This window comes from Pleurodeles waltl, chromosome 1_1 (assembly GCF_031143425.1).
Source record: "Pleurodeles waltl isolate 20211129_DDA chromosome 1_1, aPleWal1.hap1.20221129, whole genome shotgun sequence".
Classification (NCBI taxonomy): domain Eukaryota; kingdom Metazoa; phylum Chordata; class Amphibia; order Caudata; family Salamandridae; genus Pleurodeles; species Pleurodeles waltl.
In genome coordinates this window covers 672,286,579-672,358,667 of record NC_090436.1, presented here as the reverse complement: position 1 = coordinate 672,358,667, position 72,089 = coordinate 672,286,579, and positions in this window count along the sequence as shown.

Here is a 72,089-nt window from a genome sequence, read left to right as displayed (position 1 = left end):
AAAATGAAGTAATAATTACAGTAAGAATAATAGAATAAAAAAATAAAATAGAGAATAAAAAAATAAAATATGAAATTGAAATAAACAAATGATCCACAATTAACAATGTTTGTATGTAAGCCTACGGCAAAGACACACTGGCTGGATGCACAAAATGGCTAACCACCACATGGTAAAACAACAAGAAGGCGCAAGGAAGCATGGCAAACAAATAACACATGCAGGCCTCTGGCAAAGGGAGAGAAACTGGTTGGATGGATAAACGGACCGCCAGGCATATGGGCAAACCAAAACAACAAGGTGCAAGGAGGCATGGGGACCAAAGAAAGAACACATGCAAGCCTATGGCAAAGGAACACTGGCCACATGTACAAAGTGGCTACCATCCACATGGTCAAACAACAACAACAAGGAGAAAGGAGGCATGGCAAACAAAGAACACAAGCAAGTCAATGGCAAAGGGACAATGGCTCGATCAACAAAATGGCTGCCAGACACATAGTCAAACAACAAAGAACAAGGAGGTATAGGGAACAAAGAAAGAACATCCACAAGCCTATGGCAAAGGAGCACTATCTCTATGCACAAAATGGCCACCAGCCACATGACCAAATGACAACAACAAGGAGCAAGGGGATATGGGGAACAAAGACATAATGCATGCAAGCCTAAGGCAAAGGGCACACTGGCTGCATGCACTAAATGGCTGCCAGCCGCACAGTCAAACAACAACATGGAGCAAGGAGGCATAGGGAAAAAAAAAACACATGCAAGTCCATTGCAAAGGAACACTGACTTGATGGACCAAATGGCCACCAGCCAAATGGTCAAACAGCAAGAACAAGGAGGAAGGAGGCATGGAGAGCAAACACATGCAAACCTATGGACCTATGGCAAAGGGACACTGGTTAGATGGACAAAATGGCCACCAAACACACGGTCAGACAGTAAGAAGGCATGGGGAACAAAGAAAGTACACAAGCAAGCCGATGGAAAAGGAATACTGGCTGCATGCACATAATGGCCACCAGCCATATGGCCAAACAACAATTATGAACAAGGACGCATGGAGAACAAAGAGCACATGCAAGGTTATGGACATAGACTACACAAAAAGTTCCCCAGCCAAATGGCATGGAGGTCAAAGACAAATGGTGGATGATGACAAACACACACACACACACACACACACACTGGCTATAAGGAGGCATGCTGGTAACACTGAAGAAAACACTAACAGTAATTCAGCAATGCAAAACACAAAAACCAACTGAGCTATAACAATTTCACAACAACAGTGCACACATCCTTGTCTGCCATCAAATATTACCACACAACCTATACACTTTTGCAAAAAAATGAAATGCAAAAAATAGCCAATTTATTATTTGATCCAAAAGCCAATACCTGTCCTAACTGAAGTTTTAAAAACACATACTACTGAAATAATTATTTCATGCACTGGTGACTACTAGTACAGGGCCTACTGGCTAGATGGCCCTTTGGAAATCTAGGCCACATAGTAAAATAATGTTGCAAATGTTACATACATGTAGAAAAAGAAAGGTACTGAGCTATGCAATAATTTTCTTCTACAAAGATGAAAAATCAATGAGGCACAAAATAAATAATTAGGCCCATACTTAAACTACAGGCCACCAACACCATACATTTTTAAAATCAAATTGAAGTACACATAAATATTGGTGAATGCCCATGCAAACAAACAACACCCTTTTTCAAATGTTTTGGATTTTACTTGTGTGGTTTCACAAAAACAATTCCTTAAGTGCAAAGGTATATCCAGGAGACAGAGAGAGTGATCCTTCTACCTCAAAATCAAAATGAAAAGTGCCCAGGAGATGGACAAAGCACTGGGAAGAGCGTGCTGGACAGGAACAGGAAGTTGGACTCTCTGCAGCACTTCCTTCCTGTTTGAAAAAAAAGGCTTCCCAATCTAAAATACAACTTGAAGGGTCCATTGGGGAAGAAAGTCCACTGAAAAAACACTTTTTTGATGGCAATGTTATTTATCAAAATGTGAGTGACATGATCATAATTTCATTTCTGACCTTTAACAAAACAGGTTTTGTTTTTGACATATTTGTATAGTGGATACATTAATGATGAACATTTGTGATGGATCATTCATCATGATAAAAGACACTTACACCAAAATTAGACATGTTTATATTGTTTTAACTTGTTAATGCATGTGTGTTTATTTAAAACTGATGTGTTAATAATAAACACATATGCATTACACATTGAAATAAACTTTAGAATTAAATAAAATGTAATGATATACAGAAATGCACTAGACAAGGGTGAAGGTGACATTAATACATATATGAAATGTTTTAAGTTTAGAGGTGACATTGAATGTACATTTTTTGTTAACCCACTTCTTGCAATGTGTAGTGCAATTACTACATTTTATTAGACTGATGTTGTGCAAATACTGTGTGATGCTTATGGATCTGATTTGATTGTTTAGGGAAAATGATTAAGCACACCTTTCTGGACACGTTTTGTATTTGGGATTAACATGACTTTTTGTGTGTAGCCCTCCATTAGCATGAAGGCAGCTTGAACCTGATTGGTGAATTTAAATACCATCTACTGGTGGTTTTCTTTAAATTTCGAAAGCTACCACATTACACATTTATGTATTAGACAATATTTTACTATTGCTTGCAAGTACTTATAAATGCATGAGTACAGGGCTAATGTACACAGACAATTCCAATGGTCACAGGTAAAAAAGTCACTTACCTTTGCTTCCGGCGGCGATGGGGTTGATTTTCGTCAAGGTCCAGTGATGGGTCGGACTCATAGTGGCAAGTGATGTGAAAAGCAGAAAAAAGGCAAGTTCCAACTTCATATGCCTTTGATTCCGCCAACTCACAAGTGGAAGTTTAGCTGCCACAGTTATGTTAGTGGGAAGGCACACCTTGATTGGCCCGGCGGTAAAACTGTCTGTGGCCCTGCCTACGGCTCCCAGCTGCTGTTGCCTATAGCGCCATTGATGCAGGTGTAAACTTCTGCCGTGACAGCGGTTCGCTGATGGGCTTTTGCCTGTGGGCTCATCAGCTTCTAAATAAAGCAGACGGACTGCCTAGTTGCCAGATGGATTATCCAGTAGAAAAATTACATCAGGACCAGATCCTCCGAGATTTAAATCAAGTCCTATATTTCAGCAGAGGTGTAGCAATGTTGTGAAGGACCCCAGTCCATGCAATTAAAATAGGCACCGTACCTGCTGTGAGTTGTAAAGTACAGCAGTAATCAGTCCCATGAGGCCTCTTAGGACTCTGAATCCTTGTGCCACTCCACCTCCTGCACCATTGATAGCTATCCCCCTGGATTTCAGAAAAATCAGTTTGCTTCCTTCTTCTTCCAGTCTGAGAAAGTAGTCCCTGAGACTCCTTCACAGAACGGTGGTGCTTCTTTGAAATGGGAAATCTGTCCAACTTGCGAACAAGACTTCTATTAGTCATCTACAGGATATCAGGCAAGTCTGGGTGTATCTAGTGAAAGTCTAGCTTTAAAACTGACCTCTGTCATCTTGCAGAGGATTGGTTTGGAAATGAGTGGCTGACAACTGTCAGCATCTAAATGCAATGAATTATATTCACATACGTTTAGGTACCAGGGAAAATGTATTCCTTCAGGTCCATTAATACAGTGATGTGTTAAGTAATACACAATAGTTCTAGTTTTTGCAAAGATTATTGCCTTTAATTGTAAGCTTCAATGAACAGTCTGGAGTGGTAATGAACTCAAACATTCAAAGGAAGGGTGGAATCTAGCCACAAATGCTGAACAGGCTCACCAGAGCAATTAAGTGTCAGCCACTCATCTGAGTTCTTCCTGTCTGCCACCTCGCTCTCAGGCTGAAATAACAACACTTCCCATAAGTTAATGTTCTGAAAGCACGATATATTTGTCTGCTCACAAATGACTACAAATGATTACGAAAATCACTAGTACACTTCAATTTACAGTATTTGATTTTTAAGCAGTTTATTTCTTAACAGGCCACCTTCCACAACACCCTACTCTAGCGAAGTTCAGCAACCTGATTCTGTAAAGTACAGTTTCTGTCATGTGGGATATCTTTAGCCAGTCGTGATGTTTTCGCCAACCCACTAAACCTGTAATGGTGAGAAGAAAAACTGCATCACACAGAATGCAACAATACATTGCCTGAAAAGCAGACACATGATGATATCATTTGAAAACTATGATGGACAACAGCTTGTTCACCTTGTCATGACTTAAAGCTGCTGCACTACCAGCCAGCATCATTATTCGTGGAAGGTAGTTCAAGCTCTTGAGGGGAAAAAAGCTGTGTCTCATTTAATATCATTTGCTAGAAAAAGTATTCTGTACTGTAGGTGATATTTGAAATTGTTTCAAAAATACATTTTATCATTTTGCACGGTTATCTTACTAGTATAATAACTTCTGGGTTGAATGTTCTCTAGCGAATGTCACAATAAAATATTTGTTTTTATGGTGGTGCACAGTGCAGATCCATATCTACAATGCCATGCAAAGCCACCCTGCTTGGCTTTACCTGGCCTTGTAGATATGGTACAAAGGAATACAGCGCAAGTCACTGTGTTGCCTCACACTGCTTTAGGGCGGCATGCCTTGGGTGTTGCTGTGGGTGTTCCTGCTCAACACTCATGATTTTTGACACTGCCCCAAATTTACAAGATAGTGTAAATATGGGCAGCGCAAAAAAACTGAACCCTCCCCAGAGCAGGTGTGACAAGAAGAAATGTTTACATTTTTCCTTGCTTTTCCTCTTTTTACATGTGCTAGATTCTGCAGCATACATATAGGGGGTCATTCAGACCCCGGCCGGCGGCGGGAGCCGCCCGCCTGGCGGGAACCGCGAATGACCGCACCGCGGTCAAAAGACCGCGGCGGCCATTCTGTGTTTCCCGCTGGGCTGGCGGGTGACCGCCAGAAGGCCGCCCGCCAGTCCAGCGGGAAACCCCTTCCCACGAGGACGCCGGCTCCGAATGGAGCCGGCGTAGTGGGAAGGGTGCGATGGGTGCAGTTGCACCCGTCGCGAATTTCAGTGTCCGCAATGCAGACACTGAAATTCTATGTGGGGCTCGCTTACGGGGGCCCCTGCAGTGCCCATGCCATTGGTCGGAACCGCCAGGAACAGGATGGCGGTGAGGGGGTCGGAATCCCCCATGGCGGCGCAGCAAGCTGCGCCGCCATGGGGGATTCCTCAGGGCATCGGAAACCCGGCGGGACACCGCCGGTTTTCCTGTTCTGACCGCGGCCAAACCGCCGCGGTCAGAATGCCCTGCGGGGCACCGCCAGCCTGTTGGCGGTGCTCCCGCCAACCCCGGCGGTCCTTGACCGCCGGGGTCGGAATGACCCCCATAATGAGGAACATGCCTCTCATGATTGTTCCTTCTTGCACAAAAAGAAGTGTGCCAACAACACAGACACCCTTGCACCATGGTGCGAGGGTGCCTGCATTGGCGCTCAGCCTCAATTTCTGCATCAGCTAAACAGACAGTAATGCATGGTATCTTGAAGACATAGTGCATTCCTTCCTCTTCCAATTGGCGTAGAGCAGCACGGTATTGCCTTACGCCAAATGTTTGTAAATAAGGTTCTATGTGCTTTGAAGCCTGATTCCAATCCATGCCTAGGGCTGAGTGACAGGGGATACATCTGCATTCATCTTCATACTGATAGTTTTCCTGAGCTGGGAGAGGAAGAGGTCATTAACACAGTATATGTCAATAGGTTGCAACCTGCCTGCACATAAATGGCTGATTTAACCCCTACTGTTGTCTGGAGCCAAGGATGGGTTGAAAGGGGTTTGTTATACACTTGAAAGGGTTCCTTTAAAGTAGCCTCCTACATCAAAGATATTTATGAGTATAACTACAGGGGCTCTCAACCTACGTTTTCAGACTGCTTTTGGAACTGTCAGACTCTCTGTCAGAAGGACTGCTTGGCTCTTCAAAGGGCTTATCTGGACTGCTCTTTTTCTGTTGACCTGCTGCATGCCAATTTGCTTCGTGGACTAAAAGACTCACAGGAATGCTTTTCTGTTTGTTGCCCTGCTGCCACCTACCAGATGCTCTCAGACTCTGTCCTACCATATGACTCCTATTTTGCCAGGAGGAACCGCCATTTGGACTAGCTGCCTTATGTGTTGACCTGCTGCTTTCTATCCGCCTCTGTGCCCTGCACCTATTGTTCTCTAGGGGCTTGTGACTGGCCCCTGCTCTGTCATCAAATTTTTGCCAGGGGGATTGCTGTGGTGTTCTGAGGTTGACAACCCTAATCTTTTTACAATAGTGCATGGTGAGCGCTTGCTGTTATTTCCCAGTGCGTATAGGGTGCTGCAGACTCTCCTGCCTTTAGGAGCATGTTGAATGCTCCCCTGGTAGCCTCCAATGGCATATTGTCTTCAGCCCTGCTCTTTGCCGCTTGGAACCACCTACCTGAAGTGCCCAGCAGTAGAGTAATGTGAGTGAAACCCCAGGAAGAGGTGAGAGTGGAGCAGAGGAACTTCACTGCTATTGTGTGGTGGGTGGGGCCTGGTGTCCCAACAAAGAAATACTAGCCTTGCTTCTACAGGGGAGGAGCTCCCGGCCCTGCAGTTGAACCGGCAACCCTAGAGAGGGGAGAGACCTTCTGCACTCCTACACAGGCAGCGCTGAGTTTACCAAGAAGGACTGTGTCCCCACAAGCCCAACACCAGCAGCCCCCCTCACTTGCTGCAAGGTACTGCAGCTCCAGACACCATTACGGCCAGCTCTGCATTCACACAGGAGACTGCGCTGTGGTTTAGAGCAGCCTCACTGAGTGTAGCGGCCAGCTTCCTTTCCCTTCTCTACATGCAGGTGATCCAGCAAGGAAGCCCCACTGATTTGTGCAGTAGGTGAGTGCCCCCCTGTTATGAGATACCTTAATAGGATCACAGTGCTCCTGCAGCCCCTGCGCTATTTGTGCCAGTCATATTGGTATTGTTAAATAGACCACATGATGTATGAGTGCCTCTAGTGTATTACATTACTTACCCTACACTTATGGTGACAAGTGAGGAGAGTGATGTATTTATACTATCCTGTGAGGATTTAGGCATTTGTGATGACACAAGTTGGTTTATATACTTATGATGGTCATTGGTGATCTATGAATTTGTGTTCCTAAACCAATTGCTACATTCCGTACCCTGATATCGTAATGTGTATCATCTTCGCTTTTGAATTATCAGGATAATCATTTTTCAGTAATTGTTTCATATGCACAGCACTTATGATTTATGATGTTTTGGTTTAAAGATATGTGTGCAGAGTTTCTTTTGTTGTGTATTCATTGTATCAATGATATGAGTATGTTAAGCAAATGCTTCACACATTGCTTCTGAGGAAAAGCCTGACTTTCTGCACCAAGCTACCAGAGAGTGTGAACAGTTTATCTTTGATGTGTAACTTACTTGCCCTGACTAGAGTGGTGGGTTCTGCCTGTCTTAGGTGTATACCCTAGTCGAGCAGAAACCACAATTCTAACACTAGGAAATAACACAGAAGGAAATGCAACCAGGGTAAGGTATCACAGTGTAGTCAGGATCCTAAACTGAGCTTTCTCATGCTACATCAATGATGTCAGAATCAAGGCATATCAGTACTGAATCACTTGCAAGGCAAAATCAGTTGTGTATAGGTCTGTCGTAGGAAGTTACTTTCCTCTACATCATGTTGGCCCATATGAAAAAGGCCTACATTTGCATACAGATGTGACAATTTAAGTACAGCACTACATATATAATAAAATATATATCCACGTCACATGTTGGGAATTGCTTATATTTAGTAAGCCAATAGCCTTGCTATATTAAGTAAACAAATCAAGGGCTGTTCAAATGTAATGTAGGCAAGCAAGGACATCATAAGTGACAAAAGGGCAAACATATGTGTGTCAAACATGTTGGCGCTGCACAAGATTCTGATAATAAGTTTGTTACTTTGCAGACATGTTGTGTGCAAACAACATAGAGAAGTTAAGGACTTTGAAAAATACTTATCTTAGTAATCCACTGCCTAAACCTGAAAGTCATCATGTAGATGTGTTATGTGTTTCACAACATGGACAATATATGCAATGTAAATGTGTAACGAAATGGTCAACAGTACCTAACACACCTGTTAAAAGTCGAAGAAGTGTGTATGGGTTTGCCTGCATACTTAACACACATGTTCAGATATGTCTAAGTAACAATGTACAAGATCATTGAATGTCAGTTTGTTCCTTTTTAGGTGACAAAGGATATGGGTTGAAGTCATGGCACATGATCCCCACAATACACAGATGAATGTCAAAGAACAATTTAAATCTTCTCTGACAAAGAATGCCATCTAGCGAATGTTTGGGGGTCTTAAAGTCCCAGGTCCACTGTCTGGACATGTCAGACGGAAGACCCTTGTTTTTGCAAAATCATCCTTGTGTGTGCAATATTACATAATATCTGCTTGATAACAAAAGTGGTGTGAGACTATGAGTCACAAATTCAATAGGAACTGAAAGAGGATGCAGACAATGATGCTGATACACAGCACAATTTGGCAGGTCGGCGGGAACAGGATCAAATAGTGGCAATTTTTTTTAATAAGGAATTACATGTCAATTTATCATCCAATAAATATGTTTTTGAAACTCATCCACTGTGTTGGGTATGTGTGAATGTCCATGTAGATATCTAGGCACTCACATCTTCTCAACTAGATGTATGACCCTACATGTATGAATCATGATTTCTGATCCATTGATAAACATGGGTCTATATCTACAACTAAGAAAAAAAATCAATGCAGCAGGGAATGTGATGCAGTGCACTGCATGAACGTGACAGAACAGGATTGTCACATAACTAGACAGACATGAGACTTTCCTTTCCTCCATCTCTTAAGCAGTGCAGTGCAGCACAGCACTGCAAATAGGTTTGCTGTGTTCTGCTGCATCAAAGTGTGTTTTATGTGGCACTCAGTGTATGATGTATCAGAATTCTACCAAAAAGTAGTGTGTCACACATATGGACTAGCATGCAGAATGGCAGCACTTTGCTGGAGCAAATGTTGTAGCAGATACCATTGCAGATCATGTCTGTCATGGACAAAGGCCTAGTTGAGGAAATTCGATTTTTAATACGATCGTATCGACCCGCCATTTTGTGGCCCGCCGCCATTTTATGTTGCCTTCACTCAGGCAGCACAGCGAACGAAGTCCATTCTGCCTTTTCTGCTTATTCTGCAACATGGTGTTCAAAACAGCCTTCTGCCTCTATCTTTACAAGGCTGGTATTAAGGTCTGACCGAGTACACTAATCCCTGTCTGGTTTTCTAATCCTTGTTTCAACTATCTGTAGGCTCACACTATTCTCCGCCGATCTTATCTTATCGTCTGGCCTTCGCTGTCCTTTGCTAGTATTCTCTCATTTCACAACTGTCCTCCAAACGCACACAAACTTATCACACCACATGCAACTTCGTTGTGGATCGGTTAATGAATTAGTTCAAGGGAGGGGTGACAAACACAGCTGGAGGGGAGGCAACCTTAAGTCACTTGATACTTTGTTTTCCAATTCCTTCTATTGGTGCTGTCTTGTTTTCCGACATTTCTATTGGCTCTGTTCTATCTTTATATTATTCTTACTGGCTCCTTTCTATGTGTTCTGGGAGTGTATGTAGTTAATAAATGGTTTTTATACGGTATATAAGATTGTGCGCCACAAAGTAAAGTGGCAGTCTCCTGAGAACATACCTTGTGTACTTCTTGGACAACTGTACTAGCTGCAGCTAATAAAATCTGATCTTTTACGCCTGACAGAGTGTCCCGTGTCTCTGTTAGTTGAGGCAGGTGAATCCAAGGAGATTTCAGGCGTACCCTGCGCCGCCAGGCCCATTAGGTTCTGGTTCTTCAACTGGCGCCCAACGTGGGGCGGCTTCAGCGGTACCGGTTCTGCCTGAAGGTCGTGAGGAACCCCGCAAGAAAATTCTGGAGGAATCGCGAGCCACGTCAAGCGACCCCTGTATGTCGAAGTGGTCCGAAGGTCTTTTTCAGCGCGGTTACTCCTTCCTGACGGCTACTGACGACTGCTGCCCTGACTGCCGCCCTGCCTTGGCCCTTTCTTTGATGATGTATGGTAAAGCGAGACGATAGACGGGCCTCTGTTGGTGTAAGAAGACATCCTTAGTTAAGTATTTGGTGGGTCGCGCCCACAAATTTTGGTCTTTGTTTTGTCCTTAGGTCCTTAGATTTGGCCATTGCAGTGGCCAAAGCCGAGGGGTAAGTGCATTTGTGCTGTGTAAACTGAAAGTTTTACCCCCTTGATGTTTGTGAACAGCCAGTAAAAATCGTGAGATGTCTGGTCTGACTAAGTTTGGAAAACTTTGTTGCTTTGGTTGTAATAGGGACTCCCAGCTTGAGGACTCCTGTCCGATTCCTTCGGTTGGAACTCCCACATATGAGCTCTATTCTAAACATGGTGTTGGTCCTATTGCCTTTAATAAGACATGGACCCGATATACAAAGAAAGATGGTGTTTTAAAATGGCCAGAAAATGGTAGTTTCGAAACTGATGTGCTAGATAATTTAGAAGCAACGTTATTTAAAAGAAAAGCCCGGCCGGCAATGTTTGACTCTTTTCGCCTTTGGCGTAAGGAAGCCAAACAGAGAGAAATTAAACAAGCGAAACGAGATAGGAAAACACAGGGAATGACGATTATACAGGCTGCTCAGCAATTCAAAGATGATGAAATAGATAATGCAATGGAAATTTCAGACAGACAGCATCGAATGGCAATAGATAAATGCTATCCGACGTTGCCTATCTCTTCCCTTGATAAGAGAAAAGATTTTGAGGAAGATTCCTTAATGTCCCACTTATTGAAATTGCCTCCGCCCTATGTACAAGGTGCTAATGCACCCCCGATGTTACAGCCTGTTCAGCCGCCAGTTGTGCTTCCGCCTGCTCCAGCTTTTCCACATTTGCCTCCTCAAGTATTGCCTATGCCAGCTTTGCCTTTAACTCCTTTGCCTTCTGCTCCTTTGGCAATTCCTAATGCTCCTTTAGTTAATTCACCTAATACCTTGTCCCCTATCCTTATGTCAAATTCTCCATCTATGCGTAAGCAATTTGCAGATACTGTCTCTGGTCTCTTATCACCTTTCTTTGAAGCTTTAAACGTGTCTCCAGCTTTTTCTCGAAGACAGTCTCGTAGTCAATTCCCAGACTCCGAAGAGCGAGAAAAATTGGACTCACTTGCTTGTAGATGGATCAAGAAGGGTCCCCAATATAGTACGTCTGATATTATGTCCACCTTTCTGCAATGGAATGCACCTACGCAGAGATATGTTTTTAAAGTTATGTGCGATACTCTCGCTAAAGAATGGGAGGATATGAATTTGAGTTCGGTCCCACAGGATCTGTTAGATGTTCAGGCTGACTTTGACAAAGGACTTATTGTGGGTCCTAAGGTTGAAAACGCTGTCAGAACACTTATTTCTTTCAGATCCCTATTGTTCTCACAGACTTTTCCTGATTCTGATCCTTCAGTTAGGACAGCACTGAAAAACTATCCCATGAGAGAGGTTTCTCCAATATGGAAGGAAGAAGTTGCAGCAGCAGGTGCTAATCCAGCTATTCCTGCGCATTTTCAGCGCATATGGATACATGTCCCCTGGAAAAGGTCTGAAGTTTTAGCACTTAAACAGTCACTACCAGATCCACGCAAAAATCCTGCTGGTTACTATAAAGAGTTGTCCCAAACAGTTGATGCATGTACTATGAATCTAGCAGATATTGACATGTTGATGGGAAATGTAGTTCCACAGACAATATGGGCTAAAATTCGTAGAGAGGATCACGCTCAAGAATTAGGCGGCGATTGGAACGCTATTATTGCCGCAGATAGAGGTCAAGTAGGTGGTGCAAAGCCCGACGCTTTGATCTCAGAACTCCCTGGTAGGATTATTACATTAATGAAAACAATGATGCCTGCTTTGAGAGTTAATTGGGATAAGCTAGCAGTATGTAAACAAAAGAAAGATGAAAGTGTTTCCGATTTCTTTACCCGATTCGAGGAGACATTCATTGATCACAGTGGTCAAGATATGGCTACAGAAGGGGGACAGCGATTATTTGTGGATAAGTTCGTATATAACTTGCTTCCTGAACTATCACACAAGCTAAAAGACTCCGAGAGTTCATGGGCAGTTTCTTCTTCCGCCCAGATATTGGCTACTGCACAATATTATGAAAATAGAGACAAAGAAGAAAGGGAAAAACAAGAGAAAAAGACGAAAGAATTAAAAACTAAAGTTCTCTTGCAACAGGCTTATCCTCCTCGTTATGTTCAGCCTCAGTTTCAACAGCCTCTGCAGTTTCAGAGGTTGTATCAAAAGCCTGAACCATTCATTCCAAGACCTTTGCTAGGTCCCAATCAATGTGCTTATTGTAGGGAGGAAGGTCATTTTAAGAACAGTTGTCCGGCATTGTTGCAGCGTAATGGAGCAACATTTGCTTCACGAGGTCGTGGTGGTCTTCAGTCAGCAAATAGAGGTAGAGGTCGAGGTGTGTTAACCCAAGAACAGCGTTCTTTTGTTCCTCCAAATTCCGGAAATTACTTTGACCAGCAAAATGTTAGGTCTACACAGTATTACAGTGAGGATCAGTATATTGAAGGAGGGAATGAAAGTCTTCATTTTGAATAGGACAGCCATGGACAAAGTAAGGGGGTTACGTCAATTCCAGTGGATCAGAATGGACCTTATGTTAATGTCACTACAATGGGTGTTTCAGAGCCATTTCTTTTAGATACTGGTGCCATGAGAAGCTCTATCATTCATTCTAAACTCCCTGGCGCACCTTTGTCTGGCTTAACGAATGTATCTGTAGGATTTTCTGGCGCCCCTGTTCGCAATCCAGTTTCTTGCCCTTTGCCTGTTTCAATAGGCCCTTATGATTTAGAAGCTCCGCTTCTTCTGACGAATGGTTGTGGTGAAAATCTGTTGGGTTTAGATCTATTAAAAAGAATGCATGCTACGATATATTGTTCACCTTCTGGTGTATACCTCACTCTAGGACAGAAAATGACTAGTCCAATGTACTTATCAAAAGATCAATTCCCACCTGAATTGCTTTCTCTTCCCGAAACGCTTTGGGCTACGGGTCCGAATGACGTTGGTTGTCTTGAGATCCCACCTTATGTTGTTACTCTTAAGCCCAATGCTGAAATGCCACGTATTCCGCAATACAGAATCTCTACTGAAGGTGAGAAAGCACTTCTGGAAATTGTCCATGATTTGATTCAGAAGGGTGTGGTTGAGGAAACGAGAGGAAATACATGTAACAGTCCTGTTCTTCCGGTTCTTAAACGCACTGATCCTTCTCAGCCTCCTGTTTATCGTTTTGTAATTGATCTTCGGGAGGTAAACAAGATTGTCGTACCGCAGTTTCCTGTAGTCCCAGATATCACTGCTCTGTTGACGATGATACCTTCTACAGCGACTTGGTTTTCAGTTATTGATCTAAAGAATGCTTTCTTTAGTATTCCCATCGCCGAAGAGAGTAGAGATATTTTTGGTTTTTCCCTCGGAGGCCGAAGCTTCCGGTTTAAACGCGCACCTCAAGGTTATTGTGAAAGTCCCTCTGTTTACAGTCAAGCTCTAAAATGTCCTCTTGATGCCTTTTCCTTACCGTCCGGTGCCGCTCTCATTCAGTACATGGATGACTTATTAGTTGCCGCTGATTCAGAGGAGATTTGCAAAAACGTGACCGTTGCACTGTTGCGTCATTTGTTTGATCTAAATCACAAGGTTTCTCCTTCTAAATTACAATATGTCTGTCGCGAGGTGACTTATTTGGGTCATCTCTTGTCAAAGGAGGGACGACGATTGACCCCCGAACGAATTCAGGCAATTGCACAAATGTCAGTGCCATCCACACAAAGAGAGGTACGTGCTTTTTTGGGCATTACTTCTTATTGTAGACAGTGGATTCCGAGTTTCTCTTTATTGGCTAAACCGCTGTTGGCGCTAACTTTAAAAGATACGCCTCAGCCTCTTCCGTGGACTGACGAATGTCAGAAGAGTTTTACTGATTTGCGTATTGCTTTGTGTTCTGCTCCTGTATTGGGTACTCCTGATTACAGTAAGCCCTTTACGCTCTATGTCCACGAAAGAGAGGGTTGTGCATTGTCAGTCTTAACGCAGCGTTTTGGAGATCAACAGCGACCATGCGCATATTTCTCAGCTACGTTAGATCCAGTAGCTAAAGCATTGCCTAGTTGTCTTAAGGCGACAGCGGCAGCAGCAATTTCTATTCGACAGTCTGCTGGAGTAGTGCTAGATAATACTCTCATTGTTATGGTGCCACATGCAGTGGATACTTTACTAAATAGGACAAAAACGCAGCATCTTACGAGTGCTCGGTTGTCCGGATATGAGCTGACGCTTTTGGCTAGTCACATACACATCAAACGATGTAATACCCTGAATCCAGCTACTTTGTTGCCTCTTCCAGAAGAGAAAGATGTCTCTGAACAGCATGATTGTTTTCTCCGTACTGAAGAAGAGACTAAGGGTAGAATTGACCTAAAAGACACGCCATTAGTGAATCCAGATGGAACACTATGGGTAGATGGTTCTTGTTTCAAGCTCCCGAATGGAGATACAGTTTCAGCCTACGCTATTACTACTTTGCATACGATTGTGGAGACAGCACGCATTAGACATAATTCAGCTCAGGCAGCTGAATTGATAGCCTTAACTAGAGCGTGTGTGTTATCCAAAGGAAAAAGAGTAAACGTGTACACTGATAGCCAATACGCTTTTGGTGTAGCGTTTAACTTTGGGCGCTTATGGAAGGAAAGAGGATTCTTTACTTCCCATGGTACTAAGATACAACATGGTCAATTAGTGACTGAACTTCTTGAGTCACTTACAATGCCTACTCAGATAGCGATCGTGAAGTGTAGTGCACACAAAAAGATTGTGGACGATGTTGGTCGAGGAAATGCATTTGCAGATGAGGTAGCGAAAAAGACAGCCAGAGACAACACAAGTCGAATGTATGTTGCAGGTCCCGCAAACTGCGTAAGAGAAAAGGGAATGTGTGAAGATACAGTAGAGAGTGTGAAATCAATTCAAGGAGAGGCTACGGAGAATGAGTTGAGAAAGTGGAAGGAAAGTACAGGAATGTTAGATGAGATGGGATGTTGGGTTGAATTATCAGAACATCAACGTTGGCTGTTACCAGATGCTTATGTACTACCTGTAGTTACTATGGCACATGGTCCAGCTCACCTAAGTGCAAAAGGAATATGTAAACTTCTGGCTCCAGTGTGGCAAAATGAGGGGATCCCAAAGTGTGCAAATAATGAAGTAAAACATTGTATTGTTTGCTTGATGTACAATCCGGGAAAGGGAACCCCAACTCCAGCAGGTCATTTTGCTCCTCCAACATATCCATTTGAGGTGTTGCAGATCGATTATATTCACATGGAACGATGCAACAACCTCAAATATGTTCTGGTGGTAGTATGTGCTTTTTCTAGATGGGTAGAAGCCTACCCTCTGAAGGACAATACTGCTTTATCAACTGCCAAAATACTTTTGAAAGAATTCTTCCCTAGGTTTGGTTTGCCGCGCATTGTCTGGAGTGACAATGGGAGCGAATTTGTGGGTCAAGTCATGCAAAAAGTTTGTGCAGGTCTTGGCATAAAACAGAAGTTCCACGCGGCGAATCACCCACAGTCGGCTGGTTTAGTAGAATGCTACAATGGAACCTTGAAGCTTAAAATTGCTAAGGTGCAAGCTAGCACAGGACTTAATTGGCCTGATGCTTTACCATTGGCTCTTCTGTCCACCAGAACAGCAGTACACTCTCGTTTGGGGCTTAGCCCTTACGAAGTGATATTTGGTCGCCCAGCTAATGTATGGGGAGTTCCTCGCCCTAAGAAATACTCAGACTTGCCATACCCGATGTTGATTGACTACTTGCATGACCTTACAACTAAATTGCGTGTTCTTCATCAACAGGTTCAGAGTGCTCTACCAGAGGCTTCCACAGACCCAGGTCATTCCATCCGACCAGGTGACTGGGTCTGCACGAAAAATTTCCAACGACAGAGAAATTTGGAGCCCAGATGGAGAGAGCCACGCCTGGTTCTTTTGACCACAAGAACAGCAGTTAAAGTCGAAGGAAAGAAAAACTGGGTGCATGCCGTGCACTGCAAGAAAGTGCCTTTGCCCTTGCCTTTCGATCAGTGGGTCCGTAGAGGCATCAGTGACTCTGAAAGTGAGAAAGTTCCGCAATTTGTACCATTCAGTGATGCGCGTCTAATTGGAACACTTTCTGAGAAAGAGGACGACGACATCCTTCAAGAAGCAATACCATCGCATCGTCGCTTGAACACGACAAATCCAGGAACATTGTTTCAAAACCAGACTGCCTCTGGACAGGAACGCTATAATTTGAGACCAAGATCAAAGAACTTGTAAATTTCTCTCCTATGTAGTACTCTATCCCGGTTGCAGGGTCACGGTAGGAGTCTTAGTTACGACCTGAGTAAGTGGCAATAGGCCTGCAGGACCTCACAGTGTCATAGGACGGTAGATAATCGTGACTACAGTGATTGAGGAAGATTGCCGTGAGCATCCACTTAGAAAGATGGAGGCTACATTAGATAAAAGAGAAAGTAAAAATGTAAAGAATAATTGTAAAGAAATATATAGTCGTTGTAGTATTGCTCTATGCGTCATTATATTGTCGTGTATTCTTTTGGCATCTGTAAACTGGATCATTATTACTCTGCAGCAAAAAGTTGTCTCTTCTCCTACCTCTACATCTTCTTCTACTATCTCTCCGCACCTATTTCACACTCTTCCCCAGCATGAACTCATCAGAAGAACTGAATACTTTAACAATTCCTTCGTCCAGTTGTTACATCAACATCAGTTAGTGATCAATACAACTGACTGTTGGGTGTGTGGACTCATACCACATACGGTAGAAAAAGGAATGCCATATTTAGTTCTTCCATTCTCCTATGAAGGTTCCGCTTGGGCTTATTTTGTCATTTTCAATAATGCATATCAAAGTAAAATTAAACAACCTGTCAGTTCACATAGTGTTGGTTCAGATTTCAGTCATAGTTTATTGATAAAGGGAATGGTAGCTATGGCTAAAATCATGGAAAAAAGTGAAGCTTCCATAGATGAAAGAAAAGCATATACCAATTGGAACATAACTAATTACATTTCCAGCCTCAATGATAAGGTTAAGCAAGGAAAATCTCCTCCGATACGGGTCATACCCCAACAAGGAAATTTCTGTCTGCAAATAAATGGTAGAACTCCAAACACCGGACAAAGAGAAAGTTTATGTTCCCATACATATGTTTATTCAGCCCTGAATTCACTGCCGTTAGTACCATCTCAAGGTACATACTTCGTTTGCCACGATAGGGCTTATACATGGTTGCCAGCTGATTTCTCTGGTACTTGTTATATAGCCTTTCTTCTTCCCCCTACATACACCGCTCCTGCGAACCATCATAAAAATAGATATGGCAGAGGGATTGTGGATTCGAAAGACACAGCAGGACAAGAGGGAGGAGATTTCCTCAAAGGATTTCTTCCCTTCTGGGGTCCAATGGCCAACAGCAGAAATATAAGGCAATTGGTTCGTGTCGTAGAAACCACCATAGACATCACTGTAGGAGCTTTAAGTAACATTACAGCTGAACTACAGGCTGATCGTCTTATGACCTTGCAGAACCGTGTTGCCTTAGACTTTGTTCTTGCGGACCGTGGTGGAGTATGCAAATTGATCGGATCAAGTTGCTGTATTTTCATACCTAATGACGCTCCGACAGTATACCAAGCTATCTTTAAGTTACACATAATCTCCGAGTCGATTCATCAGGACGAAGGAGATTGGTCCTTTTCAGAGTGGTTTTGGGGATTACTGTCCAAATGGGGTTGGAAGGTATTGACATTCTTTGGAGTAATTTTAGCTTTTATATTCTCTTGTTGTCTTTGTATGCACTGCGGTCCTGCCATCTGTAACCTATGTGCTACTGCATGTATTCCCAAACCCAAGTCACAAAGAGCAGAGAATATCAAAATGATGGTACAGCAACAGCTTGATGACCTCATGGCCATAGACATCGACTCAGATTAACATGAGTTTGTGTATCTTGCCTGAGTTCTGGCAAAAGGAGGGTCTGAGGAAATTCGATTTTTAATACGATCGTATCGACCCGCCATTTTGTGGCCCGCCGCCATTTTATGTTGCCTTCACTCAGGCAGCACAGCGAACGAAGTCCATTCTGCCTTTTCTGCTTATTCTGCAACATGGTGTTCAAAACAGCCTTCTGCCTCTATCTTTACAAGGCTGGTATTAAGGTCTGACCGAGTACACTAATCCCTGTCTGGTTTTCTAATCCTTGTTTCAACTATCTGTAGGCTCACACTATTCTCCGCCGATCTTATCTTATCGTCTGGCCTTCGCTGTCCTTTGCTAGTATTCTCTCATTTCACAACTGTCCTCCAAACGCACACAAACTTATCACACCACATGCAACTTCGTTGTGGATCGGTTAATGAATTAGTTCAAGGGAGGGGTGACAAACACAGCTGGAGGGGAGGCAACCTTAAGTCACTTGATACTTTGTTTTCCAATTCCTTCTATTGGTGCTGTCTTGTTTTCCGACATTTCTATTGGCTCTGTTCTATCTTTATATTATTCTTACTGGCTCCTTTCTATGTGTTCTGGGAGTGTATGTAGTTAATAAATGGTTTTTATACGGTATATAAGATTGTGCGCCACAAAGTAAAGTGGCAGTCTCCTGAGAACATACCTTGTGTACTTCTTGGACAACTGTACTAGCTGCAGCTAATAAAATCTGATCTTTTACGCCTGACAGAGTGTCCCGTGTCTCTGTTAGTTGAGGCAGGTGAATCCAAGGAGATTTCAGGCGTACCCTGCGCCGCCAGGCCCATTAGGTTCTGGTTCTTCATAGTCTCAGATGTAAATCTCAAAATGTCATTTGTAAAGAATGAACACATGCATGTATGGGTATGCACAAAACAGCAAACATGTAACACCTTTCCAGGGCTGATTGATGTTAAGACTACATTTGCCAATGCTTGATACAATACACATCTACCATGCCTGCGCACACACACACACACACACACACACACACACACACACACAGCACATAGGTTGAAATGTGAAGCAGTGTGCACATGGTCAATGTCTGTGTGCTGGTAGTGTGTGTTCCAAGTGACCCCCTCTAGTACAGTTCAAAGGGACTGCAGTACAGAACAGTGTGCACAGACTGTGTGTGATGCATGTCAGTATGCTGCTGCTAGCGTGATACATGTGAATTACACTACTGGTCACTGAGTGTGCTGTGACTGTTTAGGATTAGAGGAATACCACCAGATGGAGTTAGTCCAGCAAAGCTGCAAGCTGGGTGGGACATACACTGGAGTATGGGAGAGCCAGTCTGTCTCTGTGCTACCCTAAGTGTGGGTTGAATCAGTGATACTTCATAGGAAAGGAGCCTAGACACATCTCAGGAACATAGAGACTGGGCTGAATAGGGGACCTAAAAGAGTGGGGCAGAGGGCCCAGGATCAACCTTTAAATGCAAATATGACTGTAGGTGAAATCCAGGGGTGTACCCTGGTAACTCATATGAATTATGAATTGGGAACAAACAGCTTTTGAGTCCTGCCATGCTGTGCTGACAAACTGCCTGCTGTTGCCCTGGCTGGGTGATAAGGACTGCACATGCATCTTTTGAAACCAGAGTGGATCCAATGGCAATCTGCCTGGCCTCCTGGCATGACGTCTCAGGGACATTAAAGAATTCCAGCCACCCTGCTTTAGTACCAATGGGATTAATTATGAGTCCTGTTGGATCACTCTTGCACCACCCAATGTGGGTGTGGGTGTGTGTCAGAACCTGCGCATCAGCCCTATTACGCGGGTCAAACCTCTGCATCACCGATATTATGTGGGACTTAGCATAGCTGCATAAGCGCAACTGCGCATTGCATCAATCACGCAAAGTACATTTGCCTAGAAATGTGTCTGAAAAAAGGGTGCAAATGTAAAACAATTGCTGCCGATACCCAGGAAATGATGTAGTGTGTGTGGTAGTCTGCAGACTAGGAAGTGTGAAAGTTAGCTTTATCTTTCTGTTGGTCTGTTAGCTGCAGCTGTTTGTGAGTGGTGTTGAGAGAGTTATTGGTGGAGATTTTGGCAGTTTGTAGTCTGGTCTGTGTCTGGTCTGTCCCTAGCTTCTTTTGTGTACTTTTTGTGTCTCTATGTAGTAATTTCTATTTGTAACTGTCTTTGTATTGGCGGGTGTTTGTCATTTTTGGTTTTTTTGGATATTAGGCCTAGTTAGTTGTTTAAGGGGCGTAATATTTGGTTCTAGTGTGTAAAAAAGAGATAGGGTCATGTTGGAGAAGGGTAGGGGAAATAATTATTCAGAGTGAGACATTGAGGCTGGATTTGGCTGGTAATGCACTACCTGCCACATTTGGTAGCCTCCAGGGTACCCCCCAAAGGACAGAAGAGACAGAAAGGAGAGGGTGCAATGGCACATGTTCCAGGTGTACGGAAAGGATCACTTTGAACTGTGTAGTTTCACTATTTACAATGCATTTTCTAAATCATTGTCTTGTAGATGGACATGTGCCTTTCATCGGCAAATGGATAGCTTCCGGGATCCTACTGTGATAAGTAAGTGTAATGAGTGCATGGTTGTAGCTCTGCAACTTCCGTTTGTGATCCATGATAGTTATAACAGTGTAATGTGTATGGGGAGGTATTAATCATCTGCAAAGAAATGACAGTCAGTGTGCCAACAAAACAGAACATGTCCACAGAATCATTTAAAATTGACAAGGAGGCATGGTATTGTGAATGTAGGGGCAATATAAGCAGGGCTACTGGATGTATGCATTTACGCATCTGTTGTGATATCTGCATATTTAAATTTTTGATTCGTCACATGATCAATAATCTGGCACTTCATTTGGAGGTGTTCACCACAAACAAATTTGATCCTACCTCAAACAGTAAAAAAGTGACAAACATGAACCACAGGTCTTGCTGCAAAGTGGAATGACTTTAGTAAAGCTGGGCTGGTTACGTTTCTGTTGCCTATTGCTATATCTGAGTATAAAATTGATACTAATGAGGTGCAAGCAATACCAAGACAGTGTTGCCAAGTTTAAACATGAAGTGATGCAAAAAACTATCACAAAATCTGCGCCATTATGCCATCTATTTTGCTTTATCCTGCTTTATCTATACTCAAACCTGCTTTCAAACTTTGACCTCTCCTGCAACTTAATTCCAGTCTGACTGAAAATAGGTGTGGGTAAAGATTCTTGCCAATCGACACTTGAAATATGGGGGACTCATACTTGTTCCTGCACCTGTGTGTCAAATCTAAAGGCAAATTGTTTAAACATGGAGGACAGTGTCAGCAGGGTAGTGATCACATTCCAAACATTTTACTACTGATAGATGCTGGGAATGTGGCAGTGACACCTCAAAATGTTTCCAGATCCTGATTTAGACCCATAAAAGGGTACAAATGACACCTCAATATGTGTTTCTGTAGTGGTGTGAGTACATTTCCTGAAGTATGGTTAATACATCTGTTTGAAAATATACCTAAAGTATAGCTGTTGTAATCCTGCATTGGGGTGACTGAGCCTCCCTCAAAGAAGTCTGTGTCAGACCTATGTGAAATGGTGTGACAGAGACAAAATTACACTGATGTCCTGGAGGCTGCAGGGATGTAGGCCTGCTACTCTATTGATCCAGGGTGTTGTACAAATTATTACCTCTCCTTCTGACTGCTGCACATTGTGAGTGTAGATGTCTACATGACAGGGTTCTGGGCCTATGGCTTAGCATATGTAAAATGGATGTTTGTCAGCATATCTCAGTGTTTTGAGCACAGTGTGCAAATTTCATGCTCGTTAAATCTTTGCTGCTCCAGTCGGCCTCAATGCATGAATGCAGTGTCATTAGTATGAGTGTGCACAGCTGGACAATAGCTTTAGTATGCTCACGAATTAGCACTGAAATGCCAGCCACTTTGCCCATATATCCCCTATGTGCCATTTCTGTGAAGCACTCATACAATGCAAGGTGGGAAGTGGAGTTGCAATACTGTGTAAAATGTTAAATGCAGGAATACAGTGTTAGCAGGATTTGGGGCATTACAGTGCTTACCTACTGGTGGGCTAATTTTGCCTGTAGCACCAAACCAGGCACCCTTGTGTCATTGTGCAAGGGGCCCTGCACTATGCATAACCTAGTTCTTGTCCAAATGAGTACTCCTGCATGCACGCAGACACTCCTCTAATGCATTCATCCTTTTATTTGTGCATTAATGAATACAGCTCGGGAGAAGGAGTGTGCAGAAAAGTTAAAATATAAAGGTTTTCATGATTTTGTAAACCGGTATACCAGATGCTTTATGTCAGCTTTCAATGTTTTTGACTGATACTAAATTGGTGAAGTCTTCAAAAGTAGTCTTTCTTTTTTAAACAGATTTTCATTGGGTTTTTACACCATTGGCAGAAGACCGCATGCTGTTACACTGTTTACCATGGTAATCATACCAATTAGTCATCAAACCCTCAACTCCCCTCCACGAACAATCCCCTACTCCCTGAGTTGGGCCATGAGGAATCAATGTCAAATACATCTCAGTAGAACAGTCCCAGCCTACAAAACTTGTACAAAAAACAATCCACATCATACAGTTTGAGGCCTAGAGCTCTCATTCCTCGTAGAAGGTGTAGTAAGCCATGTCTCTCATTTAGTTCCTACCTTGTTACTGTGCTATCAAACTTCCGGGAGATGCCATTGGTGACGGAGGATCTGGGCCTTCGTACAATCCACTAACTCCTCCCAGACCCTGGCTACTTCCAGGGAGACACAGCCCTGCCTTGTCTTCTGGAGAAACACCCCACTGTCACACTCTGCCCACAGTTCAAAATACCTACGCCAAGCCGTCACCCTAGGTCACCTGACAACTCTCCACTTCTGTGTATTTTCCATCTTTGCTATTACTAGGGCCAGATCTTGGAACCTACATGTGACCTTAGTTTTGGTGGTACTTGGAAACGAGCTCAACAAGTAGTGCCCCGTGGAACAGGGTACCTCCCTTAGTGTTATATCAGCCACTGTGGAAGTAACCTCTTCTCAGTACTCAGTTAGTGATGGACAGGACCACAGCATATGGAATATCTCCAGCCCGACTGCTCCACATCTTGGACATGTAGCCCCAACCGTGTGAAAAAAATCTATTCACCCTGCCTGGAGAAAGGTACACCCTGTGGAGGACAGAGAAGTTTATCAACTTAAAATGACCATTTCTAGCCACCTTTGAGAACCGTTCCATTATCTTCACCCAATCACCTTCAGGATCGGTACCCCCAAATCCTCCTCCCACTATTCCCATAGGCCATTCAGTGGTGTCACTATATCTGTTCTGATCACTTAATTTAAGCAGGAGACCACCTTGAAGGTGCCAGAACTCGTAACCACAAACTAACAACCCCTTGTGGCCCCAACATGCCCACCCCCTAGTGTTCCTGATCACCACTCACACTGCCCTTTGGAGCAAAAACTGTCCCTGTGGGTGGTCAAATTCTAGTTTGGGGTTCTCAAATGGGGGTAGTTCTTCTGCTAGGAGCAAGTCACCTTCTTGAGCTGTAACCACAGCCGCCCATTCCGACAACCACCTCCGGCCTACGCCATGTGGTAGCATCTGCAATATGTCTATGGACAGGTCAGGGAAGTACAGGAATAATATTCATGTTTTTTCAAGCATCTGATCCAGCAGCGCCTCATCACTTGGAGCTCATTTGAAGACGGCGTCAGGTAGCCAGGAGCACCCAGAATAGCTGCTAAGGCACTTGCATGAATGGTCCAATGTGAGATCATCCTACTAGCCACCCATTGAGTGAACCACTATAGCTGTGCCACTATGTAGTAAGATTTGAATTAAGGGACTGCTAGTCCTTCTTCCCCTACCGGGTGTTGCAAGGTTACCAGTGCCAATCTCCTGGGACTCATGCCTGAGCTAAGGTGATAATCAGTGAGTCCAAGTTCCTGAACATAGCGCCAGGAATCCACATGGGCAGGACTACAAAGTATAGCAATATGGGGAACTCCACCATCTTCAGACGTGATATGTACCACTCTACTGACAATGGGAGCTTCCTCCAAAATTCAACACTCGGCCAGAGGGATCAGACAGTGGTCCCCGGATTTTCCGCTAACAGGTCAGCTGTGTCACGTAACATTTTCACCCCTAGGTATTGCAGGCAACAGGGTTCCCATTTCAGCGCCCTCTGCATCTCTGGGTGTTGATGGTCCATGTTTACCGGGAACAGTTGTGATTTCTGCCAATTCACTCCCAAGCCGAGTTGGGATCCAAATCTATCCAACAGCATCATCACCCCTACTAGCTCTACATTGCCATCCTGTAGAAATAGTAACAAATCATCAGTATATAGGGCAATGTGATGGGGTTGGTCCCCAGCCTCAAGTCTCCAGTAATGGTCTCCACTCTTTGCACTGCAGGACAATGACTCTATCACCAGTGAGAAGAGCAAAGGTGATAGTGGGCAGCACTGTCTCATACCCCAGCCCACCTCATAGCCCTCTGAGATAATTTGGTGAGGTCTAATACTGTTGCCCTATGGTCAGAGTCTGAGTGCTGAGCTTCATCTTCTCCCAATGTCGATGGGGGGGCTCGCTCCCGATCTACTCATTGTTGCCACCAAATCCACTTCTAATATCTGTCCTTGAGGGTGCTGGTTTGGTGTAGCTCCATGTTCTGCACCTCGACTTGGTTTTCATTGATTTCCTCCTTGAGGGTGCTTGGCTATTCTCAGGTAGTGGGTGCTCATAATCCATTCCCAAACCCCTGTGGCATCCAGAAGAACTGCACCCCAGTCAACGTTGTCACTCACAGTATGGCGGGGGATATCATTGCATAGCTAACTCTCAACTGTTGAAGGTGCCTCATGGTCTCTAATAATGTGGACCTCTGTTTTAGGACCTCTTTAGTGAAGTTCAGGAACAGCATGAACCTGTTGTTGCCCACTTTCAGGGGGAATCTGGCTTGTTGTAGGATATGGTTCCATCATTATAATGTAACAGTCTGTCCACCACGTGCCAAGGTGGTGTTTTTGGGGTTGGAGGACCACATACGCTTGCTCTAGAGCAAAGAATGGTGAGAGCCTCTCTGATGTAACCTCATCTTTCAACCATTGTTCAAGGAAACCCAGGATGTGATTCACTTCTGTGCATTTAGGCTGGACCAACAATCTAATGTTGTTCCTACAAGATCTGTTTTCAGCATCCTTTGCCCTGAATTCCAAAGTCTTGACCCTATTCTCCATGGAGGTGAGGCATTCCTGCAGCATTACAACCTCTGAGGGGACCTCAGTAAGTGTTCTTTCTGCCATTGTAACTCGTTCTGCAAGATGCCTGTGGTCTTGTCTCAGGATCCCCGTATCTGCTATTAGCTTATCTATTTTAGATTCCAGTACCTCTCTAGAGTCAGTTATGGCTTGCAAAATGTCAGTGCAGGCTGTTTCATCATGCACTGCCCCTTGTCTAGGGGCACAGCAGAGAGTGTCCCTGGGCCCTCACCTTCTGTCAGCCACGAACTTCAGGGGCCCCTGTCATCCAGCTCCATTCCGTGCCTCATCACAAGCCCAGTGGGTCCCACCACTATCTTTTCTCCTGTCTATGCACCCCTCCTTTGCCTTCTCCTCCGCTCGATTTCTCTAGCTGGCCCTCCATGAAGCTCAGCAGTTGGCAATCACCATGCACTGCCAAACACTTCTACTCTCTTACTACAGGTCCCTGTGCCATTTGTGCTCTAAGGCCTGTTGTCCTTGTACCTGCAGTGTGCTCAGGTGCAGTGCACCAGATTACTGACAACCAGGGGCACCTCCAACATGCCTGTTTGCAGGCCTGCACTCGTCGCTCACCAGCGATCCCTGGCCACACTTTTTTCAATGTGGCCACCAAACTCCACCACAGGTCACTGTACCGGGCCGTATAGGGCTGTTTTCTTGCCCCCTGTGTTTATTCGGTGGTCCAGGGAAGCTCCTCCGCTTACTGGGTGCATTTACGGAAGGGCAAATGTGAATGAAACATAGAAGAGTGAAAGCAGGTCTGAACCATACAAAGTGCAGAGCCAACACAATTGGAGCGAGGCAGACATCAGCAGCATGTCAGCACACAGGCCACAACAGGATCCTCTAGTGGATCACACCCCACAGTCACACTGTAAAGGAGGACCAGTCGTGCAGGAGCCTCCACATTTCATTTCCAATTGGTCCAACAGGTGCAAAGACTGAACGGGATGATGGTTGGGATAGAACAGGATCAAGCCAGCATAAGGGAAATTTTGTTAACCTGCAAGAGGCACTGACAAATATGACACTCTTCTTCAGAACATTCCCTTTCCCAGTTGTTTTGATTATTTATTATAGTTAGTAGGCAAAGTGTTAGTAATGGTTTAGTATAGCTATAGGTTTAGTACAGATTCATTTTAGATAATTATATATTTTTGTAGGTAGTACTTTTTAAATGTGTTTTTATTATGGTTGTCTAATAGGGTGGAGGGTTCATGTTTTGCAAGTATTAAAAAAAGAAGAAAAGAGAAAAATACCAAAAAAGCATGTATTTCTTTAGGATTATGGGGGTCATTACAACATTGGTGGTAAAAGCTGCTTACCGCCGTGCAGAAGACCGCCAACACACCGCCGCGGCCGCTGAATTCCGCCACAGCTATTATGACCCACATCTCGGAATCCGCAGAAATTCAGACACCCACACAAGTCCGCAACACCAAATGTCAGTGATAAACTGGCGAAAACAAAACCTCCACCGTCACGCCAACAGAAACACGCCCATGCTATTACAACCCACGAATCCACGCGGCGGTCTTTCAACCGCGGTATTCCATTGGCGGTACACACCGCCGCGCTCAAAATACTCACACATCTCCAAAACACCACCACATTGGACAATTCGAAATACACACACCTGATACACATACAAACACCACTCCAACACACCCAACAAAATATAAAACACACACTCACATCACCCACAAACCCCTACGACCAGAAATCTTGAGGAAGCTGAGAGACAGAGAGCACAGAAATTGAGAACCCCACCACACAGAGACACACAACACCATCACCCATACAACATTCCACGCACAAAACACCACACACCACTACACATCACCACACACATCAACCCATACACCACCCCACACATCACCCACAACACCCCATGTCACGCATAAGACATCCCAGGTTTTCCGAGGAGGAGCTCAGGGTCACGGTGGAGGAAATCCTACGGGTAGAGCCACAGCTATTTGCTCACAGGTGCAGCACACCTCCATAGCCAGGAAGATGGAGCTATGGCGCAGAATCATGGACAGGGTCAACGCTGTGGGACAGCATCCAAGAAATCGTGAGGACATCAGGAAGAGGTAGAACGACCTACGGGGGAAGGTGCGTTCTGTGGTCTCCAGGCACAACATCGCGGTACAGCGGACTGGCGGCGGACCCCCACCTTCTCCCCCACAACTAACAACATGGGAGGAGCAAGTCTTGACCATCATGCATCCAGAGGGCCTCTCAGGAGTCGGTGGAGGAATGGACACTGGTAAGTCAAATCTTAACTATCATATCCCCCACCCTACCTGCATGCTATCACACACCCCAACCCTCACCCCCTCCCCTATCACTCCAAATACTCACTAACATACTAATAACACAAACCACACATCCCAACGCCAAGCCCTGCATGACATAACTAAGCATGGTCACCCCTCACTAAAGCATGCTCACTGCACATACCCATAACAACCCCCTAACCATCATCACACAAACCCACACACAGGAATGCTTGCACTGGGGTACACACACACCCACCCATTGCACACCATTACACACACAGATGCAATAATCATACTCTTATATCCCTGCAGGACCACTACGGAACGTCACCACACAGGAGGGTCCAGACGTCTCCACTCCACCCACATAAGAGGCCCACAGTGACAACAGCAGCTCTGGCCAACTGAATCCTGATGACCAGCCCAGACCATCGTGGGCCTCGGGACAGTCGGTTCCCCTTGCACAGGCACAGCCCAACACTGACCTTCCACCCTCTGTTAACACCAGCACAGCACCCACCCAGCTGGCCCATACCTCTGTACCCAGGACACGTCAATCAGCGGTGTGTCCACCACTACAGGGAACCCAGGATAACCCACCACCCCAACAACAACAGGGACCTGGAGTCAGTCGTAGTGGGCACACGGTCCAGGGGACGGAGGCACAGGAACACAGGGGAACTGGGAGGGCTGCTGTGCGACAGGGGGCGGACAGGCCAAGGGAACCCACTCTCCACTAGGCCCTCTCCTCCATCATGGGAGTATACCACCACTCCCAGGAGACGATGGGGGCGGTCCTGGCCAAGTTTCAGGAGACCCAGCGCCTCCAGGAGGAGCAGTATTTGGGGTTCAGGGAGGAGCTCAGAACCATCAGCTCGTCCCTGGGCACCATCGTAGGGGTGCTGAAGGACATACAGAAGACCATGAGGGACACCGTGGCACTCCAAGGGGCCCCTGACACTAGCCTGGATGATGAACTGCTCACCACCTCCGCCGGCGCTGGTGGACAGGATGCCCCGCAACAGGACCACCAGACCGGCACCCCATCCCCTGCAGACGGAGAACCACCCCGCAAGTGGTCCCTGAGATCCAGGAACAGGACAGAGCAAGATGGCAAGACCCCGCCAGGAAATGAGACCACCCTGATTGTCCTCCCACTGTCCCACTTTGTTACCCTGTCCATACTTAAACTGCCCCAGCTCCACTTCCTATGCCCATATGGGCAGTGCACCTGTGTGACCAATAGACTGGACTCTGCCATGGACATTCCTCCACCATCCCCCATCACCATTTTACAACCCCCCTCCATTTTTGAGCACTTAAATAAACACCCTTGAAGCACAAAACAATCTGGAGTCAGTCTGTGATTTGGTAAATTTGTATTATCAATGACAGTATCAAAATGCGTTTTCAATTGTAATGCCAACATACCTATGTCACACATCACAAGTCCATGAAGGATGCAAGCAGATGACACTCTTTGGTAACCACACCTGTGAAACCGTAATGGAAAGGTACAACTCAGTCAGCAAATACTGCTACTAAATGACAGACAGGATAGAGGTAGAAGTGTGAAAGTGAATGGAATAGTAAAAAATAATGTTCTCACCTGTGTGACACTGGAAATATTGCTGTATGACTGAATCCCTGTTGTCTATGTCTTCTTCCTCAGCTTCCTCCTCATCACTGTCCACAGGATCCACAGGCTCCACAGCTGCCACAACACCGCCATCTGGACCATCCTCCTGCAGAAAAGGCACCTGGTGTCGCAAAGCAAGATTGTGAAGCATTGAGCAGGCGATGATGATCTGGCACACCTTCTTTGGTGAGTAGAATAGGGAACCACCTGTCATATGGAGGCACCTGAACCTGGCCTTCAGGAGGCTGAAGGTGCGTCTGATCACCCTCCTAGTCCGCCCATGGGCCTCATTGTAGCGTTCCTCTGCCCTGGTCCTGGGATTCCTCACTGGGGTCAATAACCATGACAGGTTAGGGTAACCAGAGTCCCCTAATAGCCACACACTGTGCCTCTGGAGTTGACCCATCACATACAGGATACTGCTATTCCGCAGGATGTAGGCTTCATGCACAGAGCCAGGGAACATAGCATTTACCTGGGAGATGTACTGGTCTGCCAAACATACCATCTGTACATTCATAGAATGATAACTCTTCCGGTTCCTGCACACCTGTTCACTCCTGCGGGGGTGGACCAGAGCTACATGCGTGCCATCAATAGCACCTATGATATTGGGGATATGTCCAAGGGCATAGAAGTCACCTTTCACTGTATCCAAATCCTCCACCTGAGGGAAAACGATGTAGCTCCTTACGTGTTTCAGCAGGGCAGACAACACTCTGGACAACACGTTGGAAAACATAGGGTGGGACATCCCTGATACCATGGCCACTGTTGTCTGAAAAGACCCATTTGCAAGGAAATGGAGCACTGACAGCACCTGCACATCAGGGGGGATTCCTGTGGGATGGCGGATTGGTGACATCAGGCCTGGCTCCAACTGGGTACCTAGTTCCTGGATTGTGGCACGGTCAAACCTGTAGGTGATGATTAAATGTCATTCCTCCATTGTCAACAGGTCCACCAGCGGTCGGTACACCGGAGGATTCCGCCATCTTCTCAAATGTCCCAGCTGACGGTGCCGTGGAAGGACAACAGCGACCACAGAGTCAACAAATTCCCAGGTATGTATCCACAGATACACAGAACATGACACCAAACACAAAACTCTTCCTGTATGTGTGTTGAGTGTAGGCCTAGGTATGTGTGACGCAGTAGTAAATGAAGCCATGTGGGCCCCTGAAATGGCAGCTGCCTGACCTCTAAACTGGGACAATGGGATGTGAGGTATCTGGGCTGGCGTTGTACACTGTCGCGGTAGGCGGTCGTAGACCGCGGCGCAATGCTGCATTGGTTAACATTGGACCCTATGTGTCCCAGGAGCCAATGATGAAGTGCGCTGGCGGTGATGATACGCACCGCCGTGGACGTCACCGCCGCGGATGTGACCGCCATTTTCGATCTGTTCAATCACTCAATACCTGATCTTTGACAGGAGAGGACCTACACTGCAAGTGCTGCTGTGACCTCGGTCTGAAAGAGACAATGGCTGCTGCGTCTGGGGAAAGGGCTTCTGCCTTCACTGCTCAGGAGTTGGAGAAGCTCGTGGACGGGGTCCTCCCCCAGTACACGCTACTCTACGGTCCTCCAGACCAACAGGTAAGTACACAGGGAACACGTTGTATGGGTTATGCCTGGGTGGAGAGGGCTGGATGTTAGTTGGAAGGGGGCAGAGTTCAGGAATCATGAAGGACTGTGAATGCATGTGCCACATGGCAAGGGTAGGGATGGGGGCCACTCACATCGACGGTGCAGTTGGTAATGACTTCTCTTCTTCCCCTGTACATGTCATGTAGGTCAGCGTCCACCAGAAGAAGGACATTTGGCGTGCCATCGACAAGGACGTCCGGACCCTGGGGGTCCACCAGAGACGGGGCACCCACTGCCGGAAAAGATGGGAGGACATTCGCCGCTGGAGCAAGAAGACGGCAGAGGCTCAGCTGGGGATGGCCTCCCAACGTGGGAGGGGTGCCCGTCGCACCATGACCCCCCTGATGTTCCGGACCCTGGCGGTGGCCTACCCGGAGTTGGATGGGCGCTTGAGGGTATCACAGCAGACACAAGGGGGTGAGTACACTCTCATTCTGCTGACTTTGCGCGCAGTGGAGGGGTCTGGGTGGTGGAGGAGGGCTGTGGGTTTCCCTAGGCCAGGGCGAGTTCCGTAGGCTAGGCCCCTCCGTAATGCAGGCCATGTGCCACTCCACCCCACCTCAGTAGAGTGCCAAGTATAGGTATACATGCCCCTGTGGCATCTATGTGTGCAGATGTCCACCATAGCCATGTAGGCCAGATCCCAGGAATTGCATCTGTAGAGGTCAAGAGCACGGCGTAGTGCAGGGGGCTGCTGTGTCTGTATTGTCCGCCAACGGTAGCGGTAAGCCATGCACTCAACCTGTCTTTTTTCTGTCGTCGTCCCCCCCCCTTTTTGTGCTCTCCCTGTTCTTTTGTGCATCAGCATCATCAGGTGGAGGTACAGTGGCACCAGAGCACGAGGGAGCTGCATCCCACATGTCCATGGAGGGCCACATCACAGACTCTGAATACACCAGTGGGACGGAGGGCGAGGGGAGCTTCACGTCGGTCACTGGATCACCAAACAGCGACACAGACTCGTCCGCCGATGGGAGCTCCCTTGTGGTGTTGGCACCATCTGTGCCCCCCACTTCTACAGGTACAGCCGCCACCTCCCCTACCAGCACCGCCCTCCCAGCAGCCCCTCAGCCTTCGCCCCGTGCCCGCTCACCCAGGAGGGTGGGCATCACCTACACCCCATGCACCTCAGGCCCTGCCCCAGTCACCCCTGCTGCCCTCAGTGAGGAGGCCATTGACCTCCTCAGGTCACTCACTGTTGGGCAGTCTACCATTGTGAATGCCATCCAGGGTGTAGAAAGGGAGTTGCAACACGGTAATGCATTCCTGGAGGGCATTCATTCTGGTCAGGCTGCCCTTCATCAAACCCTGCAATCTATGGCCTCAGCACTGATGGCAGCCATTGTCCCTGTGTCTAGCCTCCCCCCTCCAACTTCCTCCACCCAGACCCAATCCCCTGTACCCCAGCCTATCCCAAGCACACCATCAGACAAGCATGCATACACCTCAACACACAAAAGTAGCTCAGGCAAACATAAGCACCACACAACCCACAGGCACTCACACAAGCATCATCCACATACAGACACAACAACATACACTTCCTCCACTGTGTCCCCCTCCTCGTCATTTCCCTCCTCCCTCCCACTGTCGTCTACACTCTCACCTGCATGCACTACATCTACAGGCACTAGGACTCACACCAGAACACCCAGCACCGCACCCCGTTCACCTGCACTCACCACCCCACTACCATTTACACGTCCCCTGTGTCCACTCCCAGTGTGTCTGTGACGCCCCCTCCCAAAGTACACAAACGCGGGCACCCACACATCCAACATCCATCCACCTCACTACAGCCTCCAGTACCTGCACCTGCGCCCAAATCACCTAAAGTTACACCTCCTACAACCACCTCCACTTCCTCCACTCCCAGACCCCCTCCAGCTATCCATCCCAGTCTTCGTCAGCAACTGTTCCTCAGCAACGTTGACCTCTTTGCCCCCACCCCTCCAATTGATAGGTCCTATAGTAGCACCTCAGCCAAAAAAAGTGCAGTACCAGTGGTGCGTGTTGAAGGTGTGTGGAGTGCACCGGCCACCAAGGCAGCCAGTGTGACACGGAGCCAAAGCACTGCCAGTCCATCCCATGTAAAGCACCTTAAGTTGGAAAGTGGCCGACGGGACAGGGTGAAGGCTCCTGGCAGCAAAACTGCTCACAAGGGTCCCAGGAGGAGTGCCGAGTCAGCTGTTACTCCTCCAAAGGTGTTGAAGGGCCAGAGGATGTCTGCACAGTCTGGGAAGAGCAGCACGGCAGAGAAAGGCACCATCCTCCCCGGCGGCCGGGACGCCACCGCCAGCACAATTGTCACTGGTCATGAGACCACCACCAGAGTCAGTGCCCAGGAGGGCAGCACAATCGTCAGTGGTCAGGAGACCACCGCCAGAGTCAGTGCCCAGGAGGGTAGCACATTCGTCACTGGTCAGGAGACCACCGCCAGCGTCAGTGCCCTGGAGGGCCCCGGCAGCCACAGCCCCGTTGGGCAATGAGGGACCGTCATGCCACACACCAATGCACAGGTCAGACAGCAAAGGCAAGCACCGCTGAACAGGTCAGAGACCGCCATGGCAAAGCACCGCTGAACAGGGCAAAGCACCGCTGAACAGGGCACAGACCGCCATGGCAAAGCACCGCTGAACAGGGAAAAGACCGCCATGGCAAAGCACCGCTGAACAGGGAAAAGACCGCCATGCTGAAGACCGCCCACTGTAGAGACTTGAGAGACTGTGGCTTTGCACTCCCCAGGATGGTACAGTGGGCAAGCCACCCACTGTAGAGACTTGAGAGACTGTGGCTTTGCACTCCCCAGGATACATCAATGGGCATGGAGCCCCGTCGTGGATCTGGCATGGTGCTGTAATCCGGCTGAGGTGCCCCCCCCTTCCCTTCCCCCTTAGGTGCCTGTTGTATTTCTATCTGATGCCCCTGCAGTGTTCTCTCCGTTTGTGGACAGGTATCTAGTGTGGGCCTCGCCCATGCATTTTGGGCCCAGTGGTGCACGGACATTGATATGTATATACCTGCACTACTTATCGGAATGTATACAATCTGGACTGTGTTTATATCTGTATATATTTGGTTACTGTGGTTTGATACATTACAATGTTTGAACTGATTTCCTTTTGTCTTTGCATTCTTCCAGGGGGAGGGGTTGTTACTGTGCTGTTTGGACATGCATTGGTGTGTGTGTTGTAGTGGGTGAGGGTCGGGTTGGGGGTGAGGGTGTTGCGTGTGTGTCCCCCTGACTTTTGCCTCCCCCATCCCCTATGTCGTAGGTGCAGTACTCACCGTTGTCTTCGGCGCCTACGTAGATGGTGATCGTAGAGGAGCAGAAAGACAAGGTCAGGGAGTATTTGTAGTTCGGGCTCCATGGTGTCCTTCTTCCTCGTGGAGTGTGTTAAGGTGAGCGTTTTCCCATTGCAAAAGCTGTTTCCGCCGTGTTTTTATCCACGGTGAATCCGCCCCGGAAAAGGTGGCGGATTGGCGGGTTGTGATACGGTGGGCGGTACATTGTCTTCCGCCTGTCTGTTGGCGGTGACCGCCGCGATGCTTGTCTGTACCGCTGTGGCGGTCGGAGTGTTAAAGTGGCTGTCTATGTTGGCGGTTTCCGCCACGGTCATAATTCCCTTTTTTTGTCCGCCGGAATGTTTGCGGTATTACTGCACCTTTAACACCGTCAACCAGGGTTGTAATGACCACCTATATGTTTACTTAGTGTTTGTTTAGGAAGTAGTTGATGTTTGTATTGTACCAAGCAATGTGGATTAAGGGGGTGGTGGGGTTAATGTTTAACTTGTCATGTGTGTATACTGATTAAAATAGCTTAAGATTAAGCTAATAGAGTATATGCCAGTGTTAAGGTTAGTTAGTGTAGGCTAGGTAGGTGTATGTGGTTTTAATAGTTGATAGTTTGTATATATTAAAAAAATCTGTATTCTCTAGTTGATTATCATTTAATGGTAAGTGTTGGTACCATTGTGTTAGGTGAGTTAGGTACATGGTGTACCAATTGACCTGAGATCTTTGTAGGTATATTTAGCTTTGTCAGAAGTCTGCAGACAACTGTAAGAGTTCCTTAGCTTTGAATTCTGTAGTATACCATTTCCATATCTGAGACACAATAAGTGTGACTCACAAATTGATCTGACACATAGCACAACACAAGTATTCACCTACTGAAGCAACCTTTGTGCAAGTGAATGGGTAGTGTGGGAGGCTGGCCTGGTTTGTAGTGGGTACCTATGTTACGTACACCTCATACCAGGTCCAGTTATCCATTATTAGTGAAGAGTAGGCAGTGTCTAGAAGCCAGGCTCTCAAGAGGTAGCTGTGGATGAGCAGCCAAGTCGTATCTAGGAGACATGCAAAGCTCATGCAATACCACTGTAGTCACACAGTACTCACACACATGAAAGAAAATACTCAGTGTTTCAAAAATAAAGGTACTTTATTTTGGTGAGACAAATACCAAAAATACCATAGAGCCTATACTCCCTTAGGAGATAGGAAATACAGAAATAGGCATCAACACAGTTAGAAAAGAGTGAAATTAGTGAAAATCACAATAGTTATAAATGGGACTGGGGAAGCACAAACCATATACTAAGAATGTGGACTGCAAAAGTTGGTTCACCAGGTCGGCAAATGTAGTGTGTAGAAGTGAGCTAGGAGTAATAGAAAACCCCAAAGGTAAGTACTAGAACCCACCCCAGTGACCAGGAAAGCAGGAGTAAATCACAGTAACTTTCCCAGAACACACACAGAAACAAGAAGAATTATACAAAACCCAGAGACTGCAAGACACCAACATTGGATTCCTGGACAAGAAGACCTGTGGAAGAAGGGGAACAAGTCCAACAAGCACAGAAGAGGCCAGGAAGAGCAGGAGCCCCTGATAACCCGGATGAATGTGCAAATGGAGAACCACTGGTGAAGAAGAAGAGTCAGCACTGCACCCAAGAAGACGAAGTTGGGTTCCTGGAGGGTGCAAGTGATGTCCCACGCCAGATGGAGAATTGCAGTTGGGGTGTCATCGTCGCAGTCCGCCAACAGGGCTTGGCACATGCAAAGCTCGGGGTTAGAGGTAAATGCCGCTGCCCGGGACCAGGAAGGACCAGTTGGACTCTACCCAGGAGGGTGAGTCAGAGGGGGCCCTCGACAACTCAGAGAGCCCACAGAAGACCAGGCAGCACACACAGAAGTCCCACAGTGGAGTCCCACAGCACGGGGACACAAAAGTTGCATAAGAGGCCCCCGCATCAATCCGACAAAGGCTCCCACACCATTGGAGAACCACTCAGGAAGCTGTGCGCCGCAAGATAGAGTGCTGGGGGCAGGAGCAACAAGATACATGAAGAACTTGGAGGAAGGATGCCAACAAGCCTTGGCAGCTGCAAAACATGCAGTGCACAGGGGTACTGTCTTGTGTGGGGAGGCAAGCTCTTACCTTCACCAAAGTTGGACAGTTGGGCGAGAGGACCGCTGCGACTACTTCAGTCCACCACCTATGAGGCAGGATCCATGCAGCTCAGCAGGAGAGGGGATCCACGCAGTCGGTTGTTGTTGCAGTAAGTGCCTGCAGAAACAGGGGAGTGACTCCTTCACCCCAAGGGAGATTCCTTCACTCTTCTGATGCAGGCTGAAGATGGGCTGTCTTCAGAGGATGCATGACCAGGAAGAAGTTGCAGTTGCTGGCAGGAGCCGGAGATACAATGTTGCAAAAGGTGTCTTGCTTCTTTGTTGCAGCTTGTTGGGTTCCTGGAGGGTCCAGATGCAGTGGAGAATGCAGAAGATTCCTGCTGGAATCTTGCAATCCGAATCTGAGGAACCACCCAAAGGAGAAGCCCTAAATTGCCTCGAAAAGGGGATTTGTCAGCTAACCAGGTAAGCACCTATCAGGGGAGGGCTCTGACATCACCTGCTGGCACTGGCCACTCAGATGCTCCCAGAGTTCCCTTCCAACCTTGAATCCAAGATGGCAAAACCCAGGGACCCTCTGGAGGAGGGTATGCCCAGACGTAGGTCCCTTGCCCACTGTGCCACTGGATTCAACCTACCCTGGCTGATGAAGGGTGATACCCTGAAACCGGTCCCAGGATGCTTGTTTCCGGTCCAGCGAGGACCTGGCTTAGCAGTTCGGGCTGGACTGTTCCCATAAGGAACACGGTCAAGAGTGATTTACATATTGGTGGGTCCAAACTGAGGTGGCATGGTGAGCAAAGAATGATGGATTAAACCTAGATCTGTGACTCGGGTTGAGTGTTTGCATTGTTCAGCACTCCGTCCATCATCCTTTTGTGTTGCTTCCAACATGTTTTTGTTACCAAACATGCCTATGTTTGAAGTTACCATTTTGTAGCTGGACATAGGTAGTGACCTATGCCCAGAACACGCATAAAATGGCATCCCCACACTCCTGATATCTGGGAAAATGGTCCTGGGGTTCGTGGGTGCACTTATGCTAGTGCAGGGGTGCCCTCACACACAGGTACTGTGCATCCTGGCCTGCCCTCAGGGCTGGAGGGACTGCTATAGGGGTGACTTATAAATTGCCTGGTGCAGTGTAAATGGCAGTGAAATGGTGCTTGCACCTTTTAACGCAGGCTGGAATGGCAGTCCTGCAGAAGCCTTCGCATGGGCTCCCTATGGGTGCCAAACTATATGCTGTAGCCCATAGGGATCCCCTGAAACTCCAATGCCCTGGGTAACCAGGTACCATATACTAGGGACTTTTAAGGGGGGACAGTATGCCAATTGAGAGAGAAATACAGAGTTTTGGGAGAGGGAGCATAATCACTGGGGGCCTGGTTAGCAGGATCCCAGTGAACACAGTCAAGCACCCTGACACCAGGCAGAACATGGGGGTAAACATGCCAAGAAAGAGGGTACTTTCCTACAGGTAGTTGTAGGAAATGGGCTTTTTATGTATTGTCCCAAAATGAGGTACACTATATAGAAAGTCCAGACAACCCCTATTGGTTTACAGGGCTTAAATTAATAATCCCAAATGCTCTCTTTATGGTAGTGTGGTTGAGTAGTTTAGGCCTGTCACAGGGCAGTGTGAAGCATTTGTATATACAGAGTCAATTAGTGAGACACACATTCATGAAAAAACTGGAGACCAATTTATAAAAGAACGCACAGAGTTTTATATAATTTTAGACACCAAGATTATCGTAATCAGGTAAGTATTATATTCATTATAGATGTTTACAGGAAAATAGTAGGAAATCACAGCTGTCAGATTTGAGGCATGAGCCTTGAAAGCAGTAATGTTATCCTATGGAATGAACATTTACTGCATAGGTACACCTACATATGGCTTACATGGCTGTTCTTCTTGACTTAGGATAAGTACAGACTGAGATCCAAGAAAGCAGCAACAGTTCAAATTTACCTGCCCTGGGGATCCAGGTGCAGAAATGCCTCGAGCACTACACACTAACGTCAATGGGAAAGGTACCTGTAAGCAAAATGCTGCAAGTGGGGACTGGGGAATCAGTTCGGCAGAACCCAACGAGGGCTTGACTCCAGACGGTCTCAGGACCACAGAGACAGCATTGATTTACCTGATCCTGGGTGGGGGAACTTGGGTGCAGAGGTGTATTGTTCAGTGGGTCGGTGAATTAAAGGCTATCATGGTTCTTGGTTTGCCTGCAGAAGAGGAAAAAGAAATATAGCAGGGCACGATGGTGGTAGTGTTAGGACTGAACACAAACAAGCTTTGGTGCATGCAACTGACTCTGGTAACCCAGTTATTGGTAGAGGGTGGCTCCAGGAAGGCTCAGCATCTCAAAGACTGGATGGATCAATGGGGCTGACCTGCTGGACACTTGGTACCTCTTCCTGGTGAGTTGTCCTCTCGGTGGACCTGAAGGTCAGCAGGGCGGTGGACTGGGCAGATGCGGTCGGTGCCTGCTGCTACAGGGGACCGGCTCCTCCACTCCAAGGAAGATGTTGCTGGATTGATGAAGTGCTTGGCAGAACTCCAAGGGTTTGGGGAGGCTGATCCAAGTTGGTCTTGATGATTTTTGGGCCAGCAGCAGCCAGGCAGGTCCCCTGTTCTCACATCTTTGGCTCTTCTTTGTCCTTTTTTTTCTGGCAGGTGAATCTGAGTTCCGGGTGTCAGAGTGCCACTTAAATAGTAAATGTAGGCACTAAGGGGGGTGAAGGGTAGTAGTCAATGGGCTACTTACTCCTGGGGTCACTACCCCATCAATATGACCACTTCCTGCGGGTAGTGGGCATAACCCTGTGCCAAAGTTCCTGATTCCAACAAAAAACAAGATGTTGCAACTCTTATTTCATGGAGCACATGAGGTTGCCCACCTTAGGGATGTGACTAGCCTGGAGGTACAACAGGCCTACAACATAGAAAGTTTCCCACTTGTCCTGGTGCCAAATAAGCTTCATGGTAGGGGATGGCATTCTCCAGGTCTGGAGGAAGCTGGGGTCACATATTAAAGCTGGCAGGGGTTTTGAAGTCTCTAGCTGTGGTGTGCAGATTCACCAGCCATTCTGCTGGAAGAGGTGGAATCACCTCTTCCAGAGCAAGTAAGTTCTCAGTAAGTTCTTACTGTGTGTGTCTATTAAGAAACTCCATCTTTTTGATGCATTCTGACATGACATTGATAAAGTACACATTGGTAATCAGAACACTGCAATCGGTGGAATTGGTGTATGTACACATGCAAAGGAACCATATCCAATTAAGTTTACCTCAATCTTCTTTAAAATCAAAAACACCACACTGGTATTTCTATTTCCAATATGTTTCCAGGCCTTTGGTGCACAACCATACAAATCCCTTTATGTTTCAACAAAAAACAGATTTATTATCTTGGAAAGGCCCTCAACCTCACATTACATCATGTAAGTAGGTTCCGCCTCATAGAATAGCAGTTACACATAGTTGAAAAAAGTTAATGAGTCTATTTACAATTAATTTTATGCTTAGAAAAAAGATTTACATTTGTGCCTTGACTCCATAAAGGAGGGCAAACCCTTATTAGGCTAGGACACCTACGGAATACCTCAAGAGAGCCGACTATGGTCTCTATCCCCACCCAGACCTCATCAGCTATCTGCTCCTGGATCCGTACCACTCACTGTTGGAAAGCAAGTTGGGGGTCCTCAGCAGTAATGTCATCAGTTGATGGCCCATGTTCTGTGTGTGTCGGTTCATTTGGAGAACAAACAGCTTTGTCTAACCTTGCCATTTCTGGAAGAGATTTGTCAAAATAGTTCAGGAGCTGTTTTAAGGTGTCAGCATCCATGGGGGCAGGATGGTGTTCTCAGCAGTTTGGGCATCATGGACAGGCTGATCTGTAGGGGATGCTGTTCATCACTCTGATATATATATATGTTTAGAGGATTCTTTTATTGATGATGACAAAAGTGATATCTGTAACATTTAGACAGTGATTTTCTTCACTCTCAAGTACACAGAGATAAGTGGAATATATGTTTCTACAAGTATATATGGCCATGTTGTACTAAAGTTTCTCCTCACATGACAAGACATGTATGCTGTTCACACAAACGCAGTATTCACCAGGGGGGGTTATTTGTGTAAAATTTAAACAAGACAACCCAGCTCACCAGCTTGCTGCCCTGCCTGAATGAGTGAGTGCAAGAATGGGGCACATTTTACATGTTTGTGCTCTGTGCCTGCACTGTTGCACAATTGGCTTCTTACCACCACTGCAGAGGCCATTCCACCATGTAGCAAGGGTGATTGCGTTAGCATCTGTTTCCAGGGCAGCATTCACCAAGGCATGTCAATAGTTATTTCAACTCACACTATCCTCACTCTGCCATTCACACAGCCCTACACACCAAGCTGCTTTACTGTATTGTTGTGCATGCAATTTATACATTGTTGTACCCTAGGATTCATCTTTCATAAACCTCCACACAAAACTAAACAGCAAGTCACCTTGCTGCACTGCACGTGCAAGGCCTTAATCCAAATTTGACTGGAGACTCCTTTTTTTCTAACATACACAGTCATCTCCAGAATCCACAACACTAAGAACCACGGAACATCTCTGAAGAGCATAGCTTCCTTCATATTTGGCAGTATGCAACAGCGCATGCTCACTCCATTTCCCTCAGAATCCAAGGGACTCATCTCCAGGGTCCAGAAAATCGCTTCACTCTGCCCCACACTCTTCGACATGTAGATGACTCTTCTGGCAATCATAATTCAGATCCAGGGACTGTACTTCATCTCTTACACTGATGACACCAACAACAGTAGTTAATTTATGCCATTGCCCAGCATGGCTGTCTGTATGTGAGGTTAGTTGCTCATACTCAACATGACATGATAGAAGTGTTGCCATTCTACAACATATACTTACCATGGTTGTCCACATGACTAGGCCTGATGCCCTCACCCTCCAACAACCACAGACACTTGACCTCACCATGAAACCTCAAATTGGCACAATCACCTTCACCCTCTTTCACTTCATTTGCAGGGTCAAATATTTCTTCATATGGCTCCCTCTTGACACCTGTACTACATTTGCACAGGCCATCATTATATGTTGACTGTAATACACCAATGACCTCTACTACAGCATCTCTGCCCCCTTGCTACACATGAGACAAACTATCCAAAACGCCACTGACAGACTATTACTCAGCCTACCTTGTGACACACACATCACACGTCATCTCAGTAAATTACATTGCCTGGCTATTCAGAACACTGCCAGTTCAAGATGCTCAGCCACACACCTACAAGGCACTATAGTACCAGAGGCTCTCCTAGCTCACACACCACCTATGCTTCCACCAACCAATCCTGAACTTCTGCTGTGCATCACCTGCTCTCACCCACACACCCAATATCCATATGATCACGTCGGGGGGGAAGGGTGTTTTCATATATGGCAGGCTACACCTGGGACAACCTCTCCCAGCATATCAGGTCAGCTTCGTCAAATTTGGATTTGTAGTAGTAAATGTACACATGGCTATTTGAGTGATACTACTTGCAGTGTATATGTCTCCTCATTACCCTGAGACCCTCCTAGGTGACACATTAATCCTCTACAAAGACACAGTGGGTCATTACAACCCTGACGGACGGTGTGAAAGCGGCGGTAAGACCTCAAACAGGCTGGCGGTCTTATTTTTTTAATCATGACCATGGCGGTTACCGCCATGGTCATCCGCCACTTCTCCGTTCCGCCCACCCGGGCGGAGACGACCGCTGGGCTGGATCCCTTGGTCTCCAGCCAGGCAGCCGTGACAATAACGCCGCCGGTATTTTGACCCGGCTTACCGCCGTGGATTTCCAGCGGTAGGAACCGCCATGAAATCCATGGCGGTAAGCACTATCAGTGCCAGGGAATTCCTTCCCTGGCACTGATAGGGGTCTCCCCCACCCCCACCCCCACCCGACTCCCTCCCCTACACCCCCCACCACCCCTGCCACCCCCCAAAGGTGGCAGGTCGCCCCTCCCCACCCTGACCCCCTACATTACCTTACACACACACACCCGACACGCACGCAGGCACCACCAACACACATACACGCACACACACCGACACACATGCCAACATCCACACACACATTCAGACACGTACACCCTCATTCACACATTCACGCACACATCCACACAGACATACCTACACGCACTCATTCCCAAAACACGCAACACCCCCGCAAGCATACACGCACTCACACGCCCCCTACATACACAGACGCACACCCCCATGCACCCACACAACACACAACACCCCCCCACCCCCCTCCCCTAACGGACGATCGACTTACCTGTTCCGTCGTTCCGCCGGGAGGGGACGGGAGCCATGGGGGCAGCTCCGCCAACACCACACCGCCAACAGAACACCGCCGCGCAGAATCACAGGAAGTGATTAGCTGGGCGGTGTTCTGTTGGCGTGGCGGTGGAGGTGGAGCAACCTCAACTTCCCCATCGGCCTCAAGTATGGCTGTTGGCGGCTCTCCGTCGGAAAAACGACGGAGGGCAGCCAACGGTCATAATACGCCGAGCGGCAAACCGCCACTACTGGCGGTCTTCCTCACGGCGGTCCCTCAGCGGTCTTGTTCAAAGACCGCCGAGGTTGTAATGACCACCACAGTGACTAATTTACCATTATAGGACACGTTGGGCTACCTGGGCCCAATTCAAGCACAAATGTGTGATGGTGCAAGGGGGCCTACATTGGCATTGGCATATCTGCCAAGTTTTCCAAGTCCTTGCTTGATGTGCTACTCAATTCCAGGTTTTGTACTTTGTATTCTGTAACTTGTATTCCTGTATTGTGAAGACACCACAAGTCCCAGTATTGAGAGGTAATCCTTTGACTGGGGCAGCACATTATGCATGGACCTGTAAAATTTGGCAGGACAGGACTGTGCTGGCAAAATAGGTACTGTCCAATGAAAGGACAGTGATGTGAAGGATTAGTTTACAAGAAGGGAATTCCTGCCCTTTCCCTTTCATTCTTCACAGCACATTTCAGCCCGACAAAGTGTGTTGCTGTGTTAAGCTACATGACAGTTTGCTAATATATGGTACCTTGTTTTGACCCACATTGATGTTCTTCCTGGTCCTCCAATTCAGCATTGTCCAGTCCTTCCACTCCAGCTGCTAACTCCATTGGGATAAGGGATGCCACCTATTGCTTCAATGGATCCAACTTCTCCTGGACATCAGGTTCTCCTCCAGTCCTTGTGGCTGCAACACTTATACCTGAATAGGCTGTGTCCTGCCTGCACAAGAGGAGCTGCTTATCACCATTAGTTAGTGTGGAACCAGGATAGTGAAGGCAGGATCTCTGAGGGCTTCAAAGGGAAACCTGTAAAGTATCTCCCCTACATCAAAGGCGCAAAGTGGTATAAATACTGGACCTCAGATACTGGACCTCAGACACCAACTCTTCAAAACAAATTCTGGACCTGTGGTTACTCTGCCACAGGACTCTTACTGTGCTGTATTGCACTTTGCTGGACTACTGCCTTGCTGTGATGCTGCTTTGCTGTCTGGGTGAGAAGGATGGAACCTATGGCTCTTGAACCCAGAACCTCAAAGTGACTGCAATGGCTAGTTGGATGGCCCCCTGTCATAAGCATCAGGGATAGAAGGCTCCAACAAACTTCCATCGGTATCTGGATTCTTCCATCTGTGGGTCTACTCTGCCAGTCCTGGACCCTTGAAAGCGGGCTAAAGGTGTGTTACCAGCCTCTGTGCATCAAGCGGAACTGACACATCTCTTCTGCTGCACAGCACAACCCTAAGCAAAACTGGTGCATCGCTGCTGCTGGATAGATTGGACCCGTCACAAAGACCCGCATTGCCACTGCAGCCCACATCGCATTTGTAATCATAGATGTGAGACAAATCCTCTGTGCAGACCTTAGCATCTCTCAATGATAGCGGGGTTGACGATGATCCAAAGCCTCACTGCATCTCCCAAATGATACATTGCTTTGGTGCACAATGCATCTTTGATATGCATTCCCACAATGATCAGCAAACCAATATTGAAGGTACTTTGTTCAGGGAGGGCTAAGTGTATTTCCATCATTGTCAGCTTGTACTTGTGACTTTTTCCGAGTCCAGCATGAACAGATAATCACAGTTGGTACTTTATGCCTTTGGTGGTATTTTTGATAAAATCTTTAAAATGAAATATTACTGGCTTGGAGCAGTGCAATTCAGGCTCCATACTTTACATGTCATCATTGTGCAAATCGGCATTTATGTTTGACATTATATTTACAATGTGCATTAAGAAAATTAACATGTGTGCAGACTTAAATGCATTAATGAAACGTATCCACTGAAAGGCTGAAGTGTTATAAACGTGCACACTACTGTTCATCTAAAATGCTTACATGTTTTCATTATTTACATTTTATATTTACACACTAAGTTATATTAGCAGAAGTAAACATATATTATTTATTTATGACTAGCATTTATTTTGATTAGTTATGTGTGTGCATATATACGTAATCATGTATTCAAATTCAATGTTGGTTAAAGTTAGCCTGACTAAAGGCTTTAATCCTAAAATGTATTTTGTTTGGATAGATTTGCAGGTGCATTTCAAGGATTTCTTAGCTAGAGAAAGGAGTACTGATATAAGATATATGTATTAGTTTGCTTATAGCAAGGCCTAAGAAGAAAATTCTTGACAAGAGATGTGAAGCTCTAATGAACAGCTGAAGTCTCCTATTCATTGCATACCAGGAACGGGGGATGTTCTAGGTTCCAATAAATGTCTGTGTACTGTGGGATGGGAAATCAAGGTGATGTTGCAAATAAACACAATGGAAAAGGAGCTTATTAGTTCGTGGTGGGGTGGAAAGAGTAATTACTGATGTTAAAGGTCTTGTTTGATTTACATAATGTTTTCACTGTTAGAAGTTAAGGCAGATTTCCTTAGACTTCGAGGTGTACAGACCTCTCTGCATCCTTTTATTCTTACAAGTATAAATCTTTATGCTAAACACATATTCCTTTTTCTGGAAGACTTCTACTGAAGCCTTCACTATGCTGACACCTTCTTGCATTTCCAAATTTTCCTAACACTTTTTTCAAACCATCCTTATTCCTAAGTTAGAATTTTGATAAGATGATTTTTGAAACTATTCATATTTAGGAGAGAGAACAGGGTTTTTTCTATTTCTAATTCTCAGTTTCTGTATTGTTCGAAATGGATCCACCTCCTAGACCTGCATGGGTTAAAGCACTTAATGCTTGAGAGCACGCAGCTCATGTTAGGGAAAGGGAAAAATATCAAGAAAGATAAGAAAGGGAAGAAAAAGGAGGAAAAGACAGGAAACCCAGAGAGTTCAGGTAAAGACAGTGAGAGTGATTCTAACAATGATCTCCTAAACAATTGTTATCAGCACGCCTAGCTCCATATAATGTGGCCCAAACTGAAGGAATGAATTGTGCAGTTGCCAGTATAAAATATGGAATAGTTGCCACACCAGTAAATATGAGTCAGAAGCTGACAGGAGAGAGATCAGGGATTAGTGTCCCTGTTTATTTTACAGTTCCTAGTGCCACAGATGCAATTGCTGTTCTCGTCACTATTGGTCCTACAGTTCCTTTGTATAAACCTTATTCAGCAGGCATCATGACACATACTTTGACAGTCCCTACTGGAGGAGGTATGTCAGATAATACTACTGTGGTCCCAGGAATGGGAGGAACTTCTGTAGTCCCGTCTGATATAAATACACCTTGTGTTACCTCTCCAGCATCGACCATGAATCAAATAGGACTTACTCCTGTAGGAGAGTCCATTCCAGGATTGCAAAATTCTAACGTGGAATTCACCTCAGAGTGTCATTAGCAGTGATCATAGAAAAACGATAGAGTTCAATACCTAGAATAATAGTAACTCATGAGCACTAGATTATTTGATCAGACTTTATAATTGCCCCCAACAAGAAAGTGAAGGTTCAACATCAGACAAAGAAAGTATTCAGTCCCTTTGAAGGGAAACGCAGTGGATGTGGTCAAGCTAAAGCTAGATGTGGATGAGATGATACAAGGAAACCTTGATCTTTCCCTAATAGATACCTATCAAGATAACAAACTTGTATTCATGTGTAAAGACGTTGTTAAAAGTGCAGAACAAGGTCATGATAAATGACCTGAATTAGCCTAAATGTATGAGATAGATTTAAATTGAACAAACTCATTGAAGAAAAAATATTGTGTGTGTTTTTATGAAAATGACATGAAGTATGACAGCATCAAGAATAAAAATGTGAATTAAGGAATTAATTGGCAGCATATGAAAATGGAGTGAGTTGGATAAATGGAACAACAGATGGAAACTAAGAAAGAACAAAAGATGCCAAAAAAAGAGTTGCCTCAATCTTTAAGGGATGGAGACAATGCTTCAAAATTCCCATTAAGTAAAGTGTCTGATGGAAGTTATGTCCATGTGCCTTGGTCTAGAAACAATCTTGCATCATTCATTAATGATTTCCAAAATTGAAAGAAAAAACTGTGGAATGGTACAAACAGGTTGAGCAATTTGTGAAGATTTCACAAGTCTTATGGGTGGATTTGAATACCTTCTTTGACATGGTACCGCGTAATTTATGGGCAGAACGTAAAGTGGTGGTGGAGTAGCCAGAAGAGGAGCCTCAGGAAAATCCTATAGCAAATGCCCCTTCATCATTGGTAATGAAACAGTATCAATGAGTGATGACGTTTTTGAAAGGGGAAATACAAGCTAAAGGCATTGATTGGGTTAAGATTGGCATGATGACTCAAGAGCCCAAAAAGTCACGCTTGCTGTGAGAGATTGCTACTGGTGTTTAAAAGCAGCACAGTGGAATGACGACTCTTTAAGCTACAGGTATGGAACATTTTGTATTCCAGTTTTGGATGGAATTGAGACCTGAGATTAGCTTGATGATTCAACAGCATTTGATCTGTTGGCAGAATAATTCAGTTGATGAGATCCTGAGATATGCAAATTTTTTTAGTGATGACTTGGAAATGAAGCAGAAGGAGTTGAAGGAAAAATTGGTGGCAGCACAAATGAAAGTCACACAGAGAGAAAGTCAGAATCAACATTTTGTATTGAATGTTGGCTCTATGCAAGGAGTGCATCAGCAAGGAGTTCCTGTGATGCAAGGTGGCAATGAGTTCCCGCAGCAAGGAAGAGGTCATGGTGTTCTCATTGACCTGAATACTGGGATTGATGTGGCAAATTTTAAGATGTTGAATTCTTCAATATTGGAACAAATTAGGTTATTGGAATAGCAATTTTATCTTAATCCCAACCAAGTGATGAATGAGAACCAGGTTCAGAATTCAGGGTTTAAAAAGCCACATGGTAATACCCTCGTACAGCCACAGAATGTACCAAGACCGATAATGCAAAATTCTAATGTGTCCTAAGCCCTACTGATGTAAGTTCCACAAGCGCCAATACTGGAGCAAAATGTGAATGGACTCTGATTTAATTCAAGTCAAGTCCCAAATGTGAATCAAAATTCCTTCCAAAACCAAAACCCGTTTCAGCAGTTTCCCATGTCTGATGCCTTTGAGGGTTACAGTTCTGATCAGTCAAAATTATGGTGCCTGTGGGAGGAGGAAGCCTGCGTACAGCCAGTATCTCTTCACTGTTTGGGTTCCGAACCATGTTTTGGCATGGTGCCAAGCCCTACGAGGGTATACAGAGAATCCCTTGATCGTCAACCAGATCCTCAAAAAGAATCTTGAGGCACTAATCATGCCCTGTAATTCTGTCCTAATTCAGTACATCAAAAATCTCTTACTGGTGCCTCATACGCAAGAAGCTTGCAAATGAGACATGATTGCTTTGCTGAACCACTTGGCTGAGAATGGAAATAAAGTGCCCCTGAGTAAGTTGAAATATTGTCAGGAGTAAGTACTGTATGTAACATACCAAATTGAGAAAGGAGCAAGTAATGTGTCACAAAAAAGAATAATGGCAATTATTAAAATGAATCCTCCAAACACCCAGAAAGAGGTCAGGACGTTTTTGAGAATGGTGGACTACTGTCGCCAGTGGATTCCCAACTTCTCCCTATTGGGCAAGACTTTATAGAGACTGACACAAGGATGTGTCTGATCAAATACTTTGGGAGAACAGCTGCTTGGTTGCCTTCCTACAGCTGACAGAAAGTCTCTGTTGTGTCCCAGCACTAGGAATGCTGTTTACAATATTTCAATAAAGCTTTTAATTGTTTCTGCACTGAGAGAGAAGGCTGAGCTCTCTGAGTGCTTACATAGTAGCACGGAAATGCGGGATGCCCTGCGTGCACATACTTCTCAGCTACTCTTGACCATGTAGCCACACAATTGCCCAGATGTCTTAAAGCTGTGGCAACAGTTGGAATTGGCATAGAACGATGCAAGAGTATTGTGATGGGACATTCTCTAACTGTTCTTGTGCCAAATCTAGTTGAGATATTGTCTACACATACTCGCACATAACATCTTACAAACAGCCGCTTGATGAACTATGAACAGATTAAAATTGCGGCAGATAATGTCACCCTTAAGAGATGTGCTAATTTGAATCCTGCTACTCTTATGCATCTCCCAAATAATGAATGATGGGGAGATTGAGCACAATTGCCTCAATGTCACTGAACTATGCACCAAGCCAAGACCAGCTATACAGGATGAGACACTGGTAGAGTCTGATTATATATTGTTTGAAGATGGGTTTTGTCTAAGAGACAATGAGGGAAACCTGAGAGCTGTATATACAGTCTCTACAGTCTCAGGAGTAGTCGAAGCTTCGTGGCTTAGAAGGGTGTTCTCTGCACAAGTGGCTGAATTGATAGCTATTACTAGAGCTTGCTGTGTCTTTAATCAGTTGAGAGTGATTATATTTACAGATAGTTAGTGTTAGAAATTGGGTTTCTGGTTGGCAGAGTATGCTCCCTGTCCAATGAGGTACCTCAATCCTATTCAGGTTCACACACCATAAATTAACCTGTGCTCACCCTCTCATATCTGGGCACAAAGCAGGCAGGTTTAACGGATGAGGCAACGTATAAAGTATTTGAAAACACCACTCAAAAGTAATCCACACCAGGTTAGAGAAATAGAGCTTGATATAATGAACAAAACAAGACCAAAGTGACAACATTCTAATCAATAGAAGTTGAGATTTGATTTTTCAAAGAATATCTGCAAATATAGTGCTTAGAAACATAAAGTGCCAACCCGAGCCATCTGGGCACGCTAGACTTGGAGAAATCTGAAAAGTCAGGTTGTCCTTGATGGAGAGCAGGTTGGATATTGACCTGCTGAAAAAATACCTTGGATGGAGGGATGCGTTGACATCGAAGACCTGATGCAAGGAGCAGAGGAGGTGATGCATTCCTGTTGATCATTTTAGATGCGTTGGTTCTGATCCGCACAGTCAGAGATGTGTCTTTGTTGAGCTACACAACTGACAATGGGATGTCATCAAACAGCCTTGCATCGGCAAACACCTATACGATGAAGGTTATGCATCGACATTGAGCCGTGCAGCAGGTAATGCGCTGTCTCTGTCCTTGGCATCAGCAATGAAATGTTGGGGGAAGATGGGTCGGTGCAGAGTGGCTCTACACCGGTGATACGTGGATGTTTGGCAGAAACAGCCGAATAACCTAATTCAAAGGGCCCAGGATGGGATTGCCACCACTTGGCAGGTCCAGGGGGCTGTAGCAGGGTTGAGTGTAGTCTTTTATGTCCCTAAGATTCAGAACTGGAGGCAGGCCAATAAGACTTTGAAGTAACTTTGTTTATGGGAATGTAGAGATGCAGGTCCAGTCCTTCTCTCTCCCAGGCAAGGAGGGCAGCAGGGCAGGCACAGCAAGGCAGGGGTCCAGCAAAGTCCAGCAGAGTCCAGTGGAGTGACAGTCCTTTCAGCAGCACGTCATTCCTTCTTCCTGGCAGAATGTCCTCAGGTCCAGAAGTGTACTGATTAGGTGGAGTCAGAAGTCCAGTTCTTATACCCAGTGATGCGTTTGAATACCTTTGAAGCAGAGGAGACTTCAAAGAGAGGACTTTGAAGTGCACAGAGTTCCTGCCCTTCCTATGCTGGCTCCACACATGCTAAAAGTGGGTTATGCAGCCCTTTCTGAGGGCTCAGGACACCTCCAAATCAGGTGTAAGTTTCAACTCCTCCCTCCTATCCTGCCCAGGATGAACTATCAGGATGTTGATGGTCATTCAGTTGCACCTAAACTCCCTTTGTGTTTGGCTGTCTGGAGGGATGGCACAAAAGCCCAGCTGTCACCCACCCAGACATGTATTCAGAGACAGACAGAAGGCACTAGATGATTTAAAGTAAGAAAATGCCAGCTTTCTAAAAGTGGCATTTTCAGACTTACAATTTCAAATCAGACTTAACCACATGTTGTGATTCTAAATTGTGATTCCAGAGACAATAAACATGGGGGTCCCATCTCTCCCTAATTGGAAATTACACTCATAAAATGTTACAAGGTAATCCCAAGCCTATGGGAGGGATACACCTTGCAGTAGTGATAAATGAATTTAGAAGTTTGAGACTATCTGGACATGGGAAACTAAAAGGTACATGTCCACATTTTTAAATACAATGCACCCTGTCCTTAGGGCAGTCCAGAGCCTACCTTAGGGTGAAGTAGACGTATGACAAAGGAAAGGAAGCTTTGGGCCTGGCAAAGGGTTAACTTGCCAGGTCGATATGGCAGTTTAATACTGCACACAATATTCAAAGGCAGACTTGAGCCTTGTTTGAAGGGCTACTGTAGTGGAGGGCACAATCAGTGCCGCAATCCCTTAATTTATAGGCCCTTTTCACAGAGAGTCCTCTGTACGCGGGACATATGAGTAAATTAAATATGCCAATTATCAATCTGCCAATGTTATCATGTTTTAGGGAGAAAGCACATACACTTTAGCACTGGTCAGCAGTGGTAAAGTGCCCAGACTCCTTCTACACCTTGACCCAACAGCTTTGCTCCACTGACCTGTCCCTCGCCACCATCCCACACATCCACAGAACAACTGCCGGTGGCAGATCGTTCTCCCACCTCGCCGCCAAGATTTGGAACACTCTTCCTATCCACCTGCGATAGAAACAGGACCTACTAACATTAAGGAGGCACCTCAAGACATGGATGTAGAACCCCCTGCCCTCCACCTCAGTGCCTTGAGACCCTCACGGGTGAGTAGTGTGCTTTAAAAATGCTTTGATTGACTGATTGAGACTCCTAAAGCCAACACCAATGAGGTCAGCAAAACAGGAGGTCAGAGGGCAAAACGTTAGGGGAAACCATGCCAAGGATGTTAGGTTTAACAGCCAGTGTGGCTTCAGTATTGTTCATGACTTCAGGCAGTTATACTCGCAATAAGGATTTATGACATCACATTGTTCCTGGATTTGCAATGAGGACAATGTTATGGGATTACTTACGTACCACAGCTGCCTGCACAAATTGCCATTGTGAAGTGTTCTTCTTACTGCAGTGGTGATGATTATGTGACGGGGCAACCGTTATGCTGATGAGGTTGCCCAATATTGTGCATATGGGTCACGAACCTTCAATGGTGAACATGTGAATGAATCTGAAGGTGAGACCAAGTAAGACTAAGAATAACCTTTTGTTGTCAACAACTGAGACCTGGGAGGAAGTGAAGAGAATGTAGAAGGACGTGTCAGTGGTAGAAGAGTAGGGTTGGATCAGAACAGGATGTGTGAAGCAAGATGATCATATATGGGTTTCTTTGGATTGCAGACCTGACAGCATACTATTCCTAATAGCAAGACATTTTTATGGAGCAGCACAGTTTGGGAGGGATGCCATGGTCAGGTTATTCAAACAACATTGGATTAACTCATGAGGTAGACTGGTGACTGAAGAATTGTGCCACAGATGTATTGTGTGTCAACAGAGAATGTAGGGAAAATAACTCCAGTGACATTGAGCCATATAGAAAGATCAGCAGGGCCATTCAACAAAATGCATGTGGACTTCATGAACATGCCTGTATGCAATGGACTGCGATGTGTCCTGGTGATTATGTGCATTTTCTCTTGTTGGGTTGAGACCAAAACAGGAGAAATAGCAGTTTTGCAGTAGCCAAATTGTTGTTAAGAGAGTTTTTACCTAGGTTTTGTTTCCCGATTTCACTGGAGTCAGACCAAGAAACTAATTTCAATAATGAGGTCCTGTGAACGTTGTATGCAGCATTACAAGTGGAGCAAAGACTACATTCCAGGTATCACCCAGAGGTTTTTGGCATCATGGAGCAGGTGACTGGGCCGTTGAAAGCCAGATTGGCCAAGGAGTGTGCCTCAACAGCTCTACAGTGACCAGAAGCTTTGGCTCTTGTGCTTATGATTCTCTGCAATGTTCTTGACAAAAAAATATGATTGTCATGTCCTTAGATATTCATGGGGAGAGCCATGAGACTGCCTGCACTGCCTGTAAATGTACTTATGAACATTACAGATGGCATGTTTTCCGAATATTGCAAGGGACTAGCTGATGTGGTCCATTCTGTGTCCCACCAGGTTTAAGCTGGTTCCACCTCTCCAAGTCTAGAGCAGTGCCATGTCCTCAGTCCTGCTCTTTGCTACTGGGTTTTCAGTGAAGAAACACTTTCAGTAGAGATGTCTGGAAAGTAGGTGGTGTGTAACATGCTAGGGTATCCTAGTGATGAATACTGCTGTTAAGTGTGGGGGTCTTTCCAACTGGATTCATGCAGCCTACACTCATAGAATGGAGTGTCCTATTGATGATGTTACAGTACATCTCCCTGACGTGCAACTCCCACAACTGAGCGACAGCAAGAAGAGAGTGCACAGAGTACTGAGACTCAGCACATCCTGAGCTTAAGCTGACATTTGAGGAATCTTGGCCTGACCTGCTACCCGAGCCAGACTCAGACCCTGACAATGGGTCTCGCACTCTGTCACGCCGAGTAGAGATTACTGTCCAGGAAGATACTGAGGAGTCTGATCTGAGTGACAGTGAAAGTGAACAACTGGTACTCAGGAAATAAAAAAGCTAGAAAACCATTCCAAAGGTACTCAGCCCTGAATAGACATACTTTGCTGATAATCATTGTGAAGTGAAATCCTGTGATTTGAAAGACAAACGTGAGATCCCAGTTGAGCCTCCGTAAACTTCAATTTCAAACTGAACTGAGATTGCATTTTCATTGAATTAATTAATTTGAAAGACTAGTGACATGCTTGCTTGAACTGAACTTTGATTTGTAAATAAGGAAATAGGAAAATGCCTAAAAAGAATTAAAGAGTCCCCCAGGTCCGAGGCAGCAGAAGGAGTGTAAGGATGTCATTTAGAAGAAGATGGAGGAGGGCTAAAAAAGTCGCACAAAGATTTGGTACATAATTTAATTGCACACTGTTTGTTTTGTTGTTTGCACAAGTAGAAACATACAGAGAAGACTCTGCTTCTAATTTCGACTCAGCTGTCTGATTGTAGAGAAGTCATGGAAACTTATAACACTCAAATACATGACTATATATTAGGAGAAGTGATGTCACTGTTGTAGTATTAACTATTCTCTTTGGAAGAGTATCTTCACCTATATCTTCCACAGTAGCTGAGCTTAAGCCTAGTGTTACCCGTAAGACTCTGAGTCCTATAGATAATATCTTGCATGGACTAGATTATGAAGCTTTACATGTAGCTCCATCTAGAGAAGATCATTCTTCAAATGTCTATTTTAAATTGCTTTCTGAATATGTTGACATTATAGATGCAAAGAATTGTTTTCTCTGTGGGTATTGCTTATCACCGTATTACACTTATGTATGGTGTTACGTATAGCCTTTTGTTGAGTCTATTCATGGAGAAGGATGTTTTCAGTATTATTATTCCAATTTTATGAACATCCTTTGGTGAAAAGATTGAATCGCCATTTCCATGCTAAGACAAAGGAAATGGTTGGCAGTTTCCTTAAATCGATCATGACATTGGGGATCAGCTTATCCCCATAGGAACATTTTGACATGTTCATTAACTGAGGTTGGGAGTTTTTAGATGCAATAGAAGACAAGAAAAGAGCAATAGACGAAGGGCGGGAGCAGGATGGCATGAGAAATATAAGGAGGAGTGGGATGAGGAAGAAGCAAAACATCAAAACCTAGGAGTTATGGCAGCATTACTCTTAAATTGGGAACACAAAACAAAATATGTGTGGGTAGGAAAATATACTCCCTTACATTAAATTAATGGATAAAAGTGATTGTGAGCATATTTTTGAATATGGAGATAGCTAGTTTCAGTTCTTGGGAGGATAAGATCCCCTTATTCCTGGATTTTATTTTGTTTGTGGGGATCATGCATATTTCAAATTGCACAAGGGATGATATGGCATACGTTATGTGGGTGTGGCCTTCCCAAAGATTTATCATGTGGAACATCTGAATGATCCTGTGTGGGAAATTAAACCTAGAATGAAACAAAGTGTCAGTGGTGGTGAAATTGTGGGAGACATTTTTAGAGCAGTAATCCCAAATATAGGTGTCATTTTGAATTATCTCAGGATTAGAAACCTGTCCACCATAGCGAATAAAGGCCCCCATTATGACAATGGCGGTAAAAACCTACTACCCCCATGGCGACGGCCGCCAAAAGACCATTGCCGCAGCTACCATCCGTCCGCCATAATGTGACTCAAGCCAGATTTCTGCCACAAGAAGGGCAGAAACCCGGCTGTGGCCATACTGGCGGATGGTGGTAAGTTGCCGCTGCTACCACCAGCAGCGCCACACCAGTAGACCACCGGCAGGCGTATTATGACAAATAATACAGTCTGGCGGTGTTCTGCTGGCGGGCGCTGCTGGCGGTAGCAACGTCACATCCTGTCCTCTGCCAGACGACCCCTTGGATACAGGTAAGTCAGGTTTCCCACAGGGGAGGAGGGCGGAGGTGTTGCATGTGTGTGCAGGGGGTGTGTGCATGTATGTGTGAGTGCCTGCGTGAATGCGGGTGTGTGTTTAGAGTTGTTTTCATGCATCTATGAAGGTGTGTGAATGCATGTATAAAGGTGTGTGGGTGTGTTTATGAATGTCTGTGAGTGCGTGTATGAATGGAAATGTGAATGCGTGTCTGCGTGTAAGATTGGATGTGTGTGTGTGTGAATGAATGAATGCATGCGTGTATGTCTGTGTGGATGAGTCTGTTTCTACGTGTGTGTGTGTGAGTATGGGGGGAGGTTGGAAGGGAGGGGGAGCTTAGATGTAGTGGGGGTGGGGGGGTCTGTGGAGCGTTGGGGGAAGTAGCCTCCTATCAGTGATAGCGAAGGAATTCCCTATCACTGATAGGGCCTACGCCATGTTTTTCGTGGCATTACAAGCGCAACAAAAACCATAGTGATAGGCAGGGTCATGATACCGCTGGTGGCACGATAGCAGCCGCTGGGCTGGAGATTGTTATTTCCAGCCCGGCGGTTGCTACCGCTATTGCGGTCGGAGTTGTACATTGGCGGGTTGGCTTCAGCCACATTATCTCTGACTGCCGGGGTCATAATGACCCCCAAAGTGTCCACAAGTACAGCAAGATCTTTATTAGCTCTAGATATTGAAATGTTAGCTAGGAGATCCCTGGTTTTGCAGAATTGTCTTGTAGTAGACATTCTCCTCTGGCGAAAGAGGGTGAAGTCTGCAGAATGTTGACAAGAGTGAGCACCTGAAGAAATGCATTACAGAGTTAAAGAAGATTTACAGGAATTAGAAGCTACAGGTATTTGGGAAGCAATTGAAGATGGGTTTTGGAAGATTAGTAGATAGTTTGGAAACCTAGGAAGTGAAACAGTGGGTTCTGTCCTGAGGCCTCCTATTGTTTCACCATTTGTGCGATATGTCTGTACATCATTTTCAAGGGATATATATGTATATACAAAGGCAAGGAAGGAAAGACAACATTCAAAGGGACTGAAAAGAACTATAAAGTATATGACGATGGAGGATAGTCAGTGTAAACTTTATGTTGACATGAAACACCTGGAAAATACTAGACAGAAATTATTGAGAACTTCAAGGCATTGCCTTGATCTTACCTCATAATGATTCATACTTGTTTTATTGTGATGGCTAACATCACCATCAGAGGAGGACTGGAGCAGCACAATTCAGACTCTATCCTTTACACGTGATCATTGTGCAAGTATGCATTTACATTTGACATTATATTTATATTTAGGGTGTTCTCTAATAAATTAACATGTGTGCATACCTAAATGCATTAATGAAACGTAACCATTGAAAGACTGAAGCTTTATAAACGGCTATTTTTTATTTAAAATATGTACTTGTTTTCATTACTTATGTGTTATATTTACACACTAAGTTGTATTTGTGGAATTAAACATGTATTCTTTATTCATGACCAGCATTATGTTGTCTAGTTATGTGCGTGCATATATATGTAATTGTAATGTACATTCAATGTTGGTTAAAGTTAGCCTGACTAAAGGCCTTAATCCTAAAATGTATTTTGTTTGGAAATATTGTTCTTTCTTTTGCAGGTGTAGCTCATGGCTTTGTTAGCTAGAGAAAAGGAGTACTCTTATACGTATTATTTTGCTGATAGTAGGACCTGAGAAGAGAAATTTAGGCAAGAGACGTGAAGATCTAATGAGAAAGTGAAGTCTGCTATTCATTACATACAGGGGATGTTTAAGGTTAAAGTAACTGTCCAAGTTCTGTGAGATGAAAAATTCAAGTGATATTACAGATGGACACAACAGAAAAGGAGCTGATTGGTTCCTGTAGGGGAGGAAAGAGAGACTAATGATGTTGAAGGTGTTCTTTGATTTAACTAATGCTTTCTCTGTTAGATGTTAAGGCAGATTCCCTTAGACTTGAGGTGTGAGACCTCTCTGCTTCCTTTTATTCTTGCAAGTGTTAAGCTTTATGCCTTTTTTTCTTTTTCTGGAAGACTTCTACTGAAGCCTTCACTATGCTGACACCTTCTCGCATTCCCAAATTCCCCTAATACTTCATTCAAACCATCTTGATTCCTGATTTAGGATTCTGATAAGATTATTTTAGAATCATTTAATGTTTCTCTCTCTCACTGTCTATATATATGTATATATATATATATATATATATATATATATATATATATATATATATATATATATATATATAAAAGATAAATAAATATATATATGTATATAGATAGATGTGTAGACAGATAGATAGATAGATAGATAGATAGACAGATAGATTATCTATATCTATTTATATATATCTATATATTATATATATTTATCTATATCTACAGGTACATTATAGTTAGGTACTGAATTTACTTGCAAAAACCCTTAGAAATTCAGTAGTTAGAGTTACCAGTCCTAAGTATATCTTGTGCCCCCACAAAGTACTACTTATGACCTCACATATTACATCGCTCATGACATGGTCAATGACATCACTGATGACATCTCAAATGGCATCACTGATGACATCATCCAGTCTGCATACATGTGTAAACATTGTTTATGTGAGTTAAAGATACGTACTAAGGTTTGCATAGGTTAAATTAGTACTCTTCCAGAACTACTGATCAGTGATAGTATTTGTAATGTAAGTCATCTGAGTGGATATGTGTGTGTCTGCATTTGTGTGTGAGTGGTTGTGTGAGCGGCTGTGCAGTTGGCTGACTCGCTGTGTTAGTAGCTGTTTTAATAAGTCAGTGGGTTTCTGTGTAGCTATATGGGTAAGGAAGTGGATGTGTGATTAAGACTGTCTGTGAGTGAGTAGTTTTTTTCAGTAGTTGTAGTGGTGCTTCTATGGCTGAGTGAGTGGCTGTGTGAGTGGCTCTGAGTGACTTATAGGCTGTGTCACTATCTATATGGATGAGTTAGTTGGTGTGTCAGTGACTGTATGCATGAGTCAGTATGTCATTAAATATATGGGTGAGTGTGTACTTGTATGAGTGACTGCATAGTGTTAGTCTGCATGGGACAGAAGTACAAAGCATTTTACCCATCGCAAATGGCCCATCGGGCCATTCGCAACCAATAAAATGCTTTTTACCATGTACAAAAGGCAAAATGTGAGTCGGTAACTTGTTACTGAATCACATTTTGCTTCTGCTATTCAGTATTAGGAAGGGGTGTGTTTAGGGTGTTCCTTCCTAATACTGAATTGCATTGATATGTATGAATGTTTTGTGACCTGAATGTGGTCACAAAACATTCGGAAATTACCACCAATTTCAAACTGGTGGTAAGCATTTTGCAAAAAGGGTGGGGTCCCCAAATACCCTTCCCCTTTGTGAATGGGGGCGCCCTCATTTGTTCAAAGCAGGCAGTGGTCCCACGGACCACTTCCTACTCTTAAAAAATGAAAAGAAAGCTTTTCTATTTTGATTTGAAATACATCCCATTTTCCTTTAAGGAACATGGAATGCATTTCTAAAAAAAAAAATGCTTTTTTTAAAAAGCAGTCAGAGACAGGTGGCCTGCTGACCCCAGCAGGCCCCCATCCATGTGAGTGTCAGCCATTCCCAATGGGTCCCAAATTGTGACCTGCCTCGTGAATATTAATGAGTCAGGTCCTTTCCAACCCATTTGGAAGTTGCGAAGAGTGTCTCAGACACTGCTACACATCAGATTTTGCAACTCACAATTTGCAAGTTGCCAAAAGTTGCAATTTCCAAGTTGCTAAATCTGACAGTCATGCACCTGGCTTTTATGACTGAGTGAGTGGGTGTGTGAGTAACTGTGTGGGTGAGCAACTGCTTAATTGTTGTATGAGTGAGTGAGTGAGTGGATGTACCAGTAATTGTATGGGTGACTGCATGTCTGAATGACTGGATGTCTGTGTGGCTCTATTGCTGAGTAATTGGGTAATGAGGTGTATGAGCAGGTGTATGGGTGGGTGTGTGAGTGGCTCAGACAGTGGCATATACGAGAATATGTGAAGTTAGCTGTGTAGGTGGCTGTGTAGTGTGTGAATGGCTTTAGGGGTGCATAGGTCAGTATGTGAGTTATTGCATGGCAAAGTGAGTAGTTGGGTGTCTTGTATATGTCTAAGCGAATGGGTGTGTGAATGCCTTTTACAATGTCTGAGTGTTTTGTATGTTGTATGGATGTGTGAATAGGTTTGTGAGTAGTGCGAGGGTGTGTATGAGAGGTTAGTAAGTCGTGTGAGTGGGGTGTGAGAGTGTTTAGGTGGATGATGTTATCAGTGATATCATCAGTGATGTCATTTGAGATGTCATCATTGATGTCACTGACCATGTCATGAGTGATCTAATATGTGAGGTCATAAGCAGTGCATTACGGGGCGAACTGCTGAATTTCAATAGTTTTGTGGGAGTAATTCAGTACCTAACATCCCTGTAAACTTTGTTTTTTCAAGTGAATTTCAACGTTTTTTTTTCATTCTATTTGCTAACTATAACGTCCCTGTAACCTTTGCTTTTTAAGTGAATTGCTAAGGTTTTTTATTATTTTTCCTAACTATAACATCCGTGTAACCTTTGTTTTTTTCAATAAATTTCTATGTTATTTTTAACGCAGTAGACGTTTGCCCAGAGGGCCTGGCCTGCATCCACACCCTGTGACTAACCCACCAAATTCATCTGTCCACATGAATCTGATGGTTTAAGGTCCAGTCTAATAGATCAAAAATCCATACATCTGCATTACTACTGCACATTGTTTTTTGATATGCAAAGGCAAAAAAAATTATGTCTTTTGTAGCTAGCAGAACTGCATGTTGACTTCTCTGTAATACTTAAATTCACATCAATATTAGCAATTAGAGTAGTTATGAAGGCAAATTTACATTTTATTTTCTTGCGCCATAAGAGGTTAACTATTTTTATTGGTAGACTGAGTTAAGTTTGCAGAATTTGTTTATTTTAAAACAAAAAATCCCCAAATTGAGAATCCTTCTTGAACTGCCCCTTTACGTAGATTTGGTTTCGCAAGAGATTCGCAAAACTTGCCATAATTTATTTTAAGCATGTAAAATGACATATAGAGATTCTTAAAATGATTTTGGAGGTGGGTGATTTATTGATTTTGTGTTTTTATATAGGTACCCATAAGTTATTTAACTTAATAAATGCATGTTAATATATATTTGAGTATTTGCGGTGACGTCGCAATGTCATTGTGATGTCTTCTCGAATATCATGTGACACAGGAATAAAGAGATCTGATTGGCTAAAACAGATTTAATGTGTAAAGAGAGGAAGTCCACTCCCACTTTTATTCCCATTTGTCTTTTGCTGTCAGGTTTGAGAGCATGTTTGACACCTGTTAGGATTTATTTTTGGGTGCTTTTCTCTTTTTAAAATAGCAGCTTCAACTTCATCTCAGGTACCAGGTAATCAGGAGAATTCATCCTACATCAAAAACATACAGTCATGGGACCACCTCCATGTTGAAACATCTACAAACAATACACCCTAGACATTTGTTCCAAGTGTAGAAGAAGTGAGAGGCAGTTTCTCAGCCAAAATCTGGAGAGTTACAGGTGGGAGAGACCATTGCAGTACCTGGCACAGATGTTTTTCCAGCCCTTTTCTCAAACTGAAAAGACGTGGGCACTTTTTGTCACAAGTGCAAGAAGGTCCTCTCAGTTTAGGAGCAATCATTTTCTGCCATCCTAGCAGCCAAACGTTGCCACAAGTGTTATTTCTTTGTTATATTTGATCCAATTCTGTGCATATTGTTATTAACGTTTTTTGTTTCAGTGTCTTTTATTTTAAAAAGGAAAAACACCCCAAAGCAAAATAAAAAGTGTTAGGAAATCCCCCTGAAAAAAGTTCAAGAAAATTAAAAAAGGTTCTTTTAGAAAGAAAGATTAACTATATGTTTTTTGTTTATGTGTCTTTGTATGCTTCTGTTAGTATATGTCTTTACATATGCTTGTTGAATGAATGTTTAAGTAATTGCACATAGGTGGCTAAAAGGGTATGTAAATGTTTGTACGTCTGATTGAATGGGTATGTCTGTGTATACATGAGTGTTTACATGGGTGTGTTAGTGTTTGTATGAGTATGTTCTTGGGTGTCTTAGTATATGTTTCAGTGTTTGACTGGGTGTGTTAGTATACAAGTTAGTGTGTGGCTAGGTGAGTTAGCGTATGCATCAGTGGCTGACTGAGTATGTCAGTCTGTGCATCAGTATATGACTGGGTCTGTTAGTGTATGCATCAGTGTGTGCCTGTGTGTGTTAATACATGAATGACTGTTTTCCTGGGTGTGTCAGTGTAGGTATCAGTGTGTGCATGTGGGTGTTAGTGTATGCATTAGTATGTGGCTGGCTGTGTCAGCGTATGCATGAGTACCTGGTTGTGTCTGTGCATACATCAGTGTGTGCCTGGGTGTTTAATGTATGCATCAGTGTCTCTCTGGATATGTAAGTGTATGTATGACTGTTTTCCTGGGTGTGTCAGTGTAGGCATCAGGGTGTGCGTGTGGGTGTTAGTGTATGCATCAGTATGTGGCTGGCTGTGTCAGTGTAGGCATCAGTGTGTGTATCTGGGTGTTAGTGTATGCATCAGTATGTGGCTGGCTTTGTCAGCGTATGCATGAGTGAGTACCTGGGTGTGTCAGTGCATACATCAGGGTGTGCCTGGGTGTGCTAGTGTATGCATCAGTGTTTGCCTGGGTACATCAGTGTTTGCATCAGTGTGTACCTCAATGTGTCAGTATATGCATCAGTGTGTGCCTGTGTGTGTTAGTGTATGCATGACTATGTGCCTGGGTGTGTCAGTGTTTGTATCAGTATGTGCCTGGGTGTGTTAGTGTATGCATCAGTATTTGCCTTGCTGTGTCAGTGTATGCATCATTGCCTGCCTGGGTGTGCTGTTGTATGCATCAATATGTGGCTGGCAGTGTCAGTGTGTGCATCAGTGTCTCTCTGGATATGTTAGTGTATGTATGACTGTTTTCCTGGGTGTGTCAGTGTAGGCATCAGGGTGTGCGTGTGAGTGTTAGTGTATGCATCAGTATGTGGCTGGCTGTGTCAGTGTAGGCATCAGTGTGTGTATCTGGGTGTTAGTGTATGCATCAGTATGTGGCTGGCTTTGTCAGCGTATGCATGAGTGAGTACCTGGGTGTGTCGGTGCATACATCAGGGTGTGCCTGGGTGTGCTAGTGTATGCATCAGTGTTTGCCTGGGTACATCAGTGTTTGCATCAGTGTGTACCTCTATGTGTAAGTATATGCATCAGTGTGTGCCTGTGTGTGTTAGTGTATGCATGACTATGTGCCTGGGTGTGTCAGTGTTTGTATCAGTATGTGCCTGGGTGTGTTAGTGTATGCATCAGTATTTGCCTGGCTGTGTCAGTGTATGCATCACTGCCTGCCTGGGTGTGCTGTTGTATGCATCAATATGTGGCTGGCAGTGTCAGTGTATGCATCAGTGTGTGCCTAGGTCCGTCACCATTTGCATCAGTGTCTGCCTTGTTGTATGCACGAATGAGTGCCTGGGTGTGCCAGTGTATACATGAGTGTGTGCCTTGGTGTGTCATTTTTAGTATGTAAGTGTATGAATGAGTACATAAATAGTTTTGGTAGTGTATACATACGTGTGTACCTGAGTGTGTCAGTGATAACATTAGTATTTGTGAAGTGTGTCAGTGTATGCATTAGTATATGCCTGGGTGTTTAATTAGATGCAAATTTGTATGGCTGTGTGTGAATGTATGTATGAGTGACTGCCTGGGTATCTCAGTTTAAGCATGAGTTCATGTTTGGTTGTGTCAATGTACACATTATGGTAAGTCTGGGTGTGTTGTTGGATGCATTTGTGTTGGTGTGTCAGTGTCTGCATTAGTGTATGCCTGGGTGTATCAATGTACACATCAGTGTGTGAGTGTGTCAGTGATTTCATTACTGTTTGCTAAGTGTGTTTGTGTTTATGAGTGTGTGAGAGGTGCATCAGTGTATGCAAGAAGACCCTGTCCAGGACTACATCAAACACTTACTCATATAGCACCAAAAATATGTAGACACATCAGAAGAGATATTGCTCCAATCACCTGTTGAAAAAGAAAAATGGCATAAATATAAATTAGTATTAAGTTTACAACAGTCCAGAAACAGAACAGTGCACATTATTTAAGCATTAATAGTATATACCATTATAGTAAAACATCGTATTTCCCCTTTTCCTGTCTTCAGCTTTTATAATTGTACAACTGAAATGTTGCTTTGTATAAATAACAGTGGGGGAAAAACAATCATATGGATTGTACGAAAAAACACAAGCTGCTTAGTATATCACTACAAATAAGTGACACTATGCATTGCACTCACTGCAAACAGTTACTGAAATGTTTATGTATAATTTCTACATTAATCTACACACATGCAACCAAAACAAATAATTCTATTATAACAACTGGCACAATTGTAGTAATACATATAATGGAGATCTGTATTATGGAGACCTTTTTGCAGACATCACCCCGGCTGGCTGAATCATGTCTAAAATGGTGATGATCCTTCTAGATGAAATCAGAAACATTACCTTTTTCCAGAAATATTTCATATAACTTTAGTTGAAGAAAGAAAATGCAACATTTTTGTAGTTTTAATACCAGTTTTTGATGAATGCAAGGTTTCAATTATTTTATTCTTTTATTCCAGTTTCAGTGTCCCAATAGAAAGTGCATTGTTCTGGTGTTATATTAATTCTTTTGTGGAAGATTAAAGATTTCTTTAGTTTTGGAGATATTTTTAGAGACATCATCCCGAGTAAGCTGTTTGATGTCTAAAACACTGATCATCCTTGTAGATAAAATACCATACATTACTTTTTTCCCCAGAAATACTTCCTAAAACTTTGTTTGAAGAAACAGAAGATAAGAACTTTTTAGTTTGAATGATAGTTTTTATATCAACTTATGGATGTAATGATTTTATTGTGTGAATCCAGTTTCAATCTTCAAATAAACATTGTAGTGTTCAGATGTTACATTAACTTCTCTGTGGTAGAGACAATGTTTCTTTTATTTTTGCTAACTTTTTAAAGACATCTCCCCTGGTAGTCTAAAACACTGAAGGGCATATTTATACTCCGTCTGCGCCAAATGTGCATCAAAACATTTGACGCCCATTCAGCGCAACCGTGCACCAACTTTGACGCCCGAGCCCGCGGACGTCAAATTCCCGCCATGTGCGTCATTTTCTGGATTCAGGAAACCGCCTTGAGTTCATGATATGTAAGGTAGACATTCCTGTCCAAAAAATGACACAAACACCTGTGCGCCTTATTTATGCAACCGTGCAAAAATCCCGCACAGCCGGGAGGCGGAGACGGAAAATGACGCACAGCCCGATTTGCGTCAAAAAATATTGCCTGGGTCAGGGCAGGCAGTAAAATGGGGCAAACACACCTGTATTTAATCAAAACACACAGAAGCAACAGCAAAGCTCCAAAAGGAAGACATGGAGGTGCTTTTCATCCAGCGTGCACACAGACGCAGAGCACAGGACTGGCAACAGCAGCATCCACAACACCAGCAGGGACCCCAAAGGCAATGCAGAAGGCAGGAGAGGATATTCCGCACCAGGACAACCCTTAATGGCCTCAGGGAACATGACATCATCCAGAGGTACAGGTTGAACTGGCAAGCCCTTCAGCAGCTGCTGCGCAACATTGAGCCACAGTTGGCACACAGCTTGCAGACACCCCGCACCATCCCACCAGAAACCAAGCTGCTAGCTGTACTACATTTGTTGGCAAGTGGCTCCTTTCAAACCACTGGCGCCCTTGTTGCTGGAATCTCACAGCCATTATTCTCCACCATCCTGCCCAAGGTAATGGATGCCATCATTACACTCACACCCGCGACATCTGCTTCCCCAACACACAGCAGAAGCAGCAGGAGACCAAACAGGGGTTTTACCTCATTAATGGATTCCCACACGTCCTTGGTGCCATTGACTGCACACATGTACGCCTTGTGCCACCTGCTGCAAATCAACATCTATACTGCAACAGGATGCACACACACTCCATCAATGTGCAGGCCATTGTGGATCACCAGGGATTGATCACCAACATCGTGGCAAAGTATCCTGGGGGTGTTCATGATTCATTCATCTTCCGTCACTGTACCATCAATCAACACTTCCAGGATAGACGATATGGAAATGGACTACTTGTTGGTAAGTACAGAAACCTACTTATATACACACTGCACAGCAACCCTCTAGGACACACAACACATACACCACAACAGCAATATGTGGACAGGAAGGTTGTGACACCGCTAGGCATGTTCATATCCTCGCCCAATGGGAGACACACCTAGGGACAAATAACCGTTCCAAATAACAACTGATGCCACTCCACAGACACAAGGGGAAATTGTAAAACAACACAATGACAAGCACATGGGGCAAACTGGCAGTACATCTGCAAAGATAAAATTCCAATAACACATCAATAACACCCAAACAAACACCCTTTCCAGCCAATACGTACTGTGTAAGGTGTGTGGAATGTAATTTGCTGCAGGTCAAAGACCGTGACTCACATAACATGATGATGACTACAATCAAGGTCACATGCAATCATTGAGGCCATTCCAATATCTCACATCACTCCTGCTCTCACATTGTCCACAACCAAGAGGCAAGTGGACTGTGCGAAAAACACATCTTGATGTGACAATATGGAAAGTGCACATTCCTACACATACGCATTGTGACAAATTAACACACACACAACAGATGTACTGCCATACGGACCGTCTGAAACTCAAAACGACAACCTCACAACCAAGATAGCCAGCTGAACTAGACCATGTGCAGTAGTCTAGGTAGACGTTACAGCCTGAGTCAACTTGCCAAGGGCAGAGAAATAGGTCTGCAGTGAACTTGTCACACATGTGAAATTAGTTTACAGTCAAATATTAAGACGTCAATGATCACAACGTATGGAGAAGTTTGGCTAATTGTCACCTTGCAAAATGTAAGCGTCTCACTGATGGTTAAATTAATCTATTGCATATGTCAATATGTATGGGATGTCCAGGGTACACAGATGCAAACGTGTTACCACCACTGTTGATTTGATTATGTGTATGGAACTATCATCTCTCCCCCAGTGACAACACAGGGACACCTGTATCACAAGTCACAATGCAAGGGAGTACACACTGTACTGCAACTCTCAAAATATACTGCTGACAACAGGTCAGCAGCCAAACACTTGTTCAGCCAAGGAAACAACCCAATGCTGAGGGTACATCCTAGAAGCCTAGAAATCAACACAATAACACAAACACAAATGAGTCACAGACAACACAAGAGAACCACTGCCAGGCAAGGTGATATTAATGGGGCAAGTAACATCAACATGATCTCAATCATTTTCTCTTTCAGCTGATCAGGGGTATGGGATCCAGCAATGGATTATGACCCCATTTGGCAACCCAAGCACTGCAGTAGAGCGTGCCTACAATGAGGCACATAGGAGGACACGCACCATAGTCGAGAGGACCTTTGGCATCCTGAAGTCGAGATTCAGGTGCCTCGACATCACTTGAGGCAGCCTCCTATACTCATCAGAAATGGTATGCAACATCATTTTAACCTGTGCCATCATGCACAGCATTTGTATACGAAAGAACATTCCCCTATTAGAACCAGAGCCACAAATGCCTGAAGAGGAGGAGGAGAAGGATGCTGGCCATCAACATGAGGGGGACCAACCAAACACAGCTGCAGAATTGCGTAGGCACCAACATTTTGTCAACAATTTCTTTTGAATCAACTCACAATCCCCACTGTATTAACATATGTAAATAAACACCTATAATAATCACCATATCATGGTCTGGGTAATCATTTTTGCACACCTTTATCACTAACTATCAGAATAAGAGCGTAGCCTCATGGAGCATTGCTGATATACCGATCAGGACACAGAAATGTCCAAAGCAATTGTGATACGTATTAATCAACAGTCACATTCACACACACTGTAAATGACATATATCTTGTACATTTCACATTTGAAGGGCAATAGCAGAGGACCACACCTATTTCACACATACATGTTGGCAATATGATTCTTTGCAGCATATGGCACACAACTAAGACACCATCAGTCAATAATGGAACAAAAAGCATCATACATGAGGCAGTGGATGTGCTATTGCATTAATAACATTAATGTATGGCCACACCCTTGACAGCAGTAACTGTTACATCACCTATCTTTGCAAGGACCGTGTGTGACTAGAATTCCATATAAACAGAACCTAGATGGCACAAGTGCCACACCTATGACAAGCATTGCGCACATGAATTTCCATGTATATGTCAGCCCATGTCCTAACTCCTGAAACACCCATGTTCCCGGTCTCACCCCACCTGTCTTAAGAGGTCCCAGGAATGGTAATATGTATACCCAGATATTCCCTCCTCTACACACACACAGACTAACAATTTTAACCCAGTGTGCTTCACCCTTTAGTATGGTATGCCATAGTCATTGTACATCTGTCTGCATGGACGTCAGGTTAAATAATGCACTGGCTTGTAGTCTCTAAGCCTTGTTTTCACCTGTAGATTGCTTCCCATGTGAAAGGTACTGTTGGCCGATGAACTAGAATCTCACCTACAGGTCTTGTGAGAGACTGATGCAGCACACACCTGTGAGCACCTCCATGCAGATCAGCCATTTGAACATGCACTGCCCTTGTAGATGCTTGGAACAGCATAGAAGCTGCCATTTTATCAATTACACTGTTATGCATTGCCAAAAAATCAGCTGTGTAACACAGCCCTTGGGTTAATGTGTCACCTTCCAAAACACAGGACAAACACAGTTTTCCATGTCAACTGTCTTGTTCCTCCTCCAACCAGTCTCAGTCAGACCACTGAGTATGTACCTTGTGAAATTGCTGGATCTTGATTGACCCGGCATCCTGTTAGCCTGACTGCCACCTATCTGTGCGTTACCCTAAAGGTTCCTTGTGGCTACATATGTATCATAGTTGCTTTCCCAACCCTCACATACCTCCTGGGGTATTTTGTCAGGTGGTTCTTCAATGCATACTCAAATACATTGTATAGCATAATCTGCTTATTTATTGTACCATAGTTGGGAACTTGTCTCCAAATACCCAAATCATGGCCTATCCCTTGTCTGGGTCTCATGTATGCATGAGCTAAAAATTGTGACAGTGTACCATGGCCGTATGCGGGGATTGGGTATGGTGCCTTCAGCAGAACCAGCAACGTCAGATAATGTGCCTGAAAAGTCCACACATGTTAGGACCCTGACAGTTCACATGCTGATTCACATTGCTCACAACATATTGATGGGCCAAGCATGGTGAATAGCTGCGAGAATAATCAGCACAGAGGCTATAATGTTCCCAGATGCAGTGGGAATTTTAGAGGCCAACCTGTGTACAAATGTTGTGATGACACCTGCCGGTACAAGATTCCTGAGATATTGGCCCTCATTCTGACCTTGGCGGTCGGCGGAGAGGCGGCGGCGGTCGGACCGCGAACAGACCGGCGGTAAAAAAAATGGCATTCTGACCGCGGCGGTCACCGCTGCGATCGACCGCCACTTCCCCACTCCGACAGCCACGGCGGTCATGACCGACGGGCTGGAGTCTGCGCACTCCGGTCCGGCGGTCGACCCAAGACCGCCAACGGTATCATGACCCTGCTTACCGCCGCGGTTTCTGGCGGTCGGGAACCGCCATGCGAACCATGGCGGTAGGCACTATCGGGGCCAGGGAATTCCTTCCCTGGCACTGATAGGGGTCTCCCCCACCCCCCACTGCCCCCCCGAGTCCTCCCCCCACACCCTCCACCCCCCTGCCACCCCCCAGAGGTGGTACGAACCCCCTCCCCACCCCACCCCGACATGCACATACACGCACCCCGACATGCACACACCCCCAACATGCACATATACACACCCCCTACACACACACATACACAACAGGGACACATACCCGCACACATACATGCCGACATGCGCACCCGCCGAACTACACACATTGCCCATAGGCACAGCAGCACTCCCCGCCCGCATGCACGCACTCACACACCCCCTCTACACACTCACACGCACACCCCCATGCACGCACACATCACACAACACCCCCCCACCCCCTCCCCTCACGGACGATCAACTTACCTTGTGCGTTGGTCGTCCGGGAGGCGACAGGAGCCATGGGGAGGTGACCGCCAACAGAAGACCGCCAACAGAAGACCGCCACACAGAAATGTGGGTCGTAATTCTGTGGGCGGTGTTCTGCTGGCGTGGCGGTGGAGGTTGACCAGTCTCCACTTTCCCGCCGACCGCCAGTGTGGCTGCTGGCGGTTTTCCGGCGGAACGCTCCCAGCGGTCAGAATGCGCACAGCGGCATACCGCCGCGGTCGGCGGTCTTCACCGCGGCGGTAACTCGGCGGTCTTGCGAAAAGACCGCCAAGGTCAGAATGACCCCCATTATCTTACTCAGCACAACAAGGTTCCCCTGTTGACAGTCTCATAACACGTCTGCAGTGACAGGGTAGGACCATCCCCATGTGGGTTCTCAAAGCCTCACTGGCTTTACTTCCATTGATCTCCGAAGGATACTCAGTAGATACAGGAATAGCCGCCACAGACTCATGACTAGACCTGGATGTAACTGTGACAACATAGACCCCTAAAAATATACAGGACAAACATTGGCCAACACACATGAACCAGACACCTCTGTGCAATTGATCACTGGAAATATGTGGCCACATGCTGCTTGGTCTGCTGGTCCTCCACTGCCACAGGAGAGTTGTGGCTCCGTTATATGACCTCAACTGTGGTGTGACATTACAAATGTGGTTTATCTTTGGCTCTCCGTGTCACAAACACGGTACCCACTTAGTATGTACATGTGCCTGACTCATGGTGGGTTCACCAACAAGTGCCTAGGAAGCAGTATCCAAAATTCCAGGACATGTGATGGCCAAGTTTTGGACCATTGACATGAACAACCGTGTGCTATCTATCCGGGGCATGCTTTGCCATTTGTGGTGTTTTATGTTACCCAAAGACTAGAAAGTGCACACAACAGTTGTTGCTACATGTATGACTAACACATGTCCTCTCTCATTTCCACACTGACTTGCATCTGAGGGTTGGACACATTAACTCCACATGCATACAAGCATATTTGCTATAATGCATCTTGTGATGGTCACACAGTGGGTCAACAACAATATTGGTAGCCAAAGCACACACATTGAGCCCTAGGCATTGAGGTATTGTACTTAAGTGTGTCACCTTGCTATTCTCTCCTGACGCCAAACATGCCCAATGTGTTTACTACATATATGTAGGCCACACGTTTGGTCATCTATTGCGTCAGTCAAGAGTGAAAATCCTGTACATGAAGTAGCGGATCATGGTCCGCAGTAGTATGATGTGTCACATCTGCCCATGCACTGTCATGTCCAAGTGGGTGCAATCAGCCTATCTCTGTATTGTCACAACTGTAATATACCTTTCAAATGGTAAAATGACCCAGACCCAGTTAATGCTTGAAATTTTGCCGCATACGTGTCAAAAAATGACGCACATGCGTCTAAAAATTACGCTTATGGCTGAAAAACGACGCATAATGCCCTGAAAGAACCATTGGCCCTGAGCAGTATCTTCCACACTGTACCTCCGAAAATGGGTTAAGTTTGAAACAATTTGGAAACATATGGATGCGGGCTGAAATCTACTCCTGTGCGTCGATAAAAATGATGCACAGACTGTATGCGGCAAAATATTTTGACGCATGGCAATAAAAACGCCCGCCATTTTAGGCAGGAAGTGATGTAATAGGATGTCCTGTTTACAGAATAGGTACAGTGGGTGTACTTTCACTTACACTTTGCAGTCTGTGATATTTCCTGACTGTGTGGCTGTGTCAATTTGTCTCATTGTGCATTTAGTGAATTTGTCTTCTGTGTGGTCTTTTTATTGTCTTTTTGTGATTAAACACTTGTTGTAATATCCTGTCTGAGTGTTTTTTGTAGTCATTTATGTTGTCAACTATTGTCTTTGTTTGGTTGGGAGTATGTTGTGGGTAGTATTAGTTTGGATATAGTTGGGCTGTGTTAGTTGTTTATTTGAATTTTTCCTGTTCTACTTCCCCCCTATTCTCCTTTGTTCCCCTTTATCCCCTATTTCTCTTTTTGTACAAATATGTTGGGTAGGCCTCGTCTTAGCAGGATGGGAGAGGAGGAGCTGAGTGAGTTCATTTGGCTGGTGTGCCATTTCCTGCCCCTGATGATTGAGGCAGGTGGGCATGTGATACAGGGGTATCACACTGAGGCACGGAGGCTCCGGTGGGCAAAGGTGTTGCATCATCTGCAAAGGTTTTACAATACACCCAGAAACGAACACCAGCTGAAGGACCGCTGGGCTGACCTTGTCTCCAGGGAGAAAGATCTGCTGGACCACCTGGGGACTGTGATTGGTGGCCCTGTT